We start from the raw sequence: 72,089 nt of genomic DNA, 5'->3' as shown, positions 1-72,089 counted from the left end.
TCAAGTCACATGGCTAGAGCTCACACACCTACAGTACATGTGAATACTTATGTAAACTAGATATTTCTGTATTTTATTTTCAATAGATGTGCAAAACAAAATGTCTAAAAACGTGTTTTACTTTGTCATTATGGGGTATTGTGATGTCATTATGGGGTATTGTGATGTCATTATGGGGTATTGTGATGTCATTATGGGGTATTGTGATGTCATTATGGGGTATTGTGATCTCATTATGGAGTATTGTGTGTAGATGGGTGACACAAAAATTATGTTTAATCCATTTTGAATTCAGGCTGTAACACAACAACATGTGGATTTGGTCAAGGGGTATGAATCATTTCTGAAGGCACTGTACCTCTCAAAGCAGGGAGGGGTAGGCAATACATACAGACTGACTGACTGACTGACTGCTGTTTCAACACTCTGCAGAGATTTCTCAATGCTGGTTTTTTTGTATGTGTTTTTTTATGACATCAAAAATATAGTTTGAAATGTTGAACAAAAGCATGAATATTACTGTTGTGGCTGAACTGTTGCAGAACAGAGCAGAACAGAGCAGAGCAGAGCAGAGCAGAGCAGAATAGAACAGAGCAGAGCAGAACAGAGCAGAGCAGAATAGAATAGAACAGAGCAGAGCAGAGCAGAATAGAATAGAATAGAACAGAGCAGAGCAGAACAGAGCAGAGCAGAGCAGAATAGAATAGAACAGAGCAGAGCAGAATAGAATAGAACAGAGCAGAGCAGAATAAATAGAATAGAACAGAACAGAACAGAACAGAGCAGAGCAGAATAGAATAGAATAGAACAGAGCAGAGCAGAGCAGAATAAATAGAATAGAATAGAATAGAATAGAACAGAACAGAACAGAGCAGAGCAGAATAAATAGAATAGAATAGAACAGAACAGAGAAGAGCAGAATAAATAGAATAGAACAGAGCAGAACATAACTGAACAGAGCAGAACAGAACAGAGCAGAGCAGAGCAGAACAGACCAGAAGAGAACAGAACAGAACAGAACTGATGTTTATTTATCCATTACGGGCTGAGACAACAACACCGTGGACTTTTGCTGACAGTAAAGTACCCAACAACGAATTACATTTCTGCCTGAATCAATAATACAAACGTCTCTCTGTGTGCACAATTTATTTTGGCATTTATTTTTTGTTTCAATAGTTTTGGGTACAATGTTATTCAAGTAAAGACATAGATTTCAAGGTCAAGTTTATGAAGAAGGTGCTACACATCCAGTGTGTCTGGGTCTCTCCAGGCCAATGAGAGTCGAGAGAATTCCTTACGACTTTGGCCACGAGGAAATGGCGGAAGCGGATGTTGAATTTGAGTCTGATGCCACTAGCAGACATGAGAGAAATGGAAAAGAATACTGGAGGGATAAAGGTTGGATAAAGACAGCTAAAATGACAGTGGAAAACAAGTGGGCTAGGCTACCCATACTACCAAACCGTTCAATAGCTAGGCTACCCATACTACCAAACTGTTCAATAGCTAGGCTATCCATACTACCAAACCGTTCAATAGCTAGGCTACCCATACTACCAAACCGTTCAATAGCTAGGCTGTCCATATTACCAAACCGTTCAATAGCTAGGCTGTCCATACTACCAAACCGTTCAATAGCTAGGCTACCCATACTACCAAACCGTTCAATAGCTAGGCTACCCATACTACCAAACCGTTCAATAGCTAGGCTACCCATACTACCAAACCGCTCAATAGCTAGGCTGTCCATATTACCAAACCGTTCAATAGCTAGGCTGTCCATACTACCAAACCGTTCAATAGCTTGGCTACCCATACTACCAAACCGTTCAATAGCTAGGCTATCCATACTACCAAACCGTTCAATAGCTAGGCTACCCATACTACCAAACCGTTCAATAGCTAGGCTATCCATACTACCAAACCATTCAATAGCTTGGCTATCCATATTACCCAACTGTTCAATAGCTAGGCTATCCATACTACCAAACCGTTCAATAGCTAGGCTACCCATACTACCAAACCGTACAATAGCTAGGCTACCCATACTACCAAACCGTTCAATAGCTAGGCTACCCATACTACCAAACCGTTCAATAGCTAGGCTATCCATACTACCAAACCGTTCAATAGCTAGGCTATCCATACTACCAAACCGTTCAATAGCTATGCTACCCATATTACAGGAGCTTCATTTTATTCTTCTCTATTGTGAATTTGCGGAAACTTTGGAGACAACAATAGGTGGCAAAGTCAAATATACTGGTTTCCTTCTGTGTGAGAATGACTAACAACATCAATGGGGGCCCCTGGGCATTTACCCTGCGTGCCCCATCAACATTCGGCCATGACTGCTACAAGTTTACATAGCTGGCTAGGTTAACTACCAATCTAGTTTACGTAGCTGGCTAGGTTAACTACCAATCTAGTTTACATAGCTGGCTAGGTTAACTACCAATCTAGTTTAGATAGCTGGCTAGGTTAACTACAAATCTAGTTTACATAGCTGGCTAGGTTAACTACCAATCTAGTTTACATAGCTGGCTAGGTTAACTACCAATCTAGTTTAGATAGCTGGATAGGTTAACTACAAATCTAGTTTAGATAGCTGGCTAGGTTAACTACCAATCTAGTTTAGATAGCTGGCTAGGTTAACTACAAATCTAGTTTACATAGCTGGCTAGGTTAACCTCAAATCTAGTTTACATAGCTGGCTAGGTTAACTACCAATCTAGTTTAGATAGCTGGATAGGTTAACTACAAATCTAGTTTAGATAGCTGGCTAGGTTAACTACCAATCTAGTTTAGATAGCTGGCTAGGTTAACTACAAATCTAGTTTACATAGCTGGCTAGGTTAACTACCAATCTAGTTTACATAGCTGGCTAGGTTAACTACCAATCTAGTTTAGATAGCTGGATAGGTTAACTACAAATCTAGTTTAGATAGCTGGCTAGGTTAACTACCAATCTAGTTTAGATAGCTGGCTAGGTTAACTACAAATCTAGTTTACATAGCTGGCTAGGTTAACCTCAAATCTAGTTTACATAGCTGGCTAGGTTAACTACCAATCTAGTTTAGATAGCTGGCTAGGTTACCTACCAATCTAGTTTAGATAGCTGGCTAGGTTAACTACCAATCTAGTTTACATAGCTGGCTAGGTTAACTACAAATCTAGTTTAGACTAACAGCTAATCTAGTTTACATAGGTGGCTTTACTAACTGCCAATCTAGTTCTGAAACTTGCCCTGAGTGCCCTCTAAGGGTGAAGGAACTAGATTTGAGGTTAAGCGTGTTGTACTGGGACACGTTTTAACACAGAGAAAGAGTTTCATTTTTACACAATGGGTCCGCCGTGGCCAAGTTGTAGTTTGATCTCCATCTCTTCATTCAAGACTCAATCATGGAAACTCTTACTGACAGTTGTGGCTGCTTTGTGTGATGTATTGTTGTCTCTACCTTCTTGCCCTTTGTCCTGTTGACTGTGCCCAATGATGTTTGTAATATGCTTTGTGCGGCTACCGTGTTGTGCTGCTACCATGTTATCTTGGGTTGCTGCCATAATGTGTTATCATGTGTTGCGGGACACAATCATGAAGTGGAAATACATTTATTGGATATTTCAAACTTTTTTAACAAATCAAAAACTGAAAAATTGGGCGTGCTAAATTATTCAGCCCCTTTACTTTCAGTGCGCAAACTCTCTCCAGAAGTTCAGTGAGGATCTCTGAATGATCCAATGTTGACCTAAATGACTAATGATGATAAATACAATCCACCTGTGTGTAATCAAGTCTCCGTATAAATGCACCTGCACTGTGATAGTCTCAGAGGTCCGTTAAAAGCGCAGAGAGCATCATGAAGAACAAGGAACACACCAGGCAGGTCCGAGATACTGTTGTGAAGAAGTTTAAAGCCGGATTTGGATACAAAAGATTTCCCAAGCTTTAATCATCCCAAGGAGCACTGTGCAAGCGATAATATTGAAATGGAAGGAGTATCAGACCACTGCAAATCTACCCAGACCTGGCCGTCCCTCTAAATTTTCAGCTCATACAAGGAGAAGACTGATCAGAGATGCAGCCAAGAGGCCCATGATCACTCTGGATGAACTGCAGAGATCTACAGCTGAGGTGGGAGGCTCTGTCCATAGGACAACAATCAGTCGTATATTGCACAAATCTGGCCTTTATGGAAGAGTGGCAAGAAGAAAGCCATTTCTTAAAGATATCCATAAAAAGTGTCGTTTAAAGTTTGCCACAAGCCACCTGGGAGACACACCAAACATGTGGAAGAAGGTGCTCTGGTCAGATGAAACCAAAATTGAACTTTTTGGCAACAATGCAAAACGTTATGTTTGGCGTAAAAGCAACACAGCTCATCACCCTGAACACACCATCCCCACTGTCAAACATGGTGGTGGCAGCATCATGGTTTGGGCCTGCTTTTCTTCAGCAGGGACAGGGAAGATGGTTAAAATTGATGGGAAGATGGATGGAGCCAAATACAGGACCATTCTGGAAGAAAACCTGATGGAGTCTGCAAAAGACCTGAGACTGGGACAGAGATTTGTCTTCCAACAAGACAATGATCCAAAACATAAAGCAAAATCTACAATGGAATGGTTCAAAAATAAACATATCCAGGTGTTAGAATGGCCAAGTCAAAGTCCAGACCTGAATCCAATCGAGAATCTGTGGAAAGAACTGAAAACTGCTGTTCACAAATGCTCTCCATCCAACCTCACTGAGCTCGAGCTGTTTTGCAAGGAGGAATGGGAAAAATTGTGCAAAACTGATAGAGACATTGCATAACTAGGCTAGGTGAAGGTCCTCGGTGGGTCTGTATTAATTCTGCGATTATATTGGAGACAGATTTATAGCAGTTAATGTCATCTATTAATTTACCATTATAGTATCTCTAAGTAGAAACCGTATCAGCCAGCGAAACTAATTGTTCTCACTTTAAGAATTATCATGATCTTCTTGTTGATCACAAACTACAAAAACGTATTTTACTCAAATAGAGATTTAAATAAATGGGGTTTATTTGAAAAGATGGGCCTGGCTGACATGAAAAAATATGTTAAAGGGGAAAGGTTTCCACACAGAGGCTGATTATCCTTCTGCACATCTGTGTATTAACAATGCTGGTTGCCATGGTGAACGCAGACACAGGACATTGAATGCTACCTGAATTGACCCACAGAGAGGTCAAACAGGTGTGTGTGTGTGTGTGTGTTTATCAGATTACCCAGGGTCCACAGCAACACCAGTTATTATTCTCTATCCCCAGTGTATGTAGTGTACTATAGTCTTATGTGCTTTACACATACCCATGATAACATAAGCACACATCTTATCTCTTTTCCTTGTCTCCCCTTCCGGAGGGCCTGAGGCTCTTGGACCACGACTGAGGACACCCTGTCCTAACACCTGGACGTGCCTGGCCCAATCCCACCTGCTTTTCACTATCTGTTAGTCCGTTGTTGACAACCAAAATGTTGTGCTTGTCAACAATCAAGATATGTAACTTCAAAAATATAGAAAAATGAAAAGTCATGTTTTTATTTGTTGGCAGCAGCTAATGGAGATTCAGAAAAAAGACAAATATAACAGGCAGACTGTGTCCCAAAAGGCACCCTATTCCCTGAAACGTAAAGGATAGTACACCATAGTGTAAAGCTGATGGTATTACAGGGTAGTATAAAGCTGATGGTATTACAGGGTAGTATAAAGCTGATGGTATTACAGGGTAGTATAAAGCTGATGGTATTACAGGGTAGTATAAAGCTGATGGTATTACAGGGTAGTATAAAGCTGATGGTATTACAGGGTAGTATAAAGCTGATGGTATTACAGGGTAGTATAAAGCTGATGGTATTACAGGGTAGTATAAAGCTGATGGTATTACAGGGTAGTGTAAAGCTGATGGTATTACAGGGTAGTATAAAGCTGATGGTATTACAGGGTAGTATAAAGCTGATGGTATTACAGGGTAGTATAAAGCTGATGGTATTACAGGGTAGTATAAAGCTGATGGTATTACAGGGTAGTGTAAAGCTGATGGTATTACAGGGTAGTATAAAGCTGATGGTATTACAGGGTAGTATAAAGCTGATGGTATTACAGGGTAGTATAAAGCTGATGGTATTACAGGGTAGTATAAAGCTGATGGTATTACACCATAGTGTAAAGCTGATGGTATTACAGGGTGGTATAAAGCTGATGGTATTACAGGGTAGTGTAAAGCTGACAGACAGACAGACAGACAGACAGACAGACAGACAGACAGACAGACAGACAGACAGACAGACAGACAGACAGACAGACAGACAGACAGACAGACAGACAGACAGACAGACAGACAGACAGACAGACAGACAGACAGACAGACAGACAGACAGACAGACAGACAGACAGACAGACAGACAGACAGACAGACAGACAGACAGACTTGGGCTCCCAAGTAGCGCAGCAGTCTAAGGCACTGCATCTCAGTGAGAGATATAGATATAGAGACTGACAGAGTGACAACAGAAACGGTATAGAGACAGACTGACAGAGTGACAACAGAAACGATATAGAGACAGACTGACAGAGTGACAACAGAAACGACATAGAGACAGACTGACAGACTGACAGAGTGACAGCAGAAACGGTATAGAGACAGACTGACAGAGTGACAGCAGAAACGGTATAGAGACAGACTGACAGAGTGACAACAGAAATGGTATAGAGACAGACTGACAGAGTGACAGCAGAAACGGTATAGAGACAGACTGACAGTGACAGCAGAAACGGTATAGAGAGACAGACTGACAGACTGACAGCAGAAACGGTATAGAGACAGACTGACAGACTGACAGAGTGACAACAGAAACGGTATAGAGACAGACTGACAGTGACAGCAGAAATGGTATAGAGACTGACTGACAGAGTGACAGCAGAAACGGTATAGTGACAGAGTGACAACAGAAACGGTATAGAGACAGACTGACAGACTGACAGAGTGACAGCAGAAACGGTATAGAGAGACAGACTGACAGAGTGACAGCAGAAACGGTATAGAGACAGACTGACAGACTGACAGAGTGACAACAGAAACGGTATAGAGACAGACTGACAGACTGACAGAGTGACAACAGAAACGGTATAGAGACAGACTGACAGACTGACAGACTGACAGACTGACAGACACACACCAGAAACGGTACAGAGACAGACTGACAGACTGACAGCAGAAACGGTACAGAGACAGACTGACAGAGTGACAGCAGAAACGGTATAGAGACAGACTGACAGAGTGACAGTACAGAGAACCAGACTGACTGCACAACAGGGAGGTAACAAAGATACATTTATAATGGTGAGTTGTATTTTTCATGAGCTGGTTAAAATGTCACGACTGAGTGCCCGGGCTGAACTTTGTCCCAGTCTCCCCCGTGCTGCAACAGAAATTAGCACATCAGTGAAATCTGTCGTTGGATTTTAGTGTAAGTATGTGTGCAGTGCAAACAGGATGAGGTCAGGTACACGTCTCAGCTGATAAGATGTATGAAGTGACAGTGGAAAATAGCACACCACTGAAATCTGTCGTTGGGTTTGTGTGGGTTTGTGTGAGTGCGTACATCTTAATGCAGTCAAGGCAACACGTTTCTCAGCTGGAAACGTCAAGATCTTCCATCTACATCATGAAAAAGACACTAAAGACAAGACATGTGAAGGGCAATTTAATTTGAAAGACCTACAGATCAGATGGGCAACTCAAGATAGTCTAATCAAGTCAATGCATTTTTTTTATATAGTAGGTCACTTTTAACAATATTTGTCACAAAAATACTTCACAGTTTTCCCCAAAGAGCAAGCAGCTGTACCAGGTTCTTCTGTAATGTTGCCCAGGAAACCAGCTATTATTATGATTTGTTTACATCTGTGTGTTTACTTTAATTCCACCATTTTACTCTACAGAGGGGTTCTTAAAACTTTACAGCTGACCTTTGACCCGTGACCTAAATCATCCTCCAACGACCCAAATGAAGAAGACATAGGGTGTGATTATAGTATTGTAAATCACGACCCACATCACACATACCCATGGCCCCACTTTGGGTCTCGGCCCACAGTTTAAGAATCCCTGGCCTAAAGACATAGGGTGTGATTATAGTATTGTAAATCACGACCCACATCACACATACCCATGGCCCCACTTTGGGTCTCGGCCCACAGTTTAAGAATCCCTGGTCTAAAGACATAGGGTGTGATTATAGTAATGTAAATCACGACCCACATCGCACATACCCATGGCCCCACTTTGGGTCTCGGCCCACAGTTTAAGAATCCCTGGTCTAAAGACATAGGGTGTGATTATAGTATTGTAAATCACGACCCACATCACACATACCCATGGCCCCACTTTGGGTCTCGGCCCACAGTTTAAGAATCCCTGGTCTAAAGACATAGGGTGTGATTATAGTATTGTAAATCACGACCCACATCACACATACCCATGGCCCCACTTTGGGTCTCGGCCCACAGTTTAAGAATCCCTGGTCTAAAGACATAGGGTGTGATTATAGTATTGTAAATCACGACCCACATCACACATACCCATGGCCCCACTTTGGGTCTCGGCCCACAGTTTAAAAATCCCTGGTCTAAAGACATAGGGTGTGATTATAGTATTGTAAATCACGACCCACATCGCGCATACCCATGGCCCCACTTTGGGTCTCGGCCCACAGTTTAAGAATCCCTGGTCTAAAGACATAGGGTGTGATTATAGTATTGTAAATCACGACCCACATCGCGCATACCCATGGCCCCACTTTGGGTCTCGGCCCACAGTTTAAGAATCCCTGGTCTAAAGACATAGGGTGTGATTATAGTATTGTAAATCACGACCCACATCGCGCATACCCATGGCCCCACTTTGGGTCTCGGCCCACATCACACATACCCATGGCCCCACTTTGGGTTTCGGCCCACATCACACATACCCATGGCCCCACTTTGGGTCTCGGCCCACATCACACATACCCATGGCCCCACTTTGGGTCTCGGCCCACATCACACATACCCATGGCCCCACTTTGGGTCTCGGCCCACATCACACATACCCATGGCCCCACTTTGGGTCTCGGCCCACAGTTTAAGAATCCCTGTTCTAAAGTGCGTGGATCACATGTTGAGTGAGCCCCATCTTGTGGACAGAAACAAATATTATAATTACTAGTATGTTTCAGGGTTGGGATCAATTCAATTTCAATTCCAGTCCATTTAGGAGGTTCACTGAAATTCCACTTTTCTTCAATGTGTATTAATTAGGAACATTTGTCATTTGAAATTGGAATTTGGTTTACTTTCTGAATTGACTGGAATTGAAATGGAATTGACCCCAACCCTTTAAAAAAAGAAATTGCAAAGTATACGCACACGAAGAAGTTAAACAACACGAAAAGTTATAGTACCTAAGAAACGCTGAGCTATTTTATTGCCGTTGTTAAGTGGACTTCAACATAAAGATCCTGGAACAGAAACAGGTAGTTCTCTCGTCGTTGTACGTCGTTGAGTCGCTTACGGATATAAAGGAAGAAACACATTAAAACCATGGTATGTTGTTGGATACTTCAACATAAAGATCCTTAACATTTACATTAACATTAAAAACACATTAAAACACATTAAAACACATTAAAACGCATTAAAACACATTAAAACCATGGTATGTTGTTGGATACTTCAACATAAAGATCCTTAACATTTACATTAACATTAAAAACACATTAAAACACATTAAAACGCATTAAAACACATTAAAACCATGGTATGTTGTTGGATACTTTAACATAAAGATCCTTAACATTTACATTAACATTAAAAACACATTAAAACACATTAAAACCATGGTATGTTGTTGGATACTTTAAGTAAGATAATACCTAATTAAAACCCTTTACAGTTGTACGTTCTATGACGACTCCAACGGGCGCTCTACTCTGTAAACATGACCTGGACAAAGACTACAAAAATGTCCACCATCAAGGCCTAGAAATGATTTGTGTTTTATGGATTTACAAATGACTGGTTGCGATCAGTCAAACCAAAAACGTTCAAATAACTTTCTGGGTAAAAAAGAGGAGGGAGGGAAGCGTTACTGAGGTACACAATAGTAGATTTTGGTAGATAGAAGGTGCTCTTTGGTAAAAGGGGTAAATTGGTCTTCAAAAAGAAAGGAGGACCACGGTGCTCTTCATTTAATTAATTAAAATGCCTTTATTTGTATGTCATGTTCAATAGAAACAAAGTTTTAAAAATCCGACGCGTTTCAGCTGCATGGCCTTCGTCAGGGAGCGCAAATAAATAAATGTCCTCTTTTGAACAGCTTTTTCAAATCAGCCCTAATTCATTTCTTTCTGGGGCAACTTTTTGATATTAATTCAATTCGGTGATGAAATGAAAAGGAGATGGACTTGGACTTGAGAACCTCTTCCTATGTGACAGGATCGAGTCTAATCTACCGTATGTAGTGAGCAGAGCCTAGCTAGTTGTATAACTTTCATACGGTAGGCCTAATTCATTCACACAGCCACAGTAGTTGCTGCTCTTTAAGTATGCAGGTGTGTGTGTGTGTGCCAAAACACTGGTAACAAGACTAGAATGTGCATTTGTTAGCATATTAGCTTAAACAAGATACGCTTGGATATTGACCTTTTGGATTGATTATTTATATTTGTTATTGTATGACCTTTGACCTTCAGTATCGTCTCACTCATACGTGTCAGAGTGTTACCTGTATGAGGTCAGGGGTCAGAGTGTTACCTGTATGAGGTCAAGGGTTGAAGGTCAGAGTGGTACCTGTATAAGGTCTGGGGTTGAAGGTCAGAGTGTTACCTGTATAAGGTCTGGGGTTGAAGGTCAGAGTGTTACCTGTATGAGGTCAAGGGTTGAAGGTCAGAGTGTTACCTGTATAAGGTCAGGGGTTGAAGGTCAGAGTGTTACCTGTATAAGGTCAGGGGTCAGAGTGTTACCTGTGACAGTGTAAAGGAAAAGGGATACCTAGATATATCCAGTGTTGTAAACACTTTTCTAATAAATAAATGATTCAACTGACCAATTGTTTATTTAAATTTAAATTTAAATTTTAGAGGGGGGGGGGGATACAACATAGAACTGACAAGACAATAGTGGTGTTGGAGGGATTGCGACATCACATTGCATAACCACCATTGTACGATTAGTAATGATTATATAATAATAACAATTGTATGTGTTGTTTTACAGAGTGCAACCAGAGTCGTAGTCCGTATATAATGTGATATACACTGATATACCTGTAAATAGCACATTCTTCATACAGATACATGAACTACTCATTTCCAACTAAATAATTCAGTTGGAATTGGGATTGTCTTTCTCTTTCTTTCTCTCCCTCCCTAGAAAGGCTGGAAACTAGGAAGAAGCCTAGAGAGGAACTGGGCTGTGAGGGGTGGCCAGTCCTCTTCTGTGCCGGGTGGAGATGATAACAGAACATGGCCAAGATGTTCAACTGTATTAGAGCAGAATTTTGGAATTTTGGGACCTTGTGAAAAAAGATTTGTGTCTAGGCCAGGGGTCCTCAACTCTTATCCTACGAGGTCCGGAGCCTGCTGGTTGTGTTCTACCTGATAATTAATTCATTAATATCATCCACCTGGTGTCCTGATTAGAGGGGAACAATGGGAAAAACATGTAGTGGAACTGGTTTGGAGGTCCAGAGTTGAGAATGAGGGGTGTAGGCCTTCTCAAAGGCCTAGAGACACATCACTACTGAGAGCGCAAGGGAAAATAATCAGTGGCGCAAGCACTAGTTTTCCCACGCTAACGCTAGTAACGTTAGCTAGCTTGTGTTGTAGTAGTGTGACATTGAGGTCGAAGGTCAGATTGATATAACAGCGCGAATAAATTATATTCTTTGCAAGAAGAATGATTCCCCTAATCCTGTTTATTATACCCCTGAAAGGGGGACATGTAGAAATGAATTACACAGAGGCTTTGGCTTCAAGTCAGTTCTACTGATTCTCATATAAAATCAACCATTTACATAAAGTGCCTTCAGAAAGTATTCAGACCCCTTGACTTTTTCAACATTTTTTTTTACGTTACAGCCTTATTCTACAATGTATTTAAAAATATTTAAAAATCCTCAGCAATCCAAACACAATACCCCATAACGACAAAGTATAACATGTTTTTTTCGATTTTTTTTTGCTATTGTTTAAAAAAAAAAAAAACTGAAATATCTTATTTACATAAATATTCAGACCCTTTGTTATGAGACTCAAAATTGAGCTCCCTCCCCTCCCTCCCCTCCCTCCCCTCCCCTCCCCTCCCCTCCCCTCCCCTCCCTGCCTGGACATATCTGCAGAAGATTGCCAGGGATGGACCATGCATGCCAAAAGATTATTTCCTAGGTGTATTGCCCAAGATGACATAAGATGTCATGTGGATGAGAACCTGTGGCCAGATGCAGAAGACAGGGTTGACTAGCATTGCTACTGTATCTGTATCGGTAGATGGTGTATATACAAATTCTTGTATTTTGGAATCACTCAATGCCACATAATGCCATAAAACATATGGAAGCATATTGCATCATGTCTGATTCATTCCTGTAACATAAACTGCAGTGAATCCTAAACAGTAGAGAGGTGTCAGTCTTGTTTTGTAAAGACATTTTTACAGAAGAAAACATTGTGTAATGCTACCTCTCGTTAATGTTTTTTAGGTCGTTGTTTTATGAGTGACAGTGGGCTTGTTGGGTGACAACCTTTGCTCATGTTCTGGAAGAACGAGTTGATTTGAGACATGTACGAAGTGTTTTGGTCGTTTTAGGGCATTTTTTTGAATATGAAATGAACTGCTGTGCCAAGCTGAAAGTTAGTTAGGAGAACTGTGTAAAGAGATTTGAAAAAATGACCTAAGTATTGAGAAATGAGTCCTGGCGATTGTAAAAAAAAAATGAATTTAAAAAAAGCTGTAATCAATAAGGCCAGAGGGGGTGTGGTATATGTTCAACACACCAAGACGAAGGACTGTTCTGGTATATGAATAAGGACTGTTCTGGTATATGTTCAAGACACCAAGACTAAGGACTGTTCTGGTATATGACTAAGGACTGTTCTGGTATATGTTCTGGTGTATGTTCAACACACCAAGACTAAGGACTGTTCTGGTATATGTTCTGGTATATGTTCTGGTATATGTTCAACACACCAAGACTAAGGACTGTTCTGGTATATGTTCTGGTATATGTTCTGGTATATGTTCAACACACCAAGACTAAGGACTGTTCTGGTATATGTTCAAGACACCAAGACTAAGGACTGTTCTGTTATATGTTCTGGTATATGTTCTGGTGTATGTTCAACACACCAAGACTAAGGACTGTTCTGGTATATGTTCTGGTATATGTTCTGGTATATGTTCAAGACACCAAGACTAAGGACTGTTCTGGTATATGTTCTGGTATATGTTCTGGTATATGTTCAACACACCAAGACTAAGGACTGTTCTGGTATATGTTCAAGACACCAAGACTAAGGACTGTTCTGTTATATGTTCTGGTATATGTTCTGGTGTATGTTCAAGACACCAAGACTAAGGACTGTTCTGGTATATGACTAAGGACTGTTCTGGTGTATGTTCAAGACACCAAGACTAAGGACTGTTCTGGTATATGACTAAGGACTGTTCTGGTATATGTTCAAGACACCAAGACTAAGGACTGTTCTGTTATATGTTCTGGTATATGTTCTGGTGTATGTTCAACACACCAAGACTAAGGACTGTTCTGGTATATGACTAAGGACTGTTCTGGTGTATGTTCAACACACCAGGACTAAGGACTGTTCTGGTATATGTTCTGGTATATGTTCAACACACCAGGACTAAGGACTGTTCTGGTATATGTTCAACACACCAGGACAAAGGACTGATCTGATATAAGACTAAGGACTGTTCTGGTATATGTTCTGGTATATGTTCAACACACCAAGACTAAGGACTGTTCTGGTGTATGTTCAACACACCAAGACTAAGGACTGTTCTGGTATATGTTCCACATACCAAGACTAAGGACTGTTATATAAGACTAAGGACTGTTCTGGTATATGTTCTGATATATGTTCTGGTATATGTTCAACACACCAAGACTAAGGACTGTTCTGGTATATGTTCAACACACCAGGACTAAGGACTGTTCTGGTATATGTTCTGGTATATGTTCTGGTATATGTTCAACACACCAAGACGAAGGACTGTTCTGGTATATGTTCCACATACCAAGACTAAGGACTGTTATATAAGACTAAGGACTGTTCTGGTATAAGACTAAGGACTGTTCTGGTGTATGACTAAGGAATGTTCTGGTATAAGACTAAGGACTGTTCTGGTATAAGACTAAGGACTGTTCTGGTACATGACTAAGGACTGTTCTGGTATAAGACTAAGGACTGTTCTGGTATATGACTAAGGACTGTTCTGGTACATGACTAAGGACTGTTCTGGTGTATGTTCAACACACCAAGACTAAGGACTGTTCTGGTATATGTTCCACATACCAAGACTAAGGACTGTTATATAAGACTAAGGACTGTTCTGGTATAAGACTAAGGACTGTTCTGGTGTATAACTAAGGACTGTTCAGGGATATGACTAAGGACTGTTCTGGTATAAGACTAAGGACTGTTCTGGTATAAGACTAAGGACTGTTCTGGTACATGACTAAGGACTGTTCTGGTATATGACTAAGGACTGTTCTGGTATAAGACTAAGGACTGTTCTGGTACATGACTAAGGACTGTTCTGGGATATGACTAAGGACTGTTCTGGTATAAGACTAAGGACTGTTCTGGTACATGACTAAGGACTGTTCTGGTATATGACTAAGGACTGTTCTGGTATATGACTAAGGACTGTTCTGGTATAAGACTAAGGACTGTTCTGGTATATGACTAAGGACTGTTCTGGTATATGACTAAGGACTGTTCTGGTATATGACTAAGGACTGTTCTGGTATATGACTAAGGACTGTTCTGGTATATGACTAAGGACTGTTCTGGTATATGACTAAGGACTGTTCTGGTATATGACTAAGGACTGTTCTGGTATATGACTAAGGACTGTTCTGGTATAAGACTAAGGACTGTTCTGGTATATGACTAAGGACTGTTCTGGTATATGACTAAGGACTGTTCTGGTATATGACTAAGGACTGTTCTGGTATATGACTAAGGACTGTTCTGGTATATCTTCAACACACCAAGACTAAGGACTGTTCTGGTATATGTTCCACATACCAAGACTGAGGACTGTTATATAAAACTAAGGACTGTTCTGGTATCAGACTATGGACTGTTCTGGTGTCAGACTATGGACGGTTCTGGTATCAGACTAAGGACTGTTCTGGTATATGTTCTGGTGTATGTTCAACACACCAAGACTAAGGACTGTTCTGGTATATGTTCAACACACCAAGACTAAGGACTGTTCTGGTATATGTTCAACACACCAAGACTAAGGACTGTTCTGGTATATGTTCAACACACCAAGACTAAGGACTGTTCTGGTATATGTTCAACACACCAAGACTAAGGACTGTTCTGGTATATGTTCAACACACCATGACTAAGGACTGTTCTGGTATATGTTCAACACACCACTGTTTCAGCAACAGTGAAGGTTTTAAAGGACATCCACTGTGCTCTTGATAAGAAGTTACATTGTGTTGTCTGTCTTTATTGATTTGTCGAAGGCATTTGACACCGTGGACCATGCTGTGTTTGTGCAAAGGTTAAAATGAGGTGGAATTACTGGTCATGCTCTAGATTGGTTAATAAATTACCTATCAAATCGTACATAATGTGTAATGGTGGATGGTTGTAAATCTGAGTCCATATAGGTGTGCTCAGGTGTTCCGCAAGGTTCTATTTTGGGCCCACTGTTGTTCAGTGGTATATCACTGAGTTGTATACCAACAACATGTGGATCTTATTGGGGATCATGGGGATCTTATTGAAACAGCGGATGTTCATTTTTATGCAGATGATACTGTTCTTTATTCAAGTTGTAGTAATTTATCTTTAGCTTTTGAAAATGCCCAAAGAGCATTCCGTCGTCTGATACAACAGAATCTGTATGATTTAAAGCTGGTTCTAAATTTGTGTGAAAAACCACCAATTGCAAGTTCTCCCACTTAAAAAGATGAGAGAGGCCTGTATTTTTTTTATCATAGGTACACTTCAACTATGACAGACAAGTGGAGGACAGAGGAGCCTCTTAAAGAAGAAGTTACAGGTCTGTGAGAGCCAGAAATCGTGCTTGTTTGTAGGTGACCAAATGCTTATTTTCCACCATAATTTGCAAATAAATTCATAAAAAATCCTACAATGTGATTTTCTGGATTTCTTTTCTCATTTTGTCTGTCATAGTTGAAGTGTACCTATGATGAAAATTACAGGCCTCTCTCATCTTTTTAAGTGGGAGATCTTGCACAATTGGTGGCTGACTAAATACTTTTTTGCCCCACTGTATATGCAGGCCTCAACCACTACCCTGAGAGCACTTGATTCAGTGTATCATACAGCCCTCAGGTTCACTACAAATCAGAAACGTCTAACACATCATTGTGATCTCTACAGCGCTGTTGGCGCAGTTGTTTCTAGTCACTACACTAGTCCAGTTGTTTCTAGTCACTAAACTAGTCCAGTTGTTTCTAGTCACTATACTAGTCCAGTTGTTTCTAGTCACTAAACTAGTCCAGTTGTTTCTAGTCACTAAACTAGTCCAGTTGTTTCTAGTCACTACACTAGTCCAGTTGTTTCTAGTCACTACACTAGTCCAGTTGTTTCTAGTCACTACACTAGTCCAGTTGTTTCTAGTCACTACACTAGTCCAGTTATTTCTAATCACTACACTAGTCTAGTTGTTTAGTTGACACTAGTCCAGTTGTTTCTAGTCACTACACTAGTCCAGTTGTTTCTAGTCACTACACTAGTCCAGTTGTTTCTAGTCACTACACTAGTCCAGTTGTTTCTAGTCACTACACTAGTCCAGTTGTTTCTAGTCACTACACTAGTCCAGTTGTTTCTAGTCACAACACTAGTCCAGTTGTTTCTAGTCACTACACTAGTCCAGTTGTTTCTAATCACTACACTAGTCTAGTTGTTTCTAGTCACTACACTAGTCCAGTTGTTTCTAATCACAACACTAGTCCAGTTGTTTCTAATCACTACACTAGTCCAGTTGTTTCTAATCACTACACTAGTCCAGTTGTTTCTAGTCACTACACTAGTCCAGTTGTTTCTAGTCACTACACTAGTCCAGTTGTTTCTAATCACTACACTAGTCCAGTTGTTTCTAGTCACAACACTAGTCCAGTTGTTTCTAATCACTACACTAGTCCAGATGTTTAGTTGACACTAGTCCAGTTGTTTCTAATCACTACATTAGTCCAGTTGTTTCTAATCACAACACTAGTCCAGTTGTTTCTAGTCACTACACTAGTCCAGTTGTTTCTAGTCACTACACTAGTCCAGTTGTTTCTAATCACAACACTAGTCCAGTTGTTTCTAATCACTACACTAGTCCAGTTGTTTCTAATCACTACACTAGTCCAGTTGTTTCTAGTCACTACACTAGTCCAGTTGTTTCTAGTCACTACACTAGTCCAGTTGTTTCTAATCATTACACTAGTCCAATTGTTTAGTTGACACTAGTCCAGTTGTTTCTAGTCACTACACTAGTCCAGTTGTTTCGAATCACTACACTAGTCCAGTTGTTTATAGTCACAACACTAGTCCAGTTGTTTCTAATCACTACACTAGTCCAGATGTTTAGTTGACACTAGTCCAGTTGTTTCTAATCACTACATTAGTCCAGTTGTTTCTAATCACAACACTAGTCCAGTTGTTTCTAGTCACTACACTAGTCCAGTTGTTTCTAGTCACTACACTAGTCCAGTTGTTTCTAGTCACTACACTAGTCCAGTTCTTTCTAGTCACAACACTAGTCCAGTTGTTTCTAATCCCTACACTAGTCCAGTTGTTTAGTTGACACTAGTCCAGTTGTTTCTAGTCACTACACTAGTCCAGTTGTTTCTAATCACTACACTAGTCCAGTTGTTTCTAGTCACTACACTAGTCCAGTTGTTTCTAGTCACAACACTAGTCCAGTTGTTTCTAGTCACAACACTAGTCCAGTTGTTTCTAATCACTACACTAGTCCAGATGTTTAGTTGACACTAGTCCAGTTGTTCCTAATCACTACATTAGTCCAGTTGTTTCTAATCACAACACTAGTCCAGTTGTTTCTAGTCACTACACTAGTCCAGTTGTTTCTAGTCACTACACTAGTCCAGTTGTTTAGTTGACACTAGTCCAGTTGTTTCTAATCACTACACTAGTCCAGTTGTTTCTAGTCACTACACTAGTCCAGTTGTTTAGTTGACACTAGTCCAGTTGTTTCTAATCACTAGACTAGTCCAGTTGTTTAGTTGACACTAGTCCAGTTGTTTCTAGTCACTACAATAGTCCAGTTGTTTCTAGTCACTACACTAGTGCTTCATGTGTTCTGTTTTTGTCTGTTTCATATTTTATGGTTTTGTTATATTCTATTTATGTTTTTTTCATGGATGGATTATTGCAGTATTTTACCAGCATCCAAATGAGTTCAATAGGTCAGCTTGTCTTGTTGAGGACAGGACAACAGAATAGATCAGTGGGTTGGCGATACAGATCAGTGGGTTGGTGATACAGATCAGTGGGTTAGCGATACAGATCAGTGGGTTAGTGATACAGATCAGTGGGTTAGTGATACAGATCTGTGGGTTAGTGATACAGATCAGTGGGTTAGTGATACAGATCAGTGGGTTAGTGATACAGATCAGTGGGTTAGTGATACAGATCAGTGGGTTAGTGATACAGATCAGTGGGTTAGTGATACAGATCAGTGGGTTAGTGATACAGATCAGTGGGTTAGTGATACAGGTCAGTGGGTTAGTGATACAGATCAGTGGGTTAGTGATACAGATCAGTGGGTTAGTGATACAGATCAGTGGGTTAGTGATACAGATCAGTGGGTTAGTGGTACAGATCAGTGGGTTAGTGATATCCCATCCAACTAATGATATCCCATCCAACTAATGACATCCCATCCAACTAATGATATCCCATCCAACTAATGATATCCCATCCAACTAATGATATCCCATCCAACTAATGATATCCCATCCAACTAATGACATCCCATCCAACTAATGATATCCCATCCAACTAATGATATCCCATCCAACTAATGATATCCCATCCAACTAATGATATCCCATCCAACTAATGATATCCCATCCAACTAATGATATCCCATCCAACTAATGATATCCCATCCAACTAATGACATCCCATCCAACTAATGATATCCCATCCAACTAATGATATCCCATCCAACTAATGATATCCCATCCAACTAATGATATCCCATCCAACTAATGATATCCCATCCAACTAATGATATCCCATCCAACTAATGACATCCCATCCAACTAATGATATCCCATCCAACTACCTCATCTCATTATTGTTATTGTTATTTTTTGCTCCTTTGCCACCCCAGTATCTCTACCTGCACATTCATCTTCTGCACATCTATCACTCCAGTGTTTAGCTGCTAAATTGTAATTATTTCGCCATTTTGGCCTATTTATTGCCTTACATCCCTAATCTTACCTCATTTGCACACACTGTATATAGACTTTTCTGTTGTGTTATTGACTGTATGTTTGTTTATTCCATGTGTAACTTTGTGTTGTTGTTTGTGTCGACCTCCTTTAGCTTTATCTTGGCCAGGTCGCAGTTGTAAATGAGAACTTGTTCTCAAGTGGCCTACCCGGTTAAATAAAGGTGAAATAAAATAAATGTATAAAATAATATGCATCCCAAAGGGCACCCTAATTCCCTAGTGCACTATATATACAGAATAGGGTTCCATTTGGAACACAACCTAGGACAAACAAAAGTAAAAGAACAAAATGGCCGTTGTTGCATCATGCTTATCTGTAGCCTGTAGACCCTCAATGTCTGTGTTTCTGACGAGGAGATTAGATTAAATAGTACATGCTGCATGTTGGAAATGCTAAATTGATCAGGTTTGAAGAAAAAAAAAGTTATAGTTTTCTTATTGATGGAAAAGTAGACCTTTACTAACCATTCCCATATAACACACATAACATATAACACGTATCATTAAATATAACACATATCATTAATTATAACACATATCATTAAATATAACACGTATCATTAAATATAACACGTATCATTAAATATAACCCCTTGGATCATAAAGGAAAGAAGCCTTCAGGCATTATTGGGTTTTAATCCTCATTACTTTTGATTTATTTAAGGTATGTAATGTTGACGTTAAAAATCCACCGACGAACATAACGATGCAATGACTGATCAGTAGTAATTAACCAATTGAATGGCTCCAATCTGAACCAGAGAACGCGTTTATATCACACTGTAAACCGGTTCTGTCATGTGATCAGTCAGCTGATCTCTGTACTGGCTCATAAAACAAGGCAGTCATCAGGCCATTCGTCTGTGTTTGTTTGTTGTTCAGCAGTTTTAGGGTGTTAGACCCGAAGGTTGCGCTCTCGATTCAGCAGCACTCGAGTTTGTCACTTATCGATTATATTTATTGCAGCGCTGTAGACTTTTATAAAGAGGGAAACAAAGCTGTCATCACAGCGCTTCCTGGTTTTTTTATTACATCGGTGTCGCAACCAAACAGAACACAACAGCTGCGAATGCAAACTTGGTTATTGCGTGATAGCTGACTAGTTAACTAAGCAACTAGAGGTTTTAGAAAAAAGCTATTTGGATGGTTTATTTGTGTAACTTATTTTTCAACTATTGGACTGAAACATTGTTTTGAATCCCTTTCGGCGAGCTGACTTCGCTGTTGAGCAGAACAATGCGCTTCGCACCTATCCCCTGCGCCGTGGGGTTGCTGTGTTGTGTTCTGGTGTTGTGCTCGGTACCGTTGGGGACCTCGTTCCCCGTGCAGGACGAGGGGAAACCGGGCATAACGTTTCTGGAAGAGGTCGGGCGTCTCCGGGTCGGGTTCAACTGGCGGAACCTGACCTGTCCGGTGTGCAAAGTCCTCTTCACCATCCTGGATGTCGCTCTGCTGGTAAGATGGAACCCTATTCTATCTATATATATATATATATATATATAAGTACACTACTTTAGACCAGAGCCCTATGGCAACCTATTCCCTATATGGCCCTTGCACCCTATTCTCTCAATGCAATCTTAGGGCTCTTGAACTAATAACCTGCGCTAACACGATTAGTACACTGTAAACTCCTGGAGCGATTGGTGCATGTAGGGCAGGGAGAACGACTGCATGTCGGTACTAGCACGTGGGGCAGGGAGGGAGAACCTAAAACCTGTAGGATGGGGATGTCCAACGCTTTCCCTGCGAGTTCCAGACCAGTGTTTCTCTGTTCTACATGAACTGCACCCATCTGCTGTTGGTCCCTGATCTAAAAGGGAAGGAACAACATCTGCAGAACTGAACTTTTCACTGAGTTCAAACAAAGCAGTTGGAAGCCAAGGAAGATGAGACACGTTCCAGAAGTCACAAGGGTCATGTGACTTAGTGCAGCTGATTATGTGACTTAGTGCAGCTGGTCATGTGACTTAGTGCAGCTGGTCATGTGACTTAGTGCAGCTGGTCATGTGACTTAGTGCAGCTGGTCATGTGACTTAGTGCAGCACCTAGCCTTGACCCGGTTCTGTGAACTAAAACGGTTTATCTATGTGACCGTGAGTTGGCAGAGCTTTATCAAACTGGCAATGCCAGTGGGCAAGCAATATTGGCCTACCAAGCAAAAAGACAGTAACTAACACATTTTTGACCAAATGAGCAATGTTATTTTTTTGCTACATTAAATACATGCTTAATCATGTGGACAAGTATCCTGCCTCGTATTGTGTTTAGGAGACAATGGGGTTCATGTTAGCCAGTAACTGGATAAAGTTACTGTGAAACCAAAGGTAAATTAAAAGCCCTTTTTCTCAGTTCCACTCTGAGCAGTTACTGCCTTTTTGCTTGATAGGACAGAATAAATGGGTTGGTGGTTGAGCAACACAACTGATATGGGGGCTAGATGAGGTTAAACAGGGTTGGTGGTTGAGCAACACAACTGATACAGGGGGCTAGATGAGGTTAAACAGGGTTGGTTGTTGAGCAACACAACTGATACAGGGGGCTAGATGAGGTTAAACAGGGTTGGTTGTTGAGCAACACAACTGATACAGGGGCTAGATGAGGTTAAACAGGGTTGGTTGTTGAGCAACACAACTGATACGGGGGCTAGATGAGGTTAAACAGGGTTGGTTGTTGAGCAACACAACTGATACAGGGGCTAGATGAGGTTAAACAGACAGGGTTGGATGTTCCATGTTACTTCATCCTAGTAGCAAGCACTTCAGGCCTGTTCATCTGTCTGTCAACCAACTAAGGTAGCTGAAATGACGAGCAACCAAGATAACACTTTTTAAAAATATATATTTTTTTGTAAAACTAGGGTATAAGGCGATGTGTTGTCTGAAGACAACTGAAAGTAACACAGATTAGAGGCCTGACGAGAAGACGTCTCTGTGGTTTGGCCTGGTGGTGAGTGAACGTCACTGAGGCTAACGGTGTGCCTTTGGTTGACGCTGCAGATAGTCAGATCTCAACTTCGTGCTTCATCCCCATAACAACCAAGAAGGGTTGTGATAGGGTAACGTTTCCGGTCTGCTTAGACACCAATGAGATGGCAGCGGGGTCTAGTCTGATTAGTTCAATGACTGTAGAGGTACCAGCTGGGTCTGGTCTGTTTAGTTCATTAACTGTGTAATAGGAACCAGGTACCAACTGGGTCTGGTCTGTTTAGTTCATTGACTGTATAATATGAACCAGGTACCAGCTGGGTCTGGTCTGATTAGTTAATTGACTGTAGAGGAACCAGGTACCAGCTGGGTCTGGTCTGTTTAGTTCATTGACTGTAGAGGAACCAGGTACCAGCTGGGTCTGGTCTGTTTAGTTCATTGACTGTAGAGGAACCAGGTACCAGCTGGGTCTGGTCTGTTTAGTTCATTGACTGTAGAGGAACCAGGTACCAGCTGGGTCTGGTCTGTTTAGTTCATTGACTGTAGAGGAACCAGGTACCAGCTGGGTCTGGTCTGTTTAGTTCATTGACTGTAGAGGAACCAGGTACCAGCTGGGTCTGGTCTGTTTAGTTCACTTGCTGTGGATGAACCAGAAAGGAGCCAATGAAATGTCTTTCTCTCGTCTGTCAACCAATAGGGTTGAGAACCTGGTTAGTAGATTCACAAAATCAGGAGTGAAGAAGCAGAGAATCTGGACTCCTTCCATCAGGATTTTGATGATTATATATTTTTATTCTAACCTTAATCTTAATTTATATCTCGTCTCTGAGGAAATTGGTGGTTCTCTCCTCAGTGACGTGATGATGAGTGGACTGTGGGAGAGGCCTGTATCAGTCTAACCTCTCTCCTCACTACTTCCTGTCCCATGTAGAGTGACGTTAATGAGGAACGTGTTGCGCGGGCTGTGGGTGAGGCCTGTATCAGTCTAACCTCTCTCCTCACTACTTCCTGTCCCATGTAGAGTGACGTTAATGAGGAACGTGTTGCGCGGGCTGTGGGTGAGGCCTGTATCCGTCTCCATCTGGCTGAAGAGCGGGTCTGTCGTCAAATCACAGAGCTGTTCAGAGATGACTTCATCAGGTAGGCTTGGGATTGGTCCTGATTATCTGATATCTTTTTTTAAAATTAATAAATTTTTCCTGGTGTTCTATAAGTTTGCTGCAGTGCATGGTGGGACAGTGAGTGAATACACCTAGCCTCTGAAGAGATGCTGTCCTCCGCATTTATTTAAAGAGGTGATGTGCTTGCTGTACCTGGACCACATGCCTTTGTTTCCATGGAGACGGGCAGGTGTAAGTAATGGTTGTCCTTCCTCCTGTGTTTCAGGGCCTTGCAACAGTCTCTGTTGTGGCCGTCGGAGGCCTGTGCTCTGCTGGTTGGGAGGTCATGCGGACGCTTCGATATCTATGCCCCCTGGAACGTAACCCTACCCCGGATCCCCAAACCCCCAGTCACCCCGCCCTCACCCCCCAAGCCTGGAGCACCACAGAGCAGGGTCCTCTTCCTCACAGACATACACTGGGATCAGGTTAGTCAAAATGTGGTAGGGCAGTTTTTCAGACTTCTCCTCGGAAGACGTTTCACTGTAGTTGTAATCCTGAACTAGCTCATCTAATTCATTAATATGTTGACCAGTTTTGTCTGGGTGTGCCTCTGGGTGTGCCTCTGGGTGTGCCTCTGGGTGTGCCTCTGGGTGTGCCTCCTCACCTTGATCATTCCTTTTGATAAAGCAGTAGCTATACAATGATACAACATGTGCAGAAAAGACAGGAATGCCAATGGCGGAGGTGGCGCTCAATGTTTCATAGCTGCATTTCTGTGAAGCTCATGTTAAGTGTTGTGGTTACAAGTTCACCTGCCTTACATTATATATATATCTATGTATGTATCTTTATTTTCGGCTGATGCTGAAGGTCACCAAGTGTTAACAGTCAGTATTTGGATAATGTGTGCAGTGCTTGATAATGTATGATGATAAAGAGGTCTTTTTTTTTCTGGGTGACCTGAACATTGACTGGTTAGTAAACTAGGTGTCCGAATGAAGATAACTTCTAACGCTTGTAATATAACCCAGGTTTATCACTCAACTAGCTAGATTGATTATCAATTAGGTTTGGATTTGTGACATCGCTTGTATTGATTATATCTTCACTAATTTACCAGAGCCTTTGCTCCAAAGAAATATCCGTTCCCATTGGCTGTAGTGACCATAATTGTGGCATTGACGAGGCCAATGGTTTGAGCCTAAAGAGATCATACCAAATGTTTTCTCAGGACTCTGTTGTTTTAACATATCTGTTGGTTTGTGTATGAGTAGAATCCAGATTCCCCACTGGAAGCTTTTGTAAAAGGATTCATGTCAGTTGTTGACAGGCCTTTCCACCTACCGGTTTAGAGATGAACTGTACGAGCCCTCAAGCGTTCCGCCTACTGGTTTAGAGATGAACTATACGAGCCCTCTGGATTCATGTCAGTTGTTGACAAGCCTTCCGCCTACCGGTTTAGAGATGAACTGTACGAGCCCTCAAGCGTTCCGCCTACCGGTTTAGAGATGAACTGTACGAGCCCTCTGGATTCATGTCAGTTGACAAGCGTTCCTGCTCCCCCTCCGCAGTGACGGACCCTCAGTCTGCGCCTGCTCCCCCTCCGCAGTGACGGACCCTCAGTCTGCGCCTGCTCCCCCTCCGCAGTGACGGACCCTCAGTCTGCGCCTGCTCCCCCTCCGCAGTGACGGACCCTCAGATGCAGGCACCATCAGCCCAGTTAAATAAAAATAAACAGCTATTTAAATGTCTGCTCACTCAGCTGAGCCTCATAAGTAATACATCAACAGATCTTTTACTGGTGTGATCATGTAGTCTACCTCAATGCTGAAAGATTTAAAAATATATATTTGAATGAATTTATTTTGAAATGGCCTGAACAACAATGCATTGGCAGCATTGCCTGTATGCAGTGATAATATATTGGGCCTCTAGCTTACTGTACAAACCTCATTGATCCACAACTGTTTTTAATTGGTTAATGTTGCATAGGCTTTATTCAAAAATATATATATTTATATATATATTTTTAAATATCTGAGCAGTAGATCTCGGTTTGCATTTTGACTCTGATCTTGACTCGAAGGTTAGTGATCACTGTTCTAGAGTTTTTCCTACAATTGTGATCTAACGTAAAATGAGCCACTTCCAATGCAACATACCGAAACAACGAAGTCTGCAAGAGATTTTGTAGGCAGAACATTGCGTTGACACTCATGACTCAGCACGTACTCCACAGAGCTGAATTAGGCCTATATGCAAATATTCCTTTGCCATATATAGATCTGTGCCATTCACTTTGAACTGGACTGTGTTTACAACATGAGCGGTCCTGAGTAGATGCGCTTGTTTTGAGATCAAAGCGAGAGCTGCATGAAGCCATCTGTACATTTGTTCATATTATTGGCTAGTTAGTGAGTTATTAGCCCAGTTAAAGATCATTAGTAGTCGGCAATAGGGGAGGGATTACTTCCTACAAGAGCACGAAACATGTACATGTCTAGACATCTTTGAAAAAGCAAGTTGGGTAAATAGCTTTTAAGTCTTAAAGGGGCAGTGTTGTATTTTAAGAGGGGCTTGAATAAGCGAAGTAGCCAATAGGCAGAAAGTAGCATTTGTCTGATTCTATGTAATAATGGTATGGGGAATAATTCATTTTTTATTTTGTAAAGTGGTTTCTTGCATCAAACACATAATCAATCACCTTGTCTAAAGGACAAGAGGATTAACAGGTTGTCTCACCCATCATTTTGTTACCCCCCAAAACGTCTCCTGGAATGTAGGTCTACATTGAACACCACTCTTTGGCTGCTACTGTAGGCTGAATGATAGAACAGCTGTTTCCATGGTAAAATGTTATGGGATGCATTTTCTCCATTGTTTGTGATGGTAGACCTCTCTGATAGACATGGCCTTTTTGACCACTCATTACAGAAATACATTTAGCTTCACCTTCAGCTAACGCAAAATCGCTTCACGCGTCATTCATTGTGGCCAGACATTATTCCTGTTCTATCATGTCTTGTTTTATATGGACCCCAGGAAGAGTAGCATTAAAATACAACTGTAATGTCCATCCTGGTGTTATTTGTGAACAGGAATATGCAGTGGGCAGCTCTGCTGACTGTAAGGACCCGCTGTGCTGTCGTAATGAGTCTGGATCTCCCAGCTGGAATCAGAGAGCTGCTGGGTTCTGGGGCTCCTACAGTAAATGTGACCTGCCCCTGAGAACTGTGGAGAACATGTTGGAGAACGCAGCGCGAACTGGACCGTGGGACTGGGTCTACTGGACAGGAGACATACCTGCTCATAACATCTGGTCTCAAACCAGGAAGCAGCAACTGTCTGAACTCACCGTAATCACCAGACTGATACAAAGGTACACAATCTGTGTGTGTGTGTGTGTGTGCACACAAGTTGAATGGTAGCTGACCACCTTATTTTACTCTCTGTAGACACCTAGGTAACTTGAAGGTGTACCCGGCGATCGGTAACCATGAGAGCACCCCGGTCAACAGTTTCCCCCCGCCGTTCGTCCATGGCAACCGGTCGTCACGCTGGCTCTATGACACCATGGCCGAGGAGTGGGCGCCATGGTTACCAGAACAGGCCCTGAAGACTCTTAGGTCTGATAATGATTTAACTAGAGAATCTTCTAGTTCACCATAGTTCTTCATTTAGAATTTTATTTAACTACACAAAAACATCAAACTGATCCCAGATTTGTCGGAGACTGATCGGAAACTGATCCCAGATTTGTCGGAGACTGATCGGAAACTGATCCCAGGTTGGTTGGTAGGATCCAGACAGTCATCTGTAGTGGTGAGGTAGTTCTGAGGTAGTGGTTGTATTCCCCTGCTCAGTCGTTGCATGCGTCAACCAATGGTTGTGTGCTATGTCAATGACTGCATTTGGGCACTAGATTGATGTAGTTAAACACCTATCCAGGTATCAGGTTGTTGTAGCCTATGATGAGGTTAGCTGATATGCGGGGAAAACTGTGGAAGACACATTTCAGTTGAATGCATATAGTTGTACAACTGACTAGGTATCTCCTTCCCCCTCCCCGACTGCATTGCAGACGTATGCCAGATCTCACAATCCCTGGATCAGCTGAACGCATACATAGTGTTCAGACCCCTACTCTTCTACATTTTGTTACAGCCTTATTCTAAAATGAATTTTCCTCTCTCCAGGCATGGTGGGTTCTACACAGTAGAGGTCCAGCCAGGTCTTCGAGTGGTGTCTCTGAACATGAACTTCTGTGCCAGGGAAAATTACTGGCTGATGGTCAACTCTACTGACCCTGCTAACCAGCTCCAATGGCTGATCCACATACTACAGGCCAGTGAAGAGAAGGGAGAGAGGGTGAGGAGAGAGTGATAACCTACTCCACTGTCTGATCCACATACTACAGGCCAGTGAAGAGAAGGGAGAGAGGGTGAGGAGAGAGTGATAACCTACTCCACTGTCTGATCCACATACTACAGGCCAGTGACGAGAAGGGAGAGTGGGTGAGGAGAGAGTGATAACCTACTCCACTGTCTGATCCACATACTACAGGCCAGTGACGAGAAGGGAGAGTGGGTGAGGAGAGTGATAACCTACTCCACTGTCTGGTCAATATACTACAGGCCAGTGAGGAGAAGGGAGAGAGGATGAGGAGAGAGTGATAACCTACTCCACTGTCTGATCCACATACTACAGGCCAGTGACGAGAAGGGAGAGAGGGTGAGGAGAGTGATAACCTACTCCACTGTCTGGTCAATATACTACAGGCCAGTGAGGAGAAGGGAGAGAGGATGAGGAGAGAGTGATAACCTACTCCACTGTCTGATCCACATACTACAGGCCAGTGACGAGAAGGGAGAGTGGGTGAGGAGAGAGTGATAACCTACTCCACTGTCTGATCCACATACTACAGGCCAGTGACGAGAAGGGAGAGTGGGTGAGGAGAGTGATAACCTACTCCACTGTCTGGTCAATATACTACAGGCCAGTGAGGAGAAGGGAGAGAGGATGAGGAGAGAGTGATAACCTACTCCACTGTCTGATCCACATACTACAGGCCAGTGACGAGAAGGGAGAGAGGGTGAGGAGAGTGATAACCTACTCCACTGTCTGGTCAATATACTACAGGCCAGTGAGGAGAAGGGAGAGAGGATGAGGAGAGAGTGATAACCTACTCCACTGTCTGATCCACATACTACAGGCCAGTGACGAGAAGGGAGAGAGGGTGAGGAGAGTGATAACCTACTCCACTGTCTGGTCAATATACTACAGGCCAGTGAGGAGAAGGGAGAGAGGATGAGGAGAGCGTGATAACCTACTCCACTGTCTGGTCAATATACTACAGGCCAGTGAGGAGAAGGGGGAGAGGATGAGGAGAGAGTGATAACCTACTCTACTGTCTGGTCAATCTACTACAGACCAGTGAAGAGTGATAACCCACTCCACTGTCTGATCCACATACTACATGCCAGTGAAGAGTGAGTGAGGAGAGAGTGATAACCCGCTCCACTGTCTGGTCAATATACTACAGGCCAGTGAAGAGTGAGTGATGAGAGAGTGATAACCCGCTCCACTGTCTGGTCAATATACTGCAGGCAACAGACTGGAGGAGGATTTGGGGAGTGAGGGATGAGAAGAGGGGTGTAACTAACCTGTAACCATTGTATCTTTCTCTCTCTCATGGCTGTCTCACTGTCCCCCTCCCCCTTGTCTCTGTCTCAGGTCCACATCATCGGTCACATCCCCCCTGGTCTCTGTTTGAGCAGCTGGAGTTGGAACTACTACCACATCATCAACCGGTAGGAAGAGATGGTCAGGGATGCGAAATTCGCCATTTTGAATCCACTATAAGGGACCTAAGTGATTCGTGTAGATCCCGATGGGACGTTGGGGGGGGGGGGGTCTTTGAATCACTATTGGCTGTCAGTGAATGATTGATGTGCGTTTGGACCAATCCCGGCTGTTTCCAAGGCTCAGCCAGTTGTTCACATGACAACAGAACGCAGCGCCGGACTGAAGAGAGAAGAGACTTGTCCGTTACAGCAGCGCGTCTCCCTGAACGGTAACTGAGGTAACGGTAGGAGAGACCGGGGTGAGGTAACGGTAGGAGAGACTGGGGTGAGGTAATGGTGGGAGAGACTGGGGTGAGGTAATGGTGGGAGAGACTGGGGTGAGGTAATGGTGGGAGAGACTGGGGTGGGAGAGACTGGGGTGGAGAGACTGGGGTGGGAGAGACTGGGGTGGGAGAGACTGGGGTGGGAGAGACTGGGGTGGGAGAGACTGGGGTGGGAGAGACTGGGGTGGGAGAGACTGGGGTGGGAGAGACTGGGGTGGGAGAGACTGGGGTGGGAGAGACTGGGGTGGGAGAGACTGGGGTGGGAGAGACTGGGGTGGGAGAGACTGGGGTGGAGAGACTGGGTGGAGAGACTGGGGTGGGAGAGACTGGGGTGGGAGAGACTGGGGTGGGAGAGACTGGGGTGGGAGAGACTGGGGTGGGAGAGACTGGGGTGGGAGAGACTGGGGTGGGAGAGACTGGGGTGGGAGAGACTGGGGTGGGAGAGACTGGGGTGGGAGAGACTGGGGTGGGAGAGACTGGGGTGGGAGAGACTGGGGTGGGAGAGACTGGGGTGGGAGAGACGGGGCGGGGAGAGACCGGGGTGAGGTAATGGCGGGGAGAGACCGGGGTGAGGTAATGGCGGGGAGAGACCGGGGTGAGGTAATGGCGGGGAGAGACCGGGGTGAGGTGACGGGGCGGGGAGAGACCGGGGTGAGGTGACGGGGCGGGGAGAGACCGGGGTGGGGAGAGACCGGGGTGAGGTGACGGGGCGGGGAGAGAGCGGGGAGAGGACGGGGCGGGGAGAGACTGGGCGGGGCGGGGAGAGACTGGGCGGGGCGAGGTAGACTGGGCGGGGCGAGGTAGACGGGGCGGGGTAGACGGGGCGGAGAGACCGGGGCGGGGTAGACGGGGCGGAGAGACCGGGGCGGGGTAGACGGGGCGGAGAGACCGGGGCGGGGTAGACGGGGCGGAGAGACCGGGGCGGGGTAGACGGGGCGGAGAGACCGGGGCGAGGTAGACGGGGCGGAGAGACCGGGGCGAGGTAGACGGGGCGGAGAGACCGGGGCGAGGTAGACGGGGCGGAGAGACCGGGGCGAGGTAGACGGGGCGGAGAGACCGGGGCGAGGTAGACGGGGCGAGTAGACGGGGCGAGGTAGACGGGGCGAGGTAGACGGGGCGAGGTAGACGGGGCGAGGTAGACGGGGCGAGGTAGACGGGGCGAGGTAGACGGGGCGGAGAGACCGGGGCGAGGTAGACGGGGCGGAGAGACCGGGGCGAGGTAGACGGGGCGGAGAGACCGGGGCGAGGTAGACGGGGCGGAGAGACCGGGGCGAGGTAGACGGGGCGGAGAGACCGGGGCGAGGTAGACGGGGCGAGGTAGACGGGGCGAGGTAGACGGGGCGAGGTAGACGGGGCGAGGTAGACGGGGCGAGGTAGACGGGGCGAGGTAGACGGGGCGAGGTAGACGGGGCGAGGTAGACGGGGCGAGGTAGACGGGGCGAGGTAGACGGGGCGAGGTAGACGGGGCGAGGTAGACGGGGCGGAGAGACCGGGGCGAGGTAGACGGGGCGGAGAGACCGGGGCGAGGTAGACGGGGCGAGGTAGACGGGGCGGAGAGACCGGGGCGAGGTAGACTAGGCGGGGCGAGGTAGACTGGGCGGGGAGAGACCGGACTTCATGAGCTGTAACCGAAAAACAACCGGCTTTTGGAGAGTTTGAGTTGAAGGAGAAAGTGGTGGAACAAGTATGATTCGCATCGTTAAGTATCTGGATTGGTTTCTCCGTTAGATAACTTATCCAGAGAAATGTTGAGCAACATTAGCCAACTTAACTGATCAAATCATTTAGTTTATGGTGTGAAAAATGATCTGGCTAATAGTCAGACAGCTGACCTTACAACAGCAGATAAGGTAACGTTAATACAATAACGAATTGGTTAGGTTACTAACTGGTAACTGTATACGACTCCTTGCCTTTCCTCAAGTTATAACGCGTTAGTTGCTTACCGGACCCTGGAATTCTGTGAAGTTGACAAACTAATCCCTCTACAGTATGTGGTACATTTTCAGAATGAGAGAATTAGGTGAAAATGAGGCAAATGTTTGTTAAACCGTTAAGTGTAGCTGGAGTTGGGCCTGTCTTAAACTGGATGCCACTATATAGGTGAAAGACCACACTCTTTCCCTCTACTTCAATACAGTGGTATAAAGGGCTATGCCAGGTGACTACCTGCCTGAAAGAGATCTCAACGGGTCTCATGCTCTGCTGGCACATTGTACAACAGATGTTCACAGGCAGAACGTATACAATGTAAATATGTTCAGTGTAGCCCCAAAGAGTTTGCTCTTGTTGTGTTGAATTTGACAGTAATACGTGTGGGGGGGTTATTACATTTCTTTCTCAGTGAACTTTATTTTTGCTCACATGTAGCCTTGTGCACTTGATTTGTGTCTATAGTGGCCACTATAATGGAGCAAAAATAGAATGCCTGTTTCATTCTGTTTCTACTTTACGATGCCCCCCCCCCCCCCAAGTGCATATTTAGATGTGTGTGTGGTGTCACAAGCGTTCTATTATAAAGTCTGCCATGGCTAACTGCAATACTAGTATAGTTTTCTTTTCTCATTTCAACACCGATACCGCTTATTGGAGGACCAAAGAAAGACTATACCGATTAATCGGATGAATTTATTTATGTATATTTGTAAAGATGACAATTACAACAATACCGAATTAACTTTAATATAATACATAATCAATTTAGTCTCCAATGAAACCTGTTTAAATAATGCAAAAACACTGGAGAAAGTAAAAGTGCAATATGTGCCATGTAAAAAATTTTTTTTTTTTTAAAAGCTAATGTTTAAGTTCCTTGCTCAGAACATATGAAAGCTGGTGGTTCCTTTTTAAGTCTTCAATATTCTCAGGTAAGAAGTTTTAGGTTGTTTATTGGACATTCTCTCTACCATTTGTATTTCATATACCTTTGACTATTGGATGTTCTTATAGGCACTAGATTATTGCCAGCCTAATCTCGGGAGTTGATAGGCTTGAAGTCATAAACAGCGCTGTGCTTCAAGCATTTGCGAAGAGCTGCTGGCAAACATAGGAAAGTGCTGTTGGAATGAATGCTGACGAGCCTGCTGCTGCCTACCACCGTTCAGTCAGACTGCTCTATCAAATCACAGACTTAATTATAATATAATAAACACACAGAAATGCGAGACTTTGGTCATTAATGTGGTCAAATCCAGAAACTATCATTTCGAAATCAAAACATTTATTCTTTCAGTGAAATATGGAACCGTTCTTGGTCTTCACCCCGACTCTGCTTGCACAGAACGCAAGAGAAGCGACACAATTTCCCTAGTTAATATTGCCTGCTAACATGAATTTTTTTAACTAAATATGCAGGTAAAAAATATATACTTGTCTATTGATTTTAAGAAAGGCGTTGATGTTTATGGTTGGGTACGTTTGGTGCAACAATTTATTTTTTGCGTTTGTTAAATCACCCGTTTGGCGAAGTAGGCTGTGATTCAATAAATTAGGCACCGCATCGATTATTTGCAACGCAGGACAAGCTAGTTAACCTATCATCAACCATGTGTGGTTAAGTTTAATGCTAGCTAGCAACTTATCTTGGCTCCTTGCTGCACTCACGTAACAGGTAGTCAGCCTGCCATGCAGTCTCCTCGGAGTGCAATGGAATCGGAATCGTGTTTCAAAAAGTATCACCATTTTGGCCCCTCACCAGTTGGCATCACTGTCTGCGTGTGTTCATGTAACAGTCCTCCTATCCTTGGTAGCCACTGCATGCAGAGGCACCGCCATGGGTGGGCATGGGTGGGCCTGGGAGGGCATAGGCCAATCAGAATTGATTTTTTTCTCCCACAAAATGACTTTCTATTACATACAGAAATATTCCTCAGTTTCATCAGCTGTCAGGGTGGCTGGTCTCAGACGATCCCACATGTGAAGAAGCTGGATGTGGAGGTCCTAGGTTGGCATGGTTGTGAGGCCAGTTGGATGTCCTGCAAAATTCTCTAAAATGATTTAAGTTGGCCTATGGTCGAAATTCTGGAAACTGCTCTGGTGGACATTCCTGCAGTCGGCATGCCAATTGCACGCTCCCTCAACTTGAGACATCTGTGGTGTTGTGACACAACTGCACATTTTAGAATGGCTTTTTATTGTCCCCAGCACAAGGTGCACCTGTGTAACGATCATGCTGTTTAATCATCTTATTGATATGCCACACCTGTCAGGTGGATTATCTTGGTAAATAGAGAAACACTAACGGAGATGTAAACACACTTGTGCAGTAAATGTTTTGTATGACTGATCTTTATTTCGGCTCAAAACATGGGACATGTATTTTTCAAAATATTTTTGTTCAGTGTGTTCCCGCCTAGGGTTGTATAATCTACTGTCGTGTTGAGAGAGATTATATATAAAAAATATCCCAGACTGGTACCAATCTGTCAGTTAATTTTATTTTATATAGTCATGTGGACTCCAGACCACATTCAGTTCTCACACCTCTCCTCAGGGACCCGTTCCTGAGAACACCAACTAACCAGCAAGCCCTTGACTAGATTAACCCGGTGAGCTAGTTCAGGGCTTCAACAAAATAGTGAAGTCTTTTCCTGAAGGGAGAGGTTTATGAACTAGTTCTTTCTGACTGTAGTTCTGGATCAGATTTGTTCTGCTGTGGGTGGTTTTAATGTGTGTATCCGTCTGTGTCTAGGTATGAGGGTACGATTACGGGTCAGTTCTTCGGCCACACGCACATGGATGAGTTTCAGATGTTTTATGATGAGGCGACGATGACTAGGGCTGTGGGCGTGGCCTTCATCGCTCCCTCCATCACCACCTATGTCAACCTCAACCCAGGTACATGCGCACGTACATGCGTGCGCGCGCACACACACACCTCAACCCGGGTCAGACTCTATAGCCACCGATAGCCAGACCCCTGCCCTAACGTCCCCTCACCCACACTTGAATTTGTTGCCTCTCAATCAGAATGTATGGTCTCTTCTACTCTGTCACGAGTGAGAACAAGATCTCAAACTGTTGTATAGTCATGTACTACAGACTGAAAACAAATCATAGAGCTTCTCTAAATGTTGTCTCCGGTTGCCAGGTTACCGGGTCTACCTGGTCGATGGTAACTACAAGGGAAGTTCCCGGTTTGTTCTGGACCACGAGACGTATATCTTAAACCTTACAGAGGCTAACCGACAGCCTGAAGGGGGGTTCTCCTCCCTGCTCCCCACCACCTCACAACACGCCATCTTCCACCCTGACCCAAACCCCAAATGGATCCTCCTCTACCGTGCTTCCGACGCCTACGGCGTCTCATCCCTGTTCCCGTCGGACTGGGACGGGCTGATCAGGACCTTCCTCCAGGACGACCGTGTGTTTCAGCAGTTCTGGTACCTCAGACATAAAGGCCATGTGTCAGAGCCCTGTATAGACGCCTGTAAGACAACCGTTGTCTGTTTCCTACGTTCAGGCAGATATGACGAGCTGGAGCAGTGTGACCTGTTGGAGTTCGGGGGAGATATGGTTTCAGCTGTTAGGAAGACACTATGTTGAATAGAGATTGGGGAGGGGGGGGGGGGGGGGGGGGGGGTTGATTAACTTTGAATGTCGGTCATGTTGTCACCAACTGTTCAAGACATTGAATGTGATTCTGGGTAAGTGAAATGTCATGGAACACAGGTTGAACCAAAAGAACCAGACCATCCAATCAGTATCTGCGTTGTCAGAGGACATTTACTGCTAGTGAATGTCAAAATAATGGGAAGGGGGGAGGGGGGGAATGGTGTTTTCAAGTTGTTTTTACTAAGACAGAACATTGAGTCTCTTCACTGAGGAGTTGAGTCCTGAAGTGTTCATAGTGAAGTCTCCAAAGGGTTGCATTGATAGAGTTACTGCATTCATTTAGCCTAATAGATTTCATCACATTGCGACAGAGTTGAAGGTGTCTGCTTGCTCAGCCCGGGGCGTTTTCGGAATGGCCTGCTCAGCCCGGGGTGTTTTCGGAATGGCCTGCTCAGCCCGGGGCGTTTTCGGAATGACCGGCTCAGCCCGGGGCGTTTTCGGAATGACCGGAGGGGGGAGAGCGGCGGCTGGTGTTGAAATCAAGTCTTGGTGTGAAGTTTTCCCCAGAATGAGATTGATTCGACTTCAGTTGTTGCCTGTCGCATCCACATTAATCTAGTTGCTTAGTTTCCATTGATGAACTGGTTACTGCGATTAAGGCCAGGGTTCAATCCATTGTTGGCTATGTGCCATTTAAAAATGTTTTTAAAAAAAAAGGTAATTTTCTGATTTTTGAGCTGAGAAATAGATTTATGGTCAATGCTGTCTCTCTCTGAACACGGGAACACTGCCGTTTTCTTAGAAGGTTTTTCTGAGAAGGTGCATAACTGACTGATCAGAATCTCGGATCTTAATTTTCTGGTTTTGTCTGTTTTAAGAACTCACCTTGGTGTCCAGATTTGATTATTGTACCATTGTCAGCTCTGTATTTGTCTTCAGTGAGTTTTCAGTGAGTTGTTTGCACATGTTGTGAAATGAATATACTGGTGATTTTCAGAGTCTACACCAATACCTTCCACTCTCATTCAGCACTTTAATTTCTAGTGTGGATTGTCCTGTGTGTAACATGTCTGTAATTATTAAAAAGATGAACATTTTTGTGAATAAAGATGCATTTTGAGATTTACTTAATTCGTTGCCCTTATCTTTCTGGCCCAGTGAGTGGAAAGAAGTGGAGGGCGCTAAACCGATGTGAATTTTTAAAAAAAGACTATCATTGAAAGGGTGCAAAGCTCACCATTTGTTTTTATTGATACAACTATTATGGTTGAGGTTTCAGCCTTAATAAGAACTTGTGAGTCAAAGTTCATATGTGTCTCGACGCTGAGAGATGTATGCCTAAAGGCCGGGACCGGAGAGAAACCTCTGTCCTGTGGAGTTCACAAAGCATGGTCAAGCAAGGTAATGTTTCAGACTACCAGAAAAGAACAAAGTAGCAAAGAGAACAGGAGCTGCCTCCACTGTTCCAGCACCATTTCAACTTCATTAGACTGACCCTAACTAAAACACAACAATTCAGTCCACTCAACATGAGCTAAATATTGTATTGATTTGTGTAAAAAAAAAAAAATGGCTCAAGCCAATGCCATGGTGACACTGTCATATAGTACAAGCTTATGTTGTCCTAGGCTACCTGGCTAAAATGCTTGCTCGCCTAACTTAAATGGGCAACAATACGCCAGGCCGGCTAGTTAACATTTAGCCTTCTACATCTAGCTACATATTGACCTTCCATCCTCTCAGGCCAGGAGCACAACAATGTATGAATTAATGGCTGGATCAGAATCGCCTTTATAATCATTGGCCAGTACGGAGAATTAAGGAAAACCACAAGTCCAAATCCCTATCTCCATCCATGGCTAATTTAGGAAAGGGATGATTTTTAGCTAGCTAACAAGATGAAACAATTCAGTTTTTTTTCAATCAGTAATGATGTTTGGTTTCTGAGGCGATTAGTCTGAAGCCAAATCTAAACTGGCTTCCTTTTCTTTTTTGTGAGTGCCAGGACCATCCACAGCTGAGTTCACTCAGCTTAACTCTTATTTTAACATGTGAGGCCAGATACTTGCTTGCTTCCCTTGCATTCAATGCTATGGGGGACGGCATCAGATACACAGACTGAGAGAGGTGCTGTTGTGTTCTCTACATAGATGGTTGGTCCTACGGTAGCACGTCCGGTGAACAGGTCAGGATTCCAAAGCCGCAGGCAGAACAGTTGAAACTGGAGCAGCAGCACGGCCAGGTGGACTGGGGACAGCAAGGAGTCATCATGTCAGGTAGTCCTGAGGCATGGTCCTACGGCTCAGGTCCTCCGAGAGTATACTTAAATTCACACAGGACACCGGATAAGTACTCCAGATAACAAACTGACCCTAGCCCCCCGACACAAACTACTGCAGCATAAATACTGGAGGCTGAGTCGGATGGGGTCAGGAGACAGTGGCCCCATCCGACCTCAGACTATCACAGTGCAGGTGCATTTATACGGAGACTTGATTACACACAGGTGGATTGTATTTATCATCATTAGTCATTTAGGTCAACATTGGATCATTCAGAGATCCTCACTGAACTTCTGGAGAGAGTTTGCTGCACTGAAAGTAAAGGGGCTGAATAATTTTGCAGGCCCAATTTTTCAGTTTTTGATTTGTTAAAAAAGTTTGAAATATCCAATAAATGTCGTTCCACTTCATGATTGTGTCCCACTTGTTGTTGAGTCTTCACAAAAAAATACAGTTTTATATCTTTATGTTTGAAGCCTGAAATGTGGCAAAAGGTCGCAAAGTTCAAGGGGGCCGAATACTTTCGCAAGGCACTGTACATATGTCAGGTACGTCAGAAGCTTGTAGAGCAGGGCTTTGTAAACAAAGAGAGTAATGATGTGATCTATGTGACTTTAAAAGAGGCCCAGGATAGGATGTCATTTGACCAGGGCCCTGTGGCACTACGAAGGGAACAGGAGGCCATTTTGTGAAGTGTACTGTCAGGCTCACTGAACCTCACTGAGGTCGTTCAGCAGGACACAATGTTCAGACAGAAATCTGCTAACAAAACACGTCTCTGACCTGTAGAATCAGACAAAACACGTCTCTCTGACCTGTAGAATCAGACACAACACGTCTCTCTGACCTGTAGAATCAGACACAACACGTCTCTGACCTGTAGAATCAGACAAAACACGTCTCTGACCTGTAGAATCAGACACAACACGTCTCTGACCTGTAGAATCAGACACAACACGTCTCTCTGACCTGTAGAATCAGACACAACACGTCTCTGACCTGTAGAATCAGACAAAACACGTCTCTGACCTGTAGAATCAGACAAAACACGTCTCTGACCTGTAGAATCAGACAAAACACGTCTCTGACCTGTAGAATCAGACAAAACACGTCTCTGACCTGTAGAATCAGACAAAACACGTCTCTGACCTGTAGAATCAGACAAAACACGTCTCTGACCTGTAGAATCAGACAAAACACGTCTCTGACCTGTAGAATCAGACAAAACACGTCTCTGACCTGTAGAATCAGACAAAAAACGTCTCTGATCTGTAGAATCAGACAGCTAACACAACACGTCTCTGACCTGTAGAATCAGACAGCTAACACAACAGGTCCTGTAGAATCAGACAGCTAACACAACACGTCTCTGACCTGTAGAATCAGACAGCTAACACAACACGTCTCTGACCTGTAGAATCAGACAACTAACACAACACGTCTCTGACCTGTAGAATCAGACAAAACACGTCTCTGACCTGTAGAATCAGACAAAACACGTCTCTGACCTGTAGAATCAGACAAAACACGTCTCTGACCTGTAGAATCAGACAGCTAACACAACACGTCTCTGACCTGTAGAATCAGACAGCTAACACAACAGGTCTCTGACCTGTAGAATCAGACAGCTAACACAACACGTCTCTGACCTGTAGAATCAGACAGCTAACACAACACGTCTCTGACCTGTAGAATCAGACAGCTAACACAACACGTCTCTGACCTGTAGAATCAGACAGCTAACACAACACGTCTCTGACCTGTAGAATCAGACACAACACGTCTCTGACCTGTAGAATCAGACAGCTAACACGTCTCTCTGACCTGTAGAATCAGACACAACACGTCTCTCTGACCTGTAGAATCAGACAAAACACGTCTCTGACCTGTAGAATCAGACAGCTAACACAACACGTCTCTGACCTGTAGAATCAGACAGCTAACACAACACGTCTCTCTGACCTGTAGAATCAGACAGCTAACACAACACGTCTCTCTGACCTGTAGAATCAGGTATCACGTCAGTTCTATTCATGGCTTTATCTGTAATGTCCGGCAACGGTTGTAACCGTGGCTACACCCGGCTAAACCCTGCCTAAACCCGGGCTAAACCCTGCCTAAACCCGGGCTAAACCCTGCCTAAACCCTGGCTACACCCGGCTAAACCCTGCCTAAACCCTGCCTAAACCCTGGCTAAACCCGGCTAAACCCTGGCTAAACCCGGTTAAACCCTGCCTAAACCCGGTGGTGACGTCATCATTCGTCGCCCTCAACACACTACTTCCTTCCCGTCTGATACGTTGTCATGGGAATGCATTTACAAACAGAACCCTTCAACCGAAGAATCTGACTTTTTGAAAGTTGCGATACGGGTATATATATTTCTAGTTGTATAGTCATTATTGATCATCAAGTCTTTATATTACAGACATGACAACATGTACAATTCATTTCCTGTTGAGACTGGACATGAACAGTAAACTTAAAATAAGATTCAGTAATCATCTGATGTTTTGGTTAAATGGGTTTCCACTGTCATTACAGTCATACAAGACTGCATTAAAGTTAGGCCTAGATTCAATCTGGACCCGTGGAAGACAGTGGTTAGAACCAGATTGACATTTCCCATTGAGCTGACATATGCTGCATTTATCGTGAACGTGGGAAAATTGCCTTTAAAAACATGCATAGCCGACAAAAATGTAAAATCGTATTGAATCTGGCCCTTAAAAAAATCCTGTGTCATCTACAGTATGTACCAGTATTATTTGAGTAAAATAAGAAGAAAAAAACCAACATGACACGTGGAAATATATTTGTTTATTTATTTTAAGCTGGAACACTGATATTTTAGTGAAACAGAACCCCAGTCTTCCTCACCTACAGCCCATTCACTATCCAGGGGGCTCTACTACAATGCAGGATCAACAAGTTAGCCAGCTAACTGATAAACAACAAGAAATATCTATTGATTTTCTGATTCATTAAGAAGGTTAAACTCAGAAATGTGTTTTTGGTTGTTGAGTCAATTAGACCATGCCCATTTCAAGTTTATCCTTACAAAAAAAAAATATATATATATATATATATATATATATTTCTGAATATTTCAAGTTTAGTTTGCTAATTTATAGATCTTGCTCTTTAGTATACCCCTTCGCATTGACAGGATAATATTAGCACAGAATATTCAGTTACATTTATAAGCCTGGTTTCAGATGATCCTAGACCTGGACAAGCCTGGTTTCAGATGATCCTAGACCTGGACAAAAAAGAAAACACACTTTCAATTTAAACAGCTGTTTAGTCCAGGACTATACTTAATCTATGTCCGGGAAACTGGCCCATAAATCTTCCAAGGTCTCCACAACAATCATCTTTAAGGTTTAAGTACTGAACATCCCTCACATCCAAATGATCCCTTCTTGTTTGTTAACATAAATGTAGAAAAATATATACAAAAAATCCACAGATTTGACCACAGAGGACTAATGATAAACTTAAGGTCTAATGGCTCAGTGCAAACAGACACCAGGGACTCTGTCCCAATAATAATCGCCTTTCTCCTAAATAAAAAGGTGTACACACCTTCGCTGCTTCCCCAAGTTGGATTGGTGGGAGTTTCTACCATATTTCTTATCAAATGATAAAGGAAGTGAACAAGTGCACACACTAGGAGAAAGGATAGAGGATTGGGACACAGCCAGTCATTTCTGGTAGTGGAGTGTCTTTGGCTAGTTCAGGAGGTGTAGGCCCTTTGGTCTGACAGGACTATCATGGGTCAAAGAAGGCATGAATCTCAAAATGGTACCCTAATCTCTATACAGCACTTTAGTTATATACAGGCCCCATGGGGGCTCTGGTCTGACCGTGCACTATACAGAGTGCTATTTGGCACACAGACAGGTTTGTTATCAGGGGTAAGGGCTCAGAGTTGGACAGGGGTTAAAAGGTCAGAGGTCATGGTTCAGAGAAAGACAGGGTGACTCCAAAGGCCTCCTTGTAGAGATCCCAGGTTTTGGCCTTGTGGGGGTTGTCCAATTCTTCTCTAGACAGGACCAGTCTGGGAGGGGGGGGGGGTACAGGAGAGAGAACAAAGCATAAACCACAGGGTTTTAAAGACATGTTGCTGGCGTATTAGGGCTCATTCCCACAGATGGAGCAGACAGCCATACCTGTTGTTCTCTACGGAGGAGGAGGTGTCGAGCCATACAGTGCCTTGCGAAAGTATTCGGCCACCTTGAACTTTGCGGCCTTTTGCCACATTTCAGGCTTCAAACATAAAGATATAAAACTGTATTTTTTGTGAAGAATCAACAACAAGTGGGACACAATCATGAAGTGGAACGACATTTATTGGATATTTCAAACTTTAACAAATCAAAAACTGAAAAATTGGGCGTGCAAAATTATTCAGCCCCCTTAAGTTAATACTTTGTAGCGCCACCTTTTGCTGCGATTACAGCTGTACGTCGCTAGGGGGAAGTCTATCAGTTTTGCACATCGAGAGACTGACATTTTTTCCCATTCCTCCTTGCAAAACAGCTCGAGCTCAGTGAGGTTGGATGATGGAGAGCATTTGTGAACAGCAGTTTTCAGTTCTTTCCACAGATTCTCGATTGGATTCAGGTCTGGACTTTGACTTGGCCATTCTAACACCTGGATATGTTTATTTTTGAACCATTCCATTGTAGATTTTGCTTTATGTTTTGGATCATTGTCTTGTTGGAAGACAAATCTCCGTCCCAGTCTCAGGTCTTTTGCAGACTCCATCAGGTTTTCTTCCAGAATGGTCCTGTATTTGGCTCCATCCATCTTCCCATCAATTTTAACCATCTTCCCTGTCCCTGCTGAAGAAAAGCAGGCCCAAACCATGATGCTGCCACCACCATGTTTGACAGTGGGGATGGTGTGTTTAGGGTGATGAGCTGTGTTGCTTTTACGCCAAACATAACGTTTTGCATTGTTGCCAAAAAGTTCAATTTTGGTTTCATCTGACCAGAGCACCTTCTTCCACATGTTTGGTGTGTCTCCCAGGTGGCTTGTCGCAAACTTTAAACGACACTTTTTATGGACATCTTTAAGAAATGGCTTTCTTGCCACTCTTCCATAAAGGCCAGATTTGTGCAATATACAACTGATTGTTGTCCTGTGGACAGAGTCTCCCACCTCAGCTGTAGATCTCTGCAGTTCATCCAGAGTGATCATGGGCCTCTTGGCTGCATCTCTGATCAGTCTTCTCCTTGTATGAGCTGAAAGTTTATAGGGACGGCCAGGTCTTGGTAGATTTGCAGTGGTCTGATACTCCTTCCATTTCAATATTATCGCTTGCACAGTGCTTCTTGGGATGTTTAAAGCTTGGGAAATCTTTTTGTATCCAAATCAGGCTTTAAACGTCTTCACAACAGTATCTCGGACCTGCCTGGTGTGTTCCTTGTTCTTCATGATGCTCTCTGCGCTTTTAACGGACCTCTGAGACTATCACAGTGCAGGTGCATTTATACGGAGACTTGATTACACACAGTTGGATTGTATTTATCATCATTAGTCATTTAGGTCAACATTGGATCATTCAGAGATCCTCACTGAACTTCTGGAGAGAGTTTGCTGCACTGAAAGTAAAGGGGCTGAATAATTTTGCACGGCCAATTTTTCAGTTTTTGATTTGTTAAAAAAGTTTGAAATATCCAATAAATGTCGTTCCACTTCATGATTGTGTCCCACTTGTTGTTGATTCTTCACAAAAAAATACAGTTTTATATCTTTATGTTTGAAGCCTGAAATGTGGCAAAAGGTCGCAAAGTTCAAGGGGGCCGAATACTTTCGCAAGGCACTGTACCTGTTGTTCTCTACGGAGGAGGTGTCGAGCCATACCTGTTCTCTACGGAGGAGGTGGTATTGAACCATAAAGGAGGAGGTATTGAACCATAAAGGAGGAGGTATTGAACCATAAAGGAGGAGGTATTGAACCATAAAGGAGGAGGTATTGAACCATAAAGGAGGAGGTATTGAACCATAAAGGAGGAGGTATTGAACCATAAAGGAGGAGGTATTGAACCATAAAGGAGGAGGTATTGAACCATAAAGGAGGTGGTATTGAACCATAAAGGAGGAGGAGGTGGTATTGAACCATAAAGGAGGAGGAGGTGGTATTGAACCATAAAGGAGGAGGAGGAGGTATTGAACCATAAAGGAGGAGGAGGAGGTATTGAACCATAAAGGAGGAGGAGGAGGTATTGAACCATAAAGGAGGAGGAGGTGGTATTGAACCATAAAGGAGGAGGAGGTGGTATTGAACCATAAAGGAGAAGGAGGTGGTATTGAACCATAAAGGAGGAGGAGGTGGTATTGAACCATAAAGGAGGAGGAGGAGGTGGTATTGAACCATAAAGGAGGAGGAGGAGGTATTGAACCATAAAGGAGGAGGAGGAGGTATTGAACCATAAAGGAGGAGGAGGAGGTATTGAACCATAAAGGAGGAGGAGGAGGTATTGAACCATAAAGGAGGAGGAATTGAACCATAAAGGAGGAGGAGGAGGTATTGAACCATACCTGTTGTTCTCTATAAAGGAGGAGGTGGTATTGAACCATACCTGTTGTTCTCTATAAAGGAGGAGGTGGTATTGAACCATACCTGTTGTTCTCTATAAAGGAGGAGGTGGTATTGAACCATACCTGTTGTTCTCTATAAAGGAGGTGTTGAACCAGAAATAGAAAGGACAGTCTTCATATCCTTTAGGGAGACCCTGGAGAGGAAGATACAGGAAGCATTATTAGAAGACAATATACTTAAGACAATATACACACCAGAGGGCTATGAGAGTGAATTGTATCCGTGTTACATTTGAAATATGTTCCTTAACACCAGCTTCGAAAGGCTTTTAAAATGTTCTCCTTAAATAATGGCTTCCATTAGTTCTGTGACGTTTAAACCCCCAAATACAAGCTCCAGTTAGTTGTGTCACGTCTAAATTCTTCCCCCATCCACAGGTACTCACAGCAGAGGACTCAAACATGACCTTAACGTCACCGTTGACAACAGGCCCCTCCTGCAGGCTGATCACCACCGAGTTGGTACCAGCATCAGGAAACACCTGGGACAGATCAATATATAATTTAATACATGTGGAAAACACCTGGAACAGATCAATATATCAACCAATCAATCAAGTGTGTGTGTGCCTCACCGTGCAGTTCTCTTGTTTGGCACAGACACACAGGAACACCAGCTTCTTCCTGACAATGATCTTCACCTTCAAGTCACTACCATTCCCTTTACCCACACCTAGAACACAGAGGGGGAGGAGAGGGGGGGAGGAGGACTCTCATTCAACAAGCTGTCCTTCTAATAGGGTAAATAATAGCTTGTGAAAATTCTGCCACCAAACGTTATTACAGTGGCCTTTAAAAAGTCAGTGAAATTATAACTATTTGGAAAATGGCATAAAAACAACATGGCGGCCTAAAGTGTGGTGTCATCAACCTGCTGTTTGCATTGCAATAAAGTTGTTTATCAAATTACACCATTGCCAGAATGCGAAGGACAATAATCAGGTTAAGATGCTGCAACATCAGTCAACAGTCACACTAGTGCAGAATCAAATGTATTTATAAAGACCCTTCGTACATCAGCTGATATCTCAAAGTGCTGTACAGAAACCCAGCCTAAAACTCCCGAACAGCAAGCAATGCAGGTGTAGAAGCACGGTGGCTAGGAAAAACTCCCTAGAAAGGCCAAAACCTAGGAAGAAACCTAGAGTGGAACCAGGTTATGAGGGGTGGCCAGTCCTCTTCTGGCTGTGCCGGGTGGAGATTATAACAGAACATGGCCAAGATGTTCAAATGTTCATAAATGACCAGCATGGTCAAATAATAATAATCACAGTAGTTGTCGAGGGTGCAACAGGTCAGCACCTCAGGAGTAAATGTCAGTTGGCTTTTCATAGCCGATCATTAAGAGTATCTCTACCGCTCCTGCTGTCTCTAGAGAGTTGAAAACAGCAGGTCTGGGACAGGTAGCACGTCCGGTGAACAGGTTAGGGTTCCATAGCCGCAGGCAGAACAGTTGAAACTGGAGCAGCAGCACGGTCAGGTGGACTGGGGACAGCAAGGAGTCATCATGCCATATTGTGTTGTCTACAATGTTGTTGATCCATCCTTAGGAGAAAACTATCACAGCTATTAAACTCTGTAACTGGTTTAAAGTCACCATTGGCCTCATGGTGAAATCCCTGAGTGGTTTCCTTCCTTTCCAGCAACTGAGTTAGGAAGGACGCCTGTATCTTTGTAGTGACTGGGTGCATTGATACACCATCCAACGTGTAATGAATAACTACACCATGCTCAAAGGGGTATTCAATATCTGCTTTACCCATCTACCAATGGTCCCATGTTACTCAGTTGGTAGAGGCCCTTGTAACATCCGGGTTGTGGATTCGATTCCCATGGGGGAACAGTATGAAAGTGTAAGTGGCTCTGAATAAGAGTCTGTTAAATGACTCACTACAGTAAGTGACTCTGGATAAGAGAGTCTTCTAAATGACTCACTACTGTAGTGACTCTGGATAAGAGAGTCTTCTAAATGACTCACTACTGTAAGTGGCTCTGGATAAGAGAGTCTGCTAAATGACCCACTACTGTTGGTGACTCTGGATAAAAGAGTCTTTTAAATGACTCACTACTGTAAGAGTAAAAGACAAATGTAAATGCAATATGTTTCCTTCTTTGTGAGACATTGGAAAACCTCCCTGGTCTTTGTGGTTGAATCAGTGGTTGAAAGTCACTGCTCGACTGAGGGACCTTACAGGCAAATGTCTGTGTGGAACAGAAATGAGGTAAATCAACACCTTTTAAAATATTTTCTCTGTGACTCTAGTGTCACTGTAGATAACCTCCCAAGAAATGCCACCAATGCTTCAAAAAGACCCTATGGAACATGCAAAATATGATTCCCCTCCTTTAGAAATGCATACTAGCAAGTGGATAGCAGCGCCATCTGCTGACCATTTAGGGCGTTCTCAGCTGGTGTGACAAATTTCGCAGGGACAAAATGTATGTTAATATGCATTTCCCAATCAAAACAGTGTATTCTCTCTTTTCAGAGGACAACAAAACTTAACCTCAATTATGTTTCTGGGTGGAGCCGTTTTTAATCACACAATCAAACCTTCTATGGAGTGGACGTTATTATAGTGGGCAGATATTCAATCAAACCTGCTATGGAGTGGATGTTATTATAGTGGGCAGATATTCAATCAAACCTGCTATGGAGTGGATGCTATTATAGTGGGCAGATATTCAATCAAACCTGCTATGGAGTGGATGTTATTAGTGGACAGATATGCAATCAAACCTGCTATGGAGTGGATGCGGATGCTCTTGATCTTAAGGCTCTGTTCTGGAGGAAGTTGTCGGTTGAACTTAGTCTTCATCACTTCATAGTAACCCACGTACCTGCTCTGTAACACACACACACACACACACACACGTCACTTCATAGTAACCCACGTACCTGCTCTGTAACACACACATCACTTCATAGTAACCCACGTACCTGCTCTGTAACACACACACCGGGGGCCACCGCTCTACAGGCCGGGGGCCACCGCTCTACAGGCCGGGGGCCACCGCTCTACAGGCCGGGGGCCACCGCTCTACAGGCCGGGGGCCACCGCTCTACAGGCAGGGCTAGCAGGTAAGGTGCCACAGTAGACCGGCACCATGTAACTGCTTCATCAAGCATGGCAGGTTTTGGACCCAAATGTTACCTGTGGCCTTGTTGAGAAACACTGCACCACCTTTATGTCTCTATGGCTGTGTTTTACAGTCAGCCCAATTCTGATCTTGTTCTAATTAAATTTGTCGTCTTTTATTTTCCCCTCACAAAAGATCAGAATTGGGCTGACTGTGTAAACGCAGCCCAATGTACCAGAGACTAAACGCGAGTTCAGTCACATCCGTGTACCTGAGACGGGGTCTCCACTCCCTGGAACTTGGAGCTGCGGCTCTTGTCTGTTCTCCTCTCCCCAAAGTAGTCCAAGCTGTCCTGTAGATCATTATATAAAACATGTTACCCCCCGGAGCTGTCCTATAGATCATTATATAAAACATGTTACCTCCCGGAGCTCTGGGTGTTTGTGTGTTAAACAGTTTAAGCACTGTGTCATGCTGAAATACCTGAACAATGTCAGGTAATTGCCCTACCTGAGCACTCTCAAACTGGTCACTGTCAATGAGCCAGGTACACACCAGAGTCCCTGTACGCCCTGTAGGAACACACACACACTTAAAGGGGCCATTTTTGGACTTATTTATAAGTAAAACATTGATTCTTGAAGAATATTACTTATAAATGCCTCATGAGCTTAACTGTCGTACCTCATCAGAATCAAAAATATAAGCTTGTTTCACTCCAATGTTGGTAAACAAATGTAAAACAATAGGGCTGACCCCTGTAGGGCTGACCCCTGTAGGGCTGACCCCAATTAGTGGACTGGTCAATTTTTTTGACTGTTGGTCGACCAAGATTTTTGGAACTCGTACGGGGACACCTACGAAGCATTAATATGGAGTTGGTTCCCCCTTTGCTGCTGTAACAGCCTACACTCTTCTGGGAAGGCTTTCCACTAGATGTTGGAACATTGCTGCTATAACAGCCTCCACTCTTCTGGGAAGGCTTTCCAGTAGATGTTGGAACATTGCTGTGGGACTTGCTTCTATTCAGCCACAAGAGCATTAGTGAGGTCGGGCACTGATGTTGGGCGATTAGGCCTGACTCGCAGTCGTCATTACATTTCATCCCAAAGGGGGTGAGTTCAGGGCTCTGTGCAGGCCAGTCAAGTTCTTCCACACCGATCTTGACAAAACATTTTGTCAAGATTGGTGACCTCGCTTTGTGAACGGCACTTGTCATGCTGAAACAGGAAAGGACAGGAAAGGACCTTCCCCAAACTGTTGCCACAAAGTTGGAAGCACAGAATCGTCTAGAACGTCATTGTATGTTGTAGCGTTAAGATTTCCCTTCGCCTCAACTAAGGAGCCCGAACCATGAAAAACATCCCCAGACCATTATACCCCCACCAAACTTTACAGTGGACACTATGCATTCGGGCAGGTAGCGTTCTCCTGGCTTCCACCAAACCCTGAATAGTCCGTTGAGTTGCCAGACAGTGAAGTGTGATTCATTCATCAAGTAATGTTTTCTTCACCTCAAAATGGCAAACAAAGTCTGTTTTTACATCCATTGAGAATTACAATAGTTACTCAGTGTACATGAACAATCTTTCCAGCTCTCTCCCTTTCAATAACCACCCAGCGTGAAAGGGAACAATGTCATCACCACAGCTACATACTGCCATCCCCACAGCTACATACTGCCATCATGTCATCCCCACAGCTACATACTGCCATCATGTCATCCCCACAGCTACATACTGCCATCATGTCATCCCCACAGCTACATACTGCCATCATGTCATCCCCACAGCTACATACTGCCATCATGTCATCCCCACAGCTACATACTGCCATCATGTCATCCCCACAGCTACATACTGCCATCATGTCATCCCCACAGCTACATACTGCCATCACCACAGCTACATTTGGCTGCCTTTCGTTCCAGTTCTCTGCTGCCTGTGACTGGAACGAATTGCAAAAATCGCTGAAGTTGGAGACTTTTATCTCCCTCACCAACTTCAAACATCAGCTATCTGAGCAGCTAACCGATCGCTGCAGCTGTACATAGTCTATTGGTAAATAGCCCACACATTTTCACCTACCTCATCCCCATACTGTTTTTATTTATTTACTTTTCTGCTCACCAATATCTCTACCTGTACATGACCATCTGATCATTTATCACTCCAGTGTTAATCTGCAAAATTGTAATTATTTGCCTACCTCCTCATGCCTTTTGCACACATTGTATATAGACTCCCCCTTTGTTTTCTACTGTGTTATTGACTTGTTAATTGTTTACTCCATGTGTAACTCTTTGTTGTTGTCTGTTCACACTGCTATGCTTTATCTTGGCCAGGTCGCAGTTGCAAATGAGAACTTGTTCTCAACTAGCCTACCTGGTTAAATAAAGGTGTTCTCAACTAGCCTACCTGGTTAAATAAAGGTGTTCTCAACTAGCCTACCTGGTTAAATAAAGGTGTTCTCAACTAGCCTACCTGGTTAAATAAAGGTGTTCTCAACTAGCCTACCTGGTTAAATAAAGGTGAAATAAATAAACATACTGCTATCATGGTATCACAGCTACACACTGTTATCATGGTATCACAGCTACACACTGTTATCATGGTATCACAGCTACACATTGTTATCATGGTATCACAGCTACACACTTATGGTATCACAGCTACACACTGTTATCATGGTATCACAGCTACATTGTTTGTAAAAAACCTAAGCCAACCCAGTCTGTTTTTCTCCATGAGTTGCTCAACATTATTACAGCTGGCTGCTACTACAGGATATTACCAGTAGATGGCGTAGTAGTTACCTTTTCCTCCTTTACAGTGTATGGCAATGATGTTTTTGGGATCCGCTGCCATCCACTCTCTCACACCTGCAGTGTACTTCAGCATGTCCCTGAGATGAACACACGCACACACACACACACACACACAACTATTTGATAGAAAATAACAAGTAGAATAACTCTGAAGGAAGGGTCCTCCCTCCTGCTCTGAAGGAAGGGTCCTCCCTCCTGCTCTGAAGGAAGGGTCCTCCCTCCTGCTCTGAAGGAAGGGTCCTCCCTCCTGCTCTGAAGGAAGGGTCCTCCCTCCTGCTCTGAAGGAAGGGTCCTCCCTCCTGCTCTGAAGGAAGGGTCCTCCCTCCTGCTCTGAAGGAAGGGTCCTCCCTCCTGCTCTGAAGGAAGGGTCCTCCCTCCTGCTCTGAAGGAAGGGTCCTCCCTCCTGCTCTGAAGGAAGGGTCCTCCCTCCTGCTCTGAAGGAAGGGTCCTCCCTCCTGCTCTGAAGGAAGGGTCCTCCCTCCTGCTCTGAAGGAAGGGTCCTCCCTCCTGCTCTGAAGGAAGGGTCCTCCCTCCTGCTCTGAAGGAAGGGTCCTCCTCATTGACTAAAGTTCCAAAGGCTGGGCCTAATATAGTATATAAGAGATCATGCAAAACCTTTTTGTACTGATTCCGATGTTGTAGACAAAACAGATATTTCTTTTGTCTGATGTGTGTAATGAGGAGCATCCATATGCTGCACTTGATCCATTTATTAAATAGTTTCTTCCAGTTATTGATAAAAAATAATTAAATAAATAGGGACCTATTAAGAAACTGACTGTTAGAACTGTTAGGGCTCCATGGATTGATGAGGAAATGAAAAACTGTATGGTTGAGAGAGGGACGAGGCATAAGATCTGTTAAGGCCCCGTAGATTGATGAGGAACAGAGAAGCTGTATGGTTGAGAGAGGGACGAGGCTAAAGATCTGTTAAGGCCCCGTAGATTGATGAGGAACAGAGAAGCTGTATGGTTTAAAGAGATGAGGCAAAAGGAGTGACTAATGAGTCTGGCTGCACATCTGACTGGCTGACTTACTGCGCATCTGACTGGCTGACTTACTGCGCATCTGACTGGCTGACTTACTGCGCATCTGACTGGCTGACTTACTGCGCATCTGACTGGCTGACTTACTGCGCATCTGACTGGCTGACTTACTGCGCATCTGACTGGCTGACTTACTGCACATCTGACTGGCTGACTTACTGCACATCTGACTGGCTGACTTACTGCACATCTGACTGGCTGACTGGCTGACTTACTTCACATCTGACTGGCTGACTGGCTGACTTACTTCACATCTGACTGGCTGACTGGCTGACTTACTTCACATCTGACTGGCTGACTTACTGCACATCTGACTGGCTGACTGGCTGACTTACTGCACATCTGACTGGCTGACTTACTGCGCATCTGACTGGCTGACTTACTGCACATCTGACTGGCTGACTGGCTGACTTACTTCACATCTGACTGGCTGACTGGCTGACTTACTTCACATCTGACTGGCTGACTTACTGCACATCTGACTGGCTGACTGGCTGACTTACTGCACATCTGACTGGCTGACTTACTGCGCATCTGACTGGCTGACTTACTGCGCATCTGACTGGCTGACTTACTGCGCATCTGACTGGCTGACTTACTGCGCATCTGACTGGCTGACTTACTGCGCATCTGACTGGCTGACTTACTGCGCATCTGACTGGCTGACTTACTGCACATCTGACTGGCTGACTGGCTGACTTACTTCACATCTGACTGGCTGACTGGCTGACTTACTTCACATCTGACTGGCTGACTTACTGCACATCTGACTGGCTGACTGGCTGACTTACTGCGCATCTGACTGGCTGACTTACTGCGCATCTGACTGGCTGACTTACTGCGCATCTGACTGGCTGACTTACTGCGCATCTGACTGGCTGACTTACTGCGCATCTGACTGGCTGACTTACTGCGCATCTGACTGGCTGACTTACTGCGCATCTGACTGGCTGACTTACTGCGCATCTGACTGGCTGACTTACTGCGCATCTGACTGGCTGACTTACTGCCTGGCTGACTTACTGCGCATCTGACTGGCTGACTTACTGCGCATCTGACTGGCTGACTTACTGCGCATCTGACTGGCTGACTTACTGCGCATCTGACTGGCTGACTTACTGCGCATCTGACTGGCTGACTTACTGCGCATCTGACTGGCTGACTTACTGCGCATCTGACTGGCTGACTTACTGCGCATCTGACTGGCTGACTTACTGCGCATCTGACTGGCTGACTTACTGCGCATCTGACTGGCTGACTTACTGCGCATCTGACTGGCTGACTTACTGCGCATCTGACTGGCTGACTTACTGCGCATCTGACTGGCTGACTTACTGCGCATCTGACTGGCTGACTTACTGCGCATCTGACTGGCTGACTGGCTGACTTACTTACTGCACATCTGACTGGCTGACTGGCTGACTTACTGCACATCTGACTGGCTGACTTACTGCACATCTGACTGGCTGACTTACTGCACATCTGACTGGCTGACTTACTGCACATCTGACTGGCTGACTTACTGCACATCTGACTGGCTGACTTACTGCACATCTGACTGGCTGACTTACTGCACATCTGACTGGCTGACTTACTGCGCATCTGACTGGCTGACTGGCTGACTTACTGCACATCTGACTGGCTGACTGGCTGACTTACTGCACATCTGACTGGCTGACTTACTGCACATCTGACTGGCTGACTTACTGCACATCTGACTGGCTGACTTACTGCACATCTGACTGGCTGACTTACTGCACATCTGACTGGCTGACTTACTGCACATCTGACTGGCTGACTTACTGCACATCTGACTGGCTGACTTACTGCACATCTGACTGGCTGACTTACTGCACATCTGACTGGCTGACTTACTGCACATCTGACTGGCTGACTTACTGCACATCTGACTGGCTGACTTACTGCACATCTGACTGGCTGACTTACTGCACATCTGACTGGCTGACTTACTGCACATCTGACTGGCTGACTTACTGCACATCTGACTGGCTGACTGGCTGACTTACTGCACATCTGACTGGCTGACTGGCTGACTTACTGCACATCTGACTGGCTGACTTACTGCGCATCTGACTGGCTGACTTACTGCGCATCTGACTGGCTGACTTACTGCGCATCTGACTGGCTGACTTACTGCACATCTGACTGGCTGACTTACTGCACATCTGACTGGCTGACTTACTGCACATCTGACTGGCTGACTTACTGCACATCTGACTGGCTGACTGGCTGACTTACTGCACATCTGACTGGCTGACTGGCTGACTTACTGCACATCTGACTGGCTGACTTACTGCGCATCTGACTGGCTGACTTACTGCGCATCTGACTGGCTGACTTACTGCGCATCTGACTGGCTGACTTACTGCGCATCTGACTGGCTGACTTACTGCGCATCTGACTGGCTGACTTACTGCGCATCTGACTGGCTGACTTACTGCGCATCTGACTGGCTGACTTACTGCGCATCTGACTGGCTGACTTACTGCGCATCTGACTGGCTGACTTACTGCGCATCTGACTGGCTGACTTACTGCGCATCTGACTGGCTGACTTACTGACTGGCTGACTTACTGCGCATCTGACTGGCTGACTTACTGCCTGGCTGACTTACTGCGCATCTGACTGGCTGACTTACTGCGCATCTGACTGGCTGACTTACTGCACATCTGACTGGCTGACTGGCTGACTTACTGCGCATCTGACTGGCTGACTTACTGCGCATCTGACTGGCTGACTTACTGCGCATCTGACTGGCTGACTTACTGCACATCTGACTGGCTGACTGGCTGACTTACTGCACATCTGACTGGCTGACTGGCTGACTTACTGCACATCTGACTGGCTGACTGACTGCGCATCTGACTGGCTGACTGGCTGACTTACTGCGCATCTGACTGGCTGACTTACTGCGCATCTGACTGGCTGACTTACTGCGCATCTGACTGGCTGACTTACTGCGCATCTGACTGGCTGACTTACTGCACATCTGACTGGCTGACTTACTGCACATCTGACTGGCTGACTTACTGCACATCTGACTGGCTGACTGGCTGACTTACTGCACATCTGACTGGCTGACTGGCTGACTTACTGCACATCTGACTGGCTGACTTACTGCGCATCTGACTGGCTGACTTACTGCGCATCTGACTGGCTGACTTACTGCGCATCTGACTGGCTGACTACTGCGCATCTGACTGGCTGACTTACTGCCATTGACTGCTGACTACTGACTGGCTGACTTACTGCGCATCTGACTGGCTGACTTACTGCCTGGCTGACTTACTGCGCATCTGACTGGCTGACTTACTGCGCATCTGACTGGCTGACTTACTGCGCATCTGACTGGCTGACTGGCTGACTTACTGCGCATCTGACTGGCTGACTTACTGCGCATCTGACTGGCTGACTTACTGCGCATCTGACTGGCTGACTTACTGCACATCTGACTGGCTGACTGGCTGACTTACTGCACATCTGACTGGCTGACTGGCTGACTTACTGCACATCTGACTGGCTGACTGACTGCGCATCTGACTGGCTGACTGGCTGACTTACTGCGCATCTGACTGGCTGACTTACTGCGCATCTGACTGGCTGACTTACTGCGCATCTGACTGGCTGACTTACTGCGCATCTGACTGGCTGACTTACTGCACATCTGACTGGCTGACTTACTGCACATCTGACTGGCTGACTTACTGCACATCTGACTGGCTGACTGGCTGACTTACTGCACATCTGACTGGCTGACTTACTGCACATCTGACTGGCTGACTTACTGCGCATCTGACTGGCTGACTTACTGCGCATCTGACTGGCTGACTTACTGCGCATCTGACTGGCTGACTTACTGCGCATCTGACTGGCTGACTTACTGCGCATCTGACTGGCTGACTTACTGCGCATCTGACTGGCTGACTGGCTGACTTACTGCGCATCTGACTGGCTGACTTACTGCGCATCTGACTGGCTGACTTACTGCGCATCTGACTGGCTGACTTACTGCACATCTGACTGGCTGACTGGCTGACTTACTGCACATCTGACTGGCTGACTGGCTGACTTACTGCACATCTGACTGGCTGACTGACTGCGCATCTGACTGGCTGACTGGCTGACTTACTGCGCATCTGACTGGCTGACTTACTGCGCATCTGACTGGCTGACTTACTGCGCATCTGACTGGCTGACTTACTGCGCATCTGACTGGCTGACTTACTGCACATCTGACTGGCTGACTTACTGCACATCTGACTGGCTGACTTACTGCACATCTGACTGGCTGACTGGCTGACTTACTGCACATCTGACTGGCTGACTGGCTGACTTACTGCACATCTGACTGGCTGACTTACTGCGCATCTGACTGGCTGACTTACTGCGCATCTGACTGGCTGACTTACTGCGCATCTGACTGGCTGACTTACTGCGCATCTGACTGGCTGACTTACTGCGCATCTGACTGGCTGACTTACTGCGCATCTGACTGGCTGACTTACTGCGCATCTGACTGGCTGACTGGCTGACTTACTGCACATCTGACTGGCTGACTTACTGCACATCTGACTGGCTGACTGGCTGACTTACTGCACATCTGACTGGCTGACTGGCTGACTTACTGCACATCTGACTGGCTGACTGACTGCGCATCTGACTGGCTGACTGGCTGACTTACTGCGCATCTGACTGGCTGACTTACTGCGCATCTGACTGGCTGACTTACTGCGCATCTGACTGGCTGACTTACTGCGCATCTGACTGCTGACTGGCTGACTTACTGCCTGGCTGACTTACTGCGCATCTGACTGGCTGACTTACTGCGCATCTGACTGGCTGACTTACTGCGCATCTGACTGGCTGACTTACTGCACATCTGACTGGCTGACTTACTGCACATCTGACTGGCTGACTTACTGCACATCTGACTGGCTGACTTACTGCACATCTGACTGGCTGATTACTGCACATCTGACTGGCTGACTTACTGCACATCTGACTGGCTGACTTACTGCCACATCTGACTGGCTGACTTACTGCACATCTGACTGGCTGACTTACTGCACATCTGACTGGCTGACTTACTGCACATCTGACTGGCTGACTTACTGCACATCTGACTGGCTGACTTACTGCACATCTGACTGGCTGACTTACTGCACATCTGACTGGCTGACTTACTGCACATCTGACTGGCTGACTTACTGCACATCTGACTGGCTGACTTACTGCACATCTGACTGGCTGACTTACTGCACATCTGACTGGCTGACTTACTGCACATCTGACTGGCTGACTTACTGCACATCTGACTGGCTGACTTACTGCACATCTGACTGGCTGACTTACTGCACATCTGACTGGCTGACTTACTGCACATCTGACTGGCTGACTTACTGCACATCTGACTGGCTGACTTACTGCACATCTGACTGGCTGACTTACTGCACATCTGACTGGCTGACTTACTGCACATCTGACTGGCTGACTTACTGCACATCTGACTGGCTGACTTACTGCACATCTGACTGGCTGACTTACTGCAAACTGAGGAATGACTAAACTCAACAAAAACAAGAACAAATGATGAAGCCGAGATCAGATCAGTGATAAAGAATAAAAATGGGAACAAAAATGACTTTAAATTAAATTATGGAAAAATTTAACTTAATCTTTTATCCAATCCGATGGCTTATTCAAAAATATTTGATGTTTTATTTTAATGACGACTTCATTGGCAAAGTGGGCAAAGTGGGCAAACTTAGGAAGGTAATGCCAACAGCGAACAGAGAGACGTCGTATTCATGCATAAAAAAAAACGAATAATTAAAAGAAAAGCATTGCAAGTTTGAATTTTGTAAAGTCAGTGTGGGAGAGGTGGAACAGTTTTTTGTTGAGAAAACTAAATGACTTGGTGACCGACGCCTTGGATTGGAAAACTTTCATGTTAAAAAACATTAAGTCAATGGTTGTAAAGATGGGGAGATGTCTGTCTGTTTCCTCCGACAACCAAACGGGTTTTACAGGTTCTTCAATCAGATAGGAAGTGGGCTCTCTCTGTCATGAGCGGTGGTCTCTGCTTCATGACAAACACACGGTGCGATAGAGGACACATACAGGAACTTGCAAGATTCTGCTCCCCCGACCTAGGAATACATCGTCATCAAAACGTCACCTTTTCTTAACCTTCTGAGAGAGTTCCTGGCCGACACAAATTACACGACTACCACAGCCCGGTAGGGTGTACTCCACACACACACACACACACACACAGTAGGGTGTACAGTACTCACTCTAGAGAAGGCACGTTGTGGTCGTCGATAAACACCCTCTCTACTCTGTAGTGGAAGAACTTGGGGTCGTAACCTTTCTCACCTAAAGAACAAACAGCAACAACATGTCGGAGATGGTTTCCCAACCCTCTCCTCACACGGACCATATTCTCTGTAGTAGACAGGAAGTAGTGTGTACTTACTGCAGAGGTTGTATACTCTGTAGTGGTCTTCATGTTTGGTATCTAGGAACCTAGCCACCTCCTAACAGGAGCAGAGAGAAGAGATATTATAGAATGAGATTATTCTCTAAAAACAACCAACTGATATCTGACCCTTTATCCTCTCTGGCCACCTTTAGGAGTCATGGTGTGTGTGTGTGCGCGTTTGTGTTTAGGAACCTAGCAGGGGGAGAGGAGATATTACTGACCTTTAGGAGTCAATTTCCCTATTGACAATATCAGATCCTCCACTATATAGTGTGTTACCCTGATAGGGTTTTCTGTACGGGGCTTACCCTGATGGGGTTTCTGTACAGGGCTTGTTTCCCAGAGGAGGGGAACGACATGGCAATGACACGATCTGGAGAGAGGAGTAGAGAGGGCGGACGAGAGAAGAGGAGGAGAGATGAGAGAAGAGGAGAGGGATGAGAGAAGAAGGAGAGAAGAGGGATGAGAGAGAGATGAGTTGGAGAGGGATGAGAGGAGAGAGAGATGAGAGAAGAGAAAAGGGATGAGAGAAGAGAGAAGAGAGGAGAAGAGGAAAGGGATGAGAGGAGGAGCTGGTAAGTGCCACTCATATGCAGTATACTATAAACATTCATGATATGTTCCTAACATTAGTCTTTCATTTAAAACAGCTCATCTGTGACATAGGTCAGGGGTGTGTGTGTGTGTGAGATATAACCTGTGACGTAGGTCAGGGTCAGAGGTGTGTGTGTGTGTGTGTGTGAGATATAACCTGTGACGTAGGTCAGGGGTGTGTGTGTGTGTGATATAACCTGTGACGTAGGTCAGGGTCAGAGGTGTGTGTGTGTGTGTGTGTGAGAGATATAACCTGTGACGTAGGTGAGATCCAGGTCAAATCCGTCTTTCTGGTAGCGACGCTTGTTCTCAGACACCTGACAGGAGACAGGTCAGAGGTTATATGAGTGTCGGAGCACGAGTCCATATGCAGTACTCAGTTTGTATATATTTTTAAGCATTGATGCTTCAACGGCAAGGGGATTGAAACCCTGGGGATGAAAGTGGAAGGATGTGACCACTCTCAGGTACAGCCTATAGCCGTTGTGCAAGGCACTGAACACGACCACTCTCAGGTACAGACTATAGCTGTTGAGCAAGGCACTGAACACGACCACTCTCAGGTACAGCCTATAGCCGTTGTGCCGTTGAGCAAGGCCCTGAACCCGACCACTCTCAGGTACAGCCTATAGCCGTTGAGCAAGGCACTGAACCCCGAAAACTGTTTTTATAAAAATGACCCCCCCCCCCAACAAAGAAAAAACAGCTGCGTTGCCATGGGGATGAACTCACCATCCTCCTGGTGACCTTCTCCAGTTCTTTCTTCTGAGAGGCTAATCTGAAGACCCTGACCAGGATTATAATCCTTAGAAAACGCAGGAACGTCACCACCCTGAAAAGAGTAAGAAAGATATATACTGTATATTGCCCTCTATCTATATATACACATATCAATATATATAGTATCAGTCAAAAATTTGGACACACCTACTAATTCAAGGTTTTTCTTTATTTTTACTATTTTCTACATTGTAGAATAATAGTGAAGACATCCAAACACTAAAATAACATATGGAATCATGTTGTACACAAAAGAAGTGAAACAAATCTTAATATATTTTAGATTCTTCAAAGTAGCAACCATTTGCCTTGATTGACAGCTTTGCGCACTCTTTGCATTCTCTCAACCAGCTACATGAAGTAGTCACCTGGAATGCATTTCAATTAACAGGTGTGCCTTGTTAAAAGTTCATTGGTGGAATTTCTTTCCTCAATGCATTTGAGCCAATCAGTTGTGTTGTGACAAGGTAGGGGTGGTATGCAGAAGATGGCACAAAAAATATATATATATATATATATATATATATATATATATATATATATATATATTTTGATTTGTTTAACACTTTTTGGTTACTACATGATTCCATATGTGTTATTTCATAGTTTTGATGTCTTCACTATTATTCTACAATGTAGAAAATAGTAAAAATAAAAAACCCTGGAATGAGTAGGCGTTCTAAAACCCTGGAATGAGTAGGCGTTCTAAAACCCTGGAATGAGTAGGCGTTCTAAAACCCTGGAATGAGTAGGCGTTCTAAAACCCTGGAATGAGTAGGCGTTCTAAAACCCTGGAATGAGTAGGCGTTCTAAAACCCTGGAATGAGTAGGCGTTCTAAAACCCTGGAATGAGTAGGCGTTCTAAAACCCTGGAATGAGTAGGCGTTCTAAAACCCTGGAATGAGTAGGCGTTCTAAAACCCTGGAATGAGTAGGCGTTCTAAAACCCTGGAATGAGTAGGCGTTCTAAAACCCTGGAATGAGTAGGCGTTCTAAAACCCTGGAATGAGTAGGCGTTCTAAAACCCTGGAATGAGTAGGCGTTCTAAAACCCTGGAATGAGTAGGCGTTCTAAAACCCTGGAATGAGTAGGCGTTCTAAAACCCTGGAATGAGTAGGCGTTCTAAAACCCTGGAATGAGTAGGCGTTCTAAAACCCTGGAATGAGTAGGCGTTCTAAAACCCTGGAATGAGTAGGCGTTCTAAAACCCTGGAATGAGTAGGCGTTCTAAAACCCTGGAATGAGTAGGCGTTCTAAAACCCTGGAATGAGTAGGCGTTCTAAAACCCTGGAATGAGTAGGCGTTCTAAAACCCTGGAATGAGTAGGTGTTCTAAAACCCTGGAATGAGTAGGTGTTCTAAAACCCTGGAATGAGTAGGTGTTCTAAAACCCTGGAATGAGTAGGTGTTCTAAAACCCTGGAATGAGTAGGTGTTCTAAAACCCTGGAATGAGTAGGTGTTCTAAAACCCTTGAATGAGTAGGTGTTCTAAAACCCTTGAATGAGTAGGTGTTCTAAACTTTTGACTGGTACTGTATCAAAACAATCAGAGGCAGAGGATTGTGGGACAGGACTGAAGAGGGTGAAAGGGTCAAGGGTCAAGTGGAGATACAGTCCAGTGTGAACCTGGGGTGAGTCTGGGCTCTGTAGTTACACCCACCCCTTGTACGTACCTGGGTATGATGCTGGCCCCCTGTATGAGGCTGGCCCCTGTACGTACCTGGGTATGAGGCTGGCCCCCTGTATGAGGCTGGCCACTGTACGTACCTGGGTATGAGGCTGGCCCCCTGTATGAGGCTGGCCCCCTGTACGTACCTGGGTATGAGGCTGGCCCCTGTACGTACCTGGGTATGAGGCTGGCCCCTGTCAGGTCAGAGAAGGTGTAGATCATAGTGACAACCAGGGTGATGACAACAATACAGGCATCTATGATATTCAGTCTGGAACTGAAGTACACCTTGAACCTGAAACACACAGGACAGTCAGACACACATAGCGAGTCAGTCATACACAGACAGATAGTTCGACCAGTGCTTGGGAGGCGTAAGGGGTTGGCAGGGGGGGGACTTTTACTCTTGAAAGTTGAAAACAGTAGAAGGTGCATTATCTACATTAGATCGTGCATCATCAGTATTCCTCTTGTCTTGTCAGTCATTACAGACCATTTATAATTCGTCAGTAATGTCCAGATCAACACTGCTGATTCAAGGAGTTTAACTTAGTTTTATGATGATTCATCAGTGTTCCAAGAAGGCCTACTGCCCAGTAAAGGGCAGACCACTTCCTGGAACCATTTCCTGCACATTACTTCCTGTTTAAACAGCTCATCATAGACAGCAGAGGTTCACAGCTCTCCCTCACTCAGGGGGGTCTCCGTCCTGCGCTCTCTCTGTCCTACTTTCACTTCATATACAGTCGTGGCCAAACGCTTTGAGAATGACACAAATATTAATTTTCACAAAGTCTGCTGCCTCAGTTTGTATGATGGCAATTTGCATATACTCCAGAATGTTATGAAGAGTGATCAGATGAATTGCAAAGTCCCTCTTTGCCATGCAAATGAACTGAACCCCAAAAAACATTTCCACCGCATTTCAGCCCTGCCACAAAAGGAGCAGCTGACATCATGTCTGTGATTCTCTCGTTAACACGGGTGTGAGTGTTGATGAAGACAAGGCTGGAGATCACCCTGTCATGCTGATTGAGTTAGAATAACAAACTGGAAGCTTCAAAAGGAGGGTGGTGCTTGGAATCATTGTTCTTTCTCTGTCAACCATGGTTACCTGCAAGGAAACACGTGCAGTCATCAGTGTTTTGCACAAAAAGGGCTTCACAGGCAAGGATATTGCTGCCAGTAAGATTGCACCTAAATCAACCATTTAAAATCAACCATTTATCGGATCATCAAGAACTTCAAGGAGAGCGGTTCAATTGTTGTGAAGAAGGCTTCAGGGCGCCCAAGAAAGTCCAGCAAGCGCCAGGACCGTCTCCTAAACATGATTCAGCTGTGGGATCGGGGCACCACCAGTACAGAGCTTGCTCAGGAATGGCAACAGGCAGGTGTGAGTGCATCTGCACACACAGTGAGGTGAAGACTTTTGGAGGATGGCCTGGTGTCAAGAAGGGCAGCAAAGAAGCCACTTCTCTCCAGGAAAAACTTCCAGGACAGACTGATATTCTGCAGAAGGTACAGGGATTGGACTGCTGAGGACTGGGATAACGTCATTTTCTTTGATCAATCCCCTATCCAATTGTTTGGGTCATCTGGAAAAAAGCATGTCCGGAGAAGACAAGTTGAGCGCTACCATCAGTCCTGTGTCATGCCAACAGTAAAGCATCCTTAGACCATTCATGTGTGGGGTTGCTTCTCAGCCAAGGGAGTGGGCTCTCTCACAATTTTGCCTAAGAACACAGCACTGAATAAAGAATGGTACAAACACATCCTCCGAGAGCAACTTCTCCCAACCATCCAGGAACAGTTTGGTGATGAATAATGCCTTTTCCAGCATGATGGAGCACCTTGCCATAAGGCAAAAGTGATAACTAAGTGGCTCGGGGAACAAAACATTAATATTTTGGGTCCCTGGCCAGGAAACTCCCCAGACCTTTATCCCATTGAGAACTTGTGGTCAATCCTCAAGAGGTGGGTGGACAAACAAAAACCCACAAATTCTGACAAACTCCAGACATTGATTATGCAAGAATGGGCTGCCATCAGTCAGGATGTGGCCCAGAAGTTAAGTGACAGCATGCCAGGGCAGATTGCAGAGGTCTTGAAAAAGCGTAGTCAACACTGCAAATATTGACTCTTTGCATCAACTTCATGTAATTGTCAATAAAAGCCTTTGACACTTATGAAATGCTTGTAATTATACTTCAGTATTCCATAGTAACATCTGACAAAAATATCTAAAGACACTGAAGCAGCAAACTGAAGTGAAAATGTATATGTGTGTCATTCAAAACTTTTGGCCACGACTGAGAACACACACACCGTACACACACACACACACTTTACACACTCTCGCTTACCCCTCTACATAGACCCGTAGCAGTACGTCGGTGAGGAAGAACAGAGAGATGATGAGAGAGACCGTCTCTAGAACATCCCCCACATCTCTGCTCCGCGTCATCAGAGACAGGTCTACTATCACCAGCACTATATCTACTATGATCAGTACCACACCAAACATACTGGAATACAGAGAGAGAATAATTATCATCCCCACCGCCGCCGTCATCCCCACCACCCACCAAACATACTGGAATACAGAGAGAGAATAATTATCATCCCCACCGCCGCCGTCATCCCCACCACCACCACCATCCCCCGTCATCCCCACCACCACCATCCCCCGTCATCCCCACCACCATCATCCTACCGGAATCCGAAGGACATGACAAAAGGCGCAATCTTCATCCGAATAAGTCTGTAGAACGAGGAAGAAAGAAAAACGAATGATGACACTTTCATCAGAAACAACATCTCTATACATTTGGAGGTGTGGGAGTGGGTGTGGGTGTCGTTGAGATTGGAGCCGCGGTACTTACTGGTGGGTCATTCCATGTCATTTCAGCCATGACAACATCTCTATACATTTGGAGGTGTGTGTGTGTGTGTGGTTGAGATTGGAGCCGCGGTACTTACTGGTGGGTCATTCCATGTCATTTCAGCCATGACAACATCTCTATACATTTGGAGGTGTGTGTGTGTCGTTGAGATTGGAGCCGCGGTACTTACTGGTGGGTCATTCCATGTCATTTCAGCCATGACAACATCTCTATACATTTGGAGGTGTGGGAGTGGGTGTGTCGTTGAGATTGGAGCCGCGGTACTTACTGGTGGGTCATTCCATGTCATTTCAGCCATGACAACATCTCTATACATTTGGAGGTGTGTGTGTGTGTGTGTGGTTGAGATTGGAGCCGCGGTACTTACTGGTGGGTCATTCCATGTCATTTCAGCCATGACAACATCTCTATACATTTGGAGGTGTGGGAGTGGGTGTGTCGTTGAGATTGGAGCCGCGGTACTTACTGGTGGGTCATTCCATGTCATTTCAGCCATGACAACATCTGAAATTGTTTCTGTCGTTAGAAACACATGAGCTGCTGCAAAAGACTTTTGTTGAAATTGAATTTGATTTGAATCTGACTTAATCTCTCAAGGGTACTGATTGCACCCAAATTGGCCATTTTAATTCATATAATCATCAATGAATAACATCCGATTTGGACCATAATTCTTCCTAACAATGAGTAAGACATGAGGTAGCCAATAAAAACGGTTAAAAGTAATTATAATCCAAATTAGATGTTAGGTACTATATTTATTGAAGATTATATATGAATCCTATACATTTAAAAAAAAAAAGGGCCAATTTGGGTTCAATTAATTTGTTTCATTTCTCAGAGATCAAATTATATTTCAACAAAATAATGTCTCTGGAATTCTAATCCGTTTCTAACTACAGAAATAATTTGCTCTTCGTTGTGCTTTTTGAGGTGGACTGATTCTGGTACACCAGGTTCAACACTGTGTGTGTGTACACACTTACTGATACATGGTATCAGGTTCAGCACTCTCATCCTTCCCATCGTCTATCTCCACCTTAGCCTCCTCCAGCTTCTCTACACTACTGAGAAAGAGAGAGGGAGAGAGGGAGAGAGGGAGAGAGAGGGAGAGAGGGAGAGAGAAAAGGAAAGAGAGATCAACATCAATTAAAGCCATGTTTCCATATACAGTATGTTTAGACACTTAACATGCTACTGTACTGTTGGAGCTAGAAACACAAGCATTTAGTTAGATACTACTGCACTGTTGGAGCTAGAAACACAAGCATTTAGTTAGATATTACTGTACTGTCGGAGCTAGGAACACAAGCATTTAGTTAGATATTACTGCACTGTTGGAGCTAGGAACACAAGCATTTCACAACACCCGCAATAACATCTGCTAAATATGTGTATGTGACCAATAAAATGTGATATGAAGTAGAGGTTATGGAGTAATTCATCTTGTCCTCTTTGTTGATCCTCTGTCAACATGTGGTGGGAGACGAGCTAAAGGACAAATAGCTGATGACCAGTTGTTTCAAACCAGGAAACTCTATGTCTCTGGACATCAGCAGAAAGTCAGAGTGACTTACAACACAACAGCCACACCTCTACAGTAGTCTTGACTGACCATTCTTAGGGTTAGTCCCAAATGGCACCCTATCCCCTATATAGTGCACTACTTTAGACCAGAGCCCTATGATACCCTATTCCCTATGTAGTGCACTACTTTAGACCAGAGCCCTATGATACCCTATTCCCTATGTAGTGCACTACTTTAGACCAGGACTCTTAGTAACATTTGGGACTCAGTCCTTCACTGCTCAGCATGTCATTGTAAAAGAATGTCTCCTAACAGTAGCTACTTCTGTAGATTACTCATTAAAAGACAGTAAAGGTTGACAGTCTGTCTGTGTGTGTGCGTCTGTGTGTGTGTGTTTGTTAAGGTTGACCGTCTGTGTGTGCGCGTGTGTAAGGTTGACCGTCTGTGTGTGCGCGTGTGTAAGGTTGACCGTCTGTGTGTGTGTGTGTTAACTTACCCATTAACTTCCTTGGAATCCGACCCTGGATTGAAATGAACAGATGACATGATGGTCGTCTTATTTTCTCTTTCCTGATCCTGTTATAGAGAAAATATATCAACACAGGCAGGGGCAGACTGGGACCAGATTTCAGCCTTGGCATTTCTAACACACCGGCCCACTTTTTTTTCCTTGAGGCCTCCATTATTACCTAAGTAATGATAATTTGTAGCAAAAAAAAACCTAGTTAGACAGGCCCACTGGGCTAAAAATGGACCAGCCCATCAGTCATTTGCCCGAAATGTCAGAAGACCAGTCCGCCCGAAACAGAGATTTAAAGTTTTCCCAGATGTTTCTGTCAAACACTTTTGAGTAACAAATGGCACTCTATTCCCTACATAGGACACTACTTTCGAAAAGTGTCCATAGAGCTCTGGTCAAACGTAGTGCACTATGTAGGGAATAGTGTGCCATTTGGCCCATTTCTAAATGGCCAGTGTGTCTGCTGGTTACAATGTTTGGACAAGAAACTAGCCAAGAGCCCAGGCTTTCCACATGTAACGTGGGTTTACGGGTGTCTTAACATGCGTTTCCCGAAACACCGCGGTGAGTGAACTGTCGCTAAGTGCGCGGTTGGTGTCGAAACTGATAGGATGGAAAAAAAGGTAAGGCTGCTCTCGGATCAGTTTTAATTTAACATGACAATTATTTCACAATACTGACGACGAATCAACTTATATAAAAGATATTACCACCTATGGATGCAACGGTTGATATACGGCTTAATGCTTACCCTACAAATGTACTAAATCAAGTCTAGTCACATCATTGCGCACATGTTGACTGTACATGTTGACTGTGGCCTATAACGAACCAAAATACAGCTCAATTGAATTAACATGAAATTGACTTCAATAGTATTGAATTACATCGTATAGGCTATTTATCATCTTGTAATGCCGTCATCTCGGGTTTCATTTGAAGCATATTTTCTTTGTTTTATCGTTCGCTTGTTTGTAACAATTGCAAAGACATGGTAACTATTTGTAGTCAACTTCACAACTAAGTTATCAGCGGTCACAGAAAGACAGATAAACATATTGATTCTGTTGAGACTAGATCTTCGGTGAATAATTTGACGCGGTATATGAACAAAAACAAACGCATCTGCCGACGCACCGTTCTACGTGTGGTTTGAATCGGTCGGTAAAATAACGAGCGGTGTCCAGTACAACTAGTAAAGACGGTTTAAGGGAAACAGCTCGGGAGATTTAAACGAAAGACTTATTACGATGCTTCTGGGGAAACCATCCACTGTAGTTGACACCCACACACGGTCCGGCAGAAAGCACTCAGAATAAACGGGATCTCTGACCGAAACAAACACACATTCCACACTTGTTGCTGTACTTTTGGAAGAATGGATGAAAGATTAACCACAAAATGATCTGGAAAGTTGTGGCTACAATGTTACAAACCTGACGACTCTCTTTCAGCAGCGTAGAAGAGTGCCGAGGTGCTGCTCTCTCCCCTTCGCCTTGTTTTCCGTTCGTTTTATTTTCTTTATCCAAACGAATCACTGTTAGTGAACCGGGTCGCCTGCATCGGTATGTGTGATATCCTACTCCGATTAGGAAGTATACGAACCTAGTCTTGTGACTGTTCGAGAAGAAGGTTCAAAGGTTCACCGAGGTATTTTTTCCTTCCATCCTCCTATTCCTCCTCCACTCTCTGCAAACGTAGCGGTTTTCAACTTCCTGACAGGCAGATCGCTCAAGTGTGACTTCGAAATTTAACGTCTAACCGTATTCTGAGGACGTCGAGAAATGCCTTCAAAAACCAGACACTAGGGCAACAATGGGCGCTAATTATCATCAAGAAGGCTTGCGTTTCGCAATGGGGTGGCGGATGGGTGTAATGCCATTACTCTGGATCAGAAGGTCACGTGTTCAATCCCAGTGCTGGACACAAATGTATGTTTCAACCCAATCCCAAACCCTTATCTTAACCATTCGGACTAAATGCCTAAACGTAACGTTTTACAGTTTTTTTAATTTAATTTTTTATTTATTTCACCTTTATTTAACAGGGTAGGCCAGTTGAGAACACCTTTATTTAACCAGGTAGGCTAGTTGAGAACAAGTTCTCATTTGCAACTGCGACCTGGCCAAGATAAAGCATAGCAGTGTGAGCAGACAACACAGAGTTACACATGGAGTAAACAATTAACAAGTCAATAACACAGTAGAAAAAAAAGGGGGAGTCTATATACAATGTGTGCAAAAGAGGCATGAGGAGGTAGGCGAATAATTACAATTTTGCAGATTAACACTGGAGTGATAAATGATCAGATGGTCATGTACAGGTAGAGATATTGGTGTGCAAAAGAGCAGAAAAGTAAATAAATAAAAACCGTATGGGGATGAGGATTGCTTACACACTGAAAGTGAATACTGAGACAAAAGCATCAAAACCTTAACTTTTGTAATCATGCCTTTAAAAAAAGGCACCAAATGTACAAACTCATTTTCTGTTTTGCACTTTGGTTGCATTTCTGCAACACACCACTTACAAAACACTACACACTGTTTCTTACATTAGACACTTCATTCAAGAATGCAATCATTGGGAAAACGCTTCTATTCAAAATGCAAAACATACTTGAAATTGGCAACACCCACATGAAAACACTTATACAGTAATTGAACACCAATTAGTCTGAGCCTTACCACCACAAATAGACCTCAGGTATGATCACCTCTTTTGTGAGAACTTTGCAAACATGGAGGCAGTGAGAGGAAGAGGTATAGGGAGAGGAAGGACCAGGACCAGGCAATAGACAGAGACATATTTCCGACAACATTAGGGCCACTTTGGTGGACCGTGTCATAAATCATGTCCTGACGATGAAGGAGGGGGAGAGTCCACCCCAACCTGAGTCGCTACACGGTAGCATCCAGAATACAGACATTTAGACTGAAGAACAGGTATGCCTTCAACTTTCTACACTAGACTGTACCTATATGGAATTGTTGCATATGACAGTACAATACAATGTAGTCCTACAATATTAGGTTTATGCTCCTCAGTGAACCAAAACAAATAGATGTAGTGCTGTGAAGTACATGTAATACAGTTGATGTTGCTGTGTACAGTATGACAGTACAGTATGTAAATAAACTAACCAATGACATCCTATTCTTGCATTTTCTACAGAACTGCCAGACGAACTCCTGTGGGTGGAAGGCAATGTCTGTTCACCATGATCAGGAACTGTCCGTTTGTGTTGGCAAACAACATCATCCGCCCACATCAACCAAGAGAGTAAATCATTGCAGATCACACAACTTTGCATAATAATCAACCCGTGTCAGTACGTCGACACTCTGCCGCCATCTTGGGTCAACACCATCCGCCCACATCAACTACGGGAGCAAATCATCGCAGATCACACAACGTTCCATAATAATCAACCAGTACGTCGACACTCTGCCGCCATCTTGGGTCAACACCATCTTACGACGAAGCAGCTGTCCAGGGTTTCATTTAGTCATAGTGAAGGTCTTTGACTATGTACAAGTGTCACTGTACTACACTGTAATGGCAGTGCATTGTGTCCTATTGACTCTGCATTCAGACAAAATACAGTATGTGACCTAGGCAGGTGCCCCCATTCTGAGAGAGGGGGGGGGGGGTGTTGTCTGTGGGGGCACCTGCCTTGTCTGCAAGCAATGGAAGAGGCGTGCACCCTATTCCATATATATATATAGTGGGTTCAGTCCAGGGTTGGATACACAAGGCAACCGTCGCCTAGCCAGGGATGACATGGCTTGTGATGTGGCACAAGCCACTAACAGAAGGCGGGATCCATAAACCATCCACCCCTACAATATTTAGGTTTTGTTTACCATTGCACCGTAATTACTTTTGTTTATGTGATTTTACAGTAACTTATTGTATTGATTACTGTAGAAAAACAAAAAATGTTAACCTACAATGGCAAATAATTTATTTCTGAAGCCCTTCTATTTTTGTTGATTAATTTTACCTTTATTTAACTAGGCAAGTCAGTTAAGAGTAAAATCTTATTTACAATGATGGCCTAGGAACAGTGGGTTAAACTTGACTTGTTCAGGGGCAGAACGACATTTTTACCTTGTCAGCTTGGGGATTCGATCTTGCAATCTTCCGGTTACTGGCCCAATGCTCTTACCACTAGGCTACCCGCCGCCCCGGTGTAAGTAGATGTACAGGAGCAATCTTTCACGACACAATTAAAAAGGTATACACTGAATATGTACTGAAGACGTCAGTATTTTGATAAAGTACGTCCGTGTGTTGCTGCTTTTAAAGAGTAATTCAAATGGTCCAAGAAATGATTTTGAAAAATAATTGTTAAGTTTTGATTGCAGAGTTTCATTTTGACAGAAGTAAGATGTTTATCCCCGAGTGTTGTCTCATTTGGCTTGTGTGTTACGTTGATACACAACGAGCCACATTCCACAACAAGAGTGTAAGCAATCGCAAAAAAACCTGTAACCCTAACTCTTAACTTCAAAATTTGACGTTTGGAGAAACGTGGACAAAAAAATCGAATTCTGCAGCACTTTTGAATTAACAGAGTTCAGTCTGCTCCTCTCTCCTGCTGTAGTCCCTCCCCCTGCCATAACAAGTAGGCTGATGGTGCTGCAGCACACCCTGAAAAGTAGTCCACTGGGTCTTTTAATAGTCCTGTATTAGCAGAAATGTATTCCAGTGGCTATACCCCTGTCTGCTGGTCAGTCCAAATCAATGGCCTTGTTTTATTCTACTTCATGTACAAACTTATATTCACTTCAATACAATGAATATGCCAATAACCTTGTGCGCCAAATTCTTTCACAAAAGTTTCCTGTTGCAAATGGTAAGGCTTCTGAGAATCAAAGGGAATTAATTGCACTGCACCAACTCTTCACAGGGATTTTAATTTTAAATTAAACACAAAACGTACCCATGCTATTTCAGATGTAGGAACCCGATGATGTACAATGTTGCAGATACATGGTTTTTATCCAGCAAGGGGGAGGGTAGGCAAAGATTTGTGCATCAAAACACCAACACGGGTTCCAAATGCCAACCTATTGCCTATATAGTGCACTACTTTAGACCAGGGCACTATGGGCCTTGTAGTGCACTGCATGGGGAATAGGCAGCCATTCGGGAACACGGCCACACATCCATCCACTGAGGATGGATCATAAGACACAGGTGGTAAGCAGAGGCACAGATCCAGGACCTGGTTATCCGTACCAACTCCCTACCTTGCCCACCGGGGGGGGGCCTAATATTGAGAGGGGCTCCACTCTTTCTGTGGCTATTGTCAACTGTCAGGCTGTGTGTCAGGCTGTGTGACGGGTTGAGTGTCAACTGTCAGGCTGTGTGACGGGTTGAGTGTCAACTGTCAGGCTGTGTGACGGGTTGAGTGTCAACTGTCAGGCTGTGTGAGGGGTTGAGTGTAAACTGACAGGCTGTGTGACGGGCTGAGTGTCAACTGTCAGGCTGTGTGACGGGCTAAGTGTCAACTTTTCAGGCTATTGTGGCTTTTGACACAGAACAGCTCTGTCCATTTTCCCAAACAGGTTGGACGTGCTAGAAGGTCTGAAATCCTCCTCTCCGCTACTAAAATCTCAAAATCAGAACGCCACCTGTTTGAGGAAGCGAACCAACTGCTTTTCTTCCAGACTGTTTGGAATGACAACAAGTTAGACGAGTATGAAAATCTGCCACAACTTTTTTGGTTTTCTGCCATTTAAATCTAAAATCAGAAAACTTCTTCCACGACCGCTAAAAAAACATTTAAGAGCTAAAGCCTCACAACTTTACTTTACGCACAGTTACAATCTAGCGGTTGTTTTCCCATCTTTTGTCCAGTTCTTGGTAAATATATTGAAAGTTAAAGGGTTTAATTTCTTTCCAGGTTCCTGGTACAGTTGACACATTAAACTCACAGCAGGGGAATGGTAGTTCAGACGTTTATCATACAAACAAAAATGTTTTTTTTTAATACAATAATAAACCAGCATTCTAAACTAAACATGGTTCCCTGATGTTTATAGTTTATCATCCTGAAATCGTAATAAATCATAGAAAACACTAATACTGTAGTAATACAGTCTGTGTTGTAAACAAAAGCAATACATAGAAAATACACTTAGAAAATATGAAAAATACAGCCTATATATGCCTCCAGCTTGTAAAAAGGTGTGAAGTGAAAATTCTTTGGGTAAAAGATTAGAATACACATCATTCTCTCATAACACTAAT

The 72,089-nt window shown here is 44.1% G+C and overlaps 2 protein-coding genes across 5 annotated transcripts; one reads left to right on the top strand and one right to left on the bottom strand.

Moving 5' to 3' along the window:
• Window positions 1-20,574: 20,574 nt before the first annotated feature.
• On the top strand, window positions 20,575-36,615 carry smpd1 (sphingomyelin phosphodiesterase 1). 2 transcript variants are annotated; one of them, XM_031809205.1, is made up of 10 exons: window positions 20,596-21,229; window positions 23,723-23,841; window positions 24,088-24,289; window positions 26,903-27,183; window positions 27,260-27,430; window positions 28,001-28,172; window positions 28,295-28,318; window positions 29,538-29,614; window positions 34,622-34,767; window positions 35,021-36,615. In XM_031809205.1, the coding sequence occupies exons 1-10, from the start codon at window positions 21,011-21,013 to the stop codon at window positions 35,473-35,475; spliced, it is 1,866 nt and encodes a 621-aa protein (XP_031665065.1). In that variant the 5' UTR covers window positions 20,596-21,010; the 3' UTR covers window positions 35,476-36,615. The 2 variants fall into 2 exon arrangements, with proteins under 2 accessions (XP_031665066.1, XP_031665065.1); XM_031809206.1 differs by lacking the exon at window positions 28,295-28,318 and having other exon boundaries at window positions 20,575-21,229; window positions 35,021-36,592.
• Window positions 36,616-40,566: 3,951 nt separating this feature from the next.
• On the bottom strand, window positions 40,567-67,669 carry tpte (transmembrane phosphatase with tensin homology). Of its 3 annotated transcripts, XR_004206153.1 has the most exons (20): window positions 67,265-67,497; window positions 65,805-65,884; window positions 64,767-64,847; window positions 63,591-63,638; window positions 63,241-63,402; window positions 61,053-61,172; window positions 59,164-59,263; window positions 58,685-58,748; window positions 58,146-58,210; window positions 57,832-57,892; window positions 57,650-57,731; window positions 50,275-50,363; window positions 47,970-48,031; window positions 47,731-47,811; window positions 47,119-47,224; window positions 44,954-45,051; window positions 44,765-44,860; window positions 44,442-44,512; window positions 41,029-41,829; window positions 40,567-40,996 (listed from the first exon to the last, which is right to left on the bottom strand). XR_004206153.1 is itself a non-coding variant. In XM_020472835.2 (19 exons), the coding sequence occupies exons 2-19, from the start codon at window positions 65,852-65,854 to the stop codon at window positions 41,727-41,729; spliced, it is 1,539 nt and encodes a 512-aa protein (XP_020328424.1). In that variant the 5' UTR covers window positions 65,855-65,884; window positions 67,265-67,669; the 3' UTR covers window positions 40,567-41,726. The 3 variants fall into 3 exon arrangements, 2 of the variants coding, with proteins under 2 accessions (XP_020328424.1, XP_031665063.1); XM_020472835.2 differs by having other exon boundaries at window positions 40,567-41,829; window positions 67,265-67,669; XM_031809203.1 differs by having other exon boundaries at window positions 40,567-41,829; window positions 64,767-64,844; window positions 67,265-67,624.
• Window positions 67,670-72,089: the final 4,420 nt, after the last annotated feature.

The sequence above is a fragment of the Oncorhynchus kisutch genome, linkage group LG29, assembly GCF_002021735.2.
Source record: "Oncorhynchus kisutch isolate 150728-3 linkage group LG29, Okis_V2, whole genome shotgun sequence".
NCBI lineage: Eukaryota > Metazoa > Chordata > Actinopteri > Salmoniformes > Salmonidae > Oncorhynchus > Oncorhynchus kisutch.
Note: the sequence above shows the minus strand (reverse complement) of the source record. Positions and strands in the feature narration are given on the sequence as shown.

Bases quoted from the DNA above. Each gene is read 5' to 3' on its own strand.
- tpte (XM_020472835.2), bottom strand. From the start codon at position 65,854: ATGTCATCTGTTCATTTCAATCCAGGGTCGGATTCCAAGGAAGTTAAT. The intron at 61,173-63,240 runs GTAAGCGAGAGT...TGTGTGTTTCAG, and splicing joins CTACGGGTCTATGTAGAGGG to GTTCAAGGTGTACTTCAGTT. The intron at 57,893-58,145 runs GTAAGCCCCGTA...TGCTCCTGTTAG, and splicing joins TGTACAGAAACCCCATCAGG to GAGGTGGCTAGGTTCCTAGA.
- smpd1 (XM_031809205.1), top strand. From the start codon at position 21,011: ATGCGCTTCGCACCTATCCCCTGCGCCGTGGGGTTGCTGTGTTGTGTT. The intron at 23,842-24,087 runs GTAGGCTTGGGA...CCTGTGTTTCAG, and splicing joins TTCAGAGATGACTTCATCAG to GGCCTTGCAACAGTCTCTGT. The intron at 27,431-28,000 runs GTCTGATAATGA...TCCTCTCTCCAG, and splicing joins CAGGCCCTGAAGACTCTTAG to GCATGGTGGGTTCTACACAG.